This window comes from Spinacia oleracea, chromosome 2 (genome assembly GCF_020520425.1).
Source record: "Spinacia oleracea cultivar Varoflay chromosome 2, BTI_SOV_V1, whole genome shotgun sequence".
Classification (NCBI taxonomy): domain Eukaryota; kingdom Viridiplantae; phylum Streptophyta; class Magnoliopsida; order Caryophyllales; family Amaranthaceae; genus Spinacia; species Spinacia oleracea.
The window spans coordinates 13,187,845-13,259,933 of record NC_079488.1 but is presented as its reverse complement, the minus strand read 5'-3'; the positions used below and the strand labels follow the sequence as shown (position 1 = coordinate 13,259,933).

Here is a 72,089-nt window from a genome sequence, read left to right as displayed (position 1 = left end):
TGCGAGAATGTTTGTGGCACATTTTTAACTACCAAGATCAATAACTTTAACTATCAATTAATCCATCAATTACTATATACTTACAGACACGCAAAACTCCCTCAAAAAAAAGACACGCAAAACAATACACGTCATTTTTTGGTGCGTCCTACATTTTTTTTAATTAAAAATATATGATTAAAAATATATGATATGGAAAGAAAAAAAGTTAATATACATTGGGAAAAAATTACATAGAAATCTATTAAAGCTTAAAATTTTGTCATAATTAAGCCTCAATCATCAATCAATAACTATATACTAAAAAACACACCAGAAATGACACGTGTCATCTCCTGATGAGTCTTTGGGTTTTTTAATATTTGTTAACTTAAAAAAATGTATATTAATAAAACATACAAAAATGGAGAAAAAATAATTTGCCGTATCTATCAATTCTAATTGTAGAAAATTAATTGTATCAAATATCTCTCATATGCATCATATACATTATTATTTGGAAAGAAAGTACTCCGTATTTAAATAAGAAATAATTTTCAAAACTTTTTAACAACATTTTAAACTTCTTTGTATTATATTAATTTAATAATGACTTAAAATCCTTTTGTCTTACGGAAAATGAATGTGCAGTATCTTCAAAAAAATTACGTAATGAAATTAATAATTTAAGTAAAGAAATAAGCTGGAATAGGGGTGAAAAAGGGAAAAGAAAAAGTTGCGAATAGAGTAAATATGAGAAACTTTTTATAAAGAACTGAAAGTAAATGTGAGTTCACCTATTTCAAGGAATAAAATTTAGATAAATTTAGTTAAATTAAGGTTCTGTTTTATTCGACTTACTTTGTCTAGACTTATATTATTTGAACTTATTTTATCTAAAAAAAACTTATTTTGATTTAAATAAACTTATTTGTGGGTTAAAATGTCTGGAAAAAGAACTTAACTTTTTTAAAATTTATTTATTTAAGGAAACTTAAATCAATTGGTGTTGATAAACTCATTTACGACATATTTTATATTTTATTAACTTTTCTGTAAATAATTATTAAAAGTATTACATAAAATATTTACGGAGTAGTAATAACCGTGCATTACACGGGTACTAAACTAGTTACTAATATATACAACTCCATCTAACATCAAACACTCTAATAATTAAAAACAAAATCTTAAAAAAAAAATTATCCAAAATCAAACACTAATCTAAAATAAAATAAATAAAATTCAATTTAAAATCAAACATTAATCCAATATTAGAGCGCCACGTAAGAAATCTAATGGTTCTGGCAAATGAAAAATAAGATTTTAAAATTAATTTTGAATTATAAAATCGAGTGTCACGTAGATAAATAATTAAGTACCACGTAGATGTTTTTATTAATTAATTATTAATATTACGCATATACAATTTCATCTAGAAACAAACACTCTCATAATTAAAAAAAAATCTAAAATGAAATTCAATGCAAAATAAAGGAAGCATATTTGCTGAAATATTAGAGCGCCACCTAGGATTACTAATGGTTCCGGCCAATGAAAAATAAGATTTCTAATTTATTTTTGAATCAAAAAAATCGATTGCCACGTAGATAATTAATTAGGTGCCACGTAGATATTCTAATTAATTAATTAGTAACATATACAACTCCATCCAAAATCAAACACTCTAAATTTTTTAAAATAAATCAAAAATAAAATTCATCCAAAATCAAACACTAATCTAAAATAAAATTTATCCAAAATCAAACAATAATCTAAAACAAAATTCAATCTAAAATCAAACACTAATCCAATATTAGAGCGTCACATAGGAAATCTAATGCTTTCGGCCAATGAAAAATATATTTTGAAATTATTTTTGAATTAAAAAAGTCGATTTCCACGTAGATAAATAATTAGGCGCCACGTAAATATTTTTATTAATTAATTATATTAATATACGCATATACAATTTCATCCAAAGTCAAACACTCTAATAATTAAAAATAAATCTAAAATTAAATTCGATCCAAAATCAAAAATAATATAATATAATATAATCATATAAAACTATAAAGGAGACATATTTGCTGAAATATTATAGCGCCACCTAGGATTACTGTTGGTTTCGGCCAATATAAAATAAGATTTCTAATTTATTTTTGAATTAAAAAAATCGAGTGCCACGTAGATAATTAATTAGGTGCCACGTGTATATTTTTTTAATTAATTAATTAATAATATGTACAACTCCATCCAAAATCAAATACTCTAATAATTTAAAAATAAATCTAAAATAAAATTTAATCTAAAATAAAATTCAATCCAAAGTCAAACACTGATCCAGTATTAGAGCGCCACGTAAGAAATCTGATGGTTTCGGCCAATAAAAAATAAGATTTCTAATATACTCCGTATACAACTTCATCCAAAATAAAAAACGAAATTCAATTCAAAATCAAACAATAATCTAATCTAATATATAAAAATATAGCAATTGTAATATATAGGAGTTTTATTTGAATTTAACAATTTATTAAAATCCGTGCATCGCACGGGCTAAAATATATAAAATTGGTATATACATATAATTTTTATTTAAACATAACAATTTAATAAAATCTGTACATCGCACAGACTAAAATCTATTATGTTAATAAAGAGTAAAAAATGTAATTAACTAATGAAATATCACATACGTAGTATGTGCATTTTAAATTAGAAGCATGCATCGCCTGCATAGAAAGCTAGTAACTAATAAAAAAAAACCTATGCACACATTCTAACAAAATTCATGTCTTTGGTTAACCTTTTAAAACTTTATGTAAAACAAATTAAAAACAATACTTTTACAACATACTCCTATTTTATAAGGTAAGATGAAAGATATTGTCGAATAAAAACCCCGCTCTAGTACTCAATTTAGTTCGGGTCAACGGGCTAGGGGTGGTAGAATGAATCGCACTTTGAGAGGAGGTCATACGAGTGATGAAAATTAAATATTGTAAGGGGAGAATTTAATAGTTTAGAGTCCATATGCTATTAAATTCATTTAGTTTTTCTTCAACATAAATAAATTGTATAATGGAATTAGATAAACTTGAATGTTGATAGATGAGCTTTACTGGAAGACATGAAAATCAATGACATATTCAGTAGTATAAAAACTAAACTTGTGATAAAGAATCCCTTAATTAACTTGACTTGATTTAATATAATACTTACTTTCTTTTTATAAGAAAATCAAACATGAAGTTAGGGAATATAGATTTATGTAGAATTGAATAACATAACATAATATTAATTTGAGTTACTTATTATTAGCCAATACGCATCGGAGAAGGCATGAAGTATAGAAGGTGAGTCTTGGTAGATGTTGATGCCTTCAATACTACAATGGCCGGTACTGGTGAGAATCTCCCTAATGTTTGTTTAACACTAATATTACGGTACTACATAAAGCCAAAATACAGTGATACCATTGGTAAAAGTCAATACTACAATGATACCAATAAAAATTTTCAAGAATACAATTTAGCTTTGACTCGGGAATATACGGGTTCAAGCCTTTTTTTTTTTTTTCCTTTTTTTGACAAGGGATTCAAGTCAAATGGAAGTTGAAGATCAAAACATAATACTCCCTCCGTCCCGAAATACTCGTAACGGTTTGACTTTTGCAATATTCACATAATTCACTTTGTTCCTATTTTATTTTTTGTATATGAAAGTAAGTGTTACTCCCCCGTATTTATTTAAGAGATACACTTGGTCGGGCACGTGTATTAAGAAAAAGAATTGAATGAATTAAAATTATAAAGCAAGTGGGGTTGGGTAGATATTTTAATAAGTAAACAAGTAGGGACCATGTCATTTTGGGGGTGGGAGGTGGGGTGGGTAAATTAGATGTATTATTTAATTAGATGGTGGGTTGTTAAATTACTAAAAATGGCAAGTGTATCTCTTAAATAAATACGGCCAGAAAAGGCAAGTGTATCTCTTAAATAAATACGGAGGGAGTAGCATATACTCCCTCCGTCCCGGAATACTCGACCCGGTTTGACCGGCACAGAGTTTAAGAGACTTGAATTGACTTATTTAATTTAATAGGTAGTAGTTGATAGTGGGGTACAGTATTATTTTAATGTAGTTAGTGAGAAATGTGTAAAGGGGTAGGGTTGGGGGAGAGTAGGGGTTGAATTTTTAATTATTTTTTGTATGGAGTAGGGGTAGGTGGGTTAATAGGGGTGGAGTGAGAAATAATATAATATTGTTAGAATATTTCCATTTTTAGAAACAGGTCAAGTATTAAGGGACGGCCCGATAAGGAAAATAGGTCAAGTATTCCGGGACGGAGGGAGTAATATATTGTTGGCTTCATCTTAATATATATTTTCAAAATATTAATATTTTATAAGTTTAATTGAAGATGTTGATGGTCAAAGTTGTGCATTGACAAGCGTGTCCAGTCAAACTGTTGCAAGTATTTCGAGATAGAGGGAGTAATTTAATTACTCCCTCCGTCTCTTTTTGTTCTGTACGTTTGTTATTTTTCTTAACGACTAATTAATGTGCATTGAGATTGCTCTATTTTTTTATTTAAACAAGGAAAATTACGTTTATTTATAATATTTTCACTTTTATCAAAATTCTGATGTTGGGAATATGAGAAAAATTTAATGTCCTAATAGAAAGGTGTGAGAAATTAAATAACCCAATGAATTTAATTGGTTAAAATAATCATTTGGCATAAATTTTGATAGAATATTAAAGCATTTAAGAGATAATATAAAAAGAAATGTAAAGAATATTTTGAAACACCAAAAAAGAAAAACGTAAAAAACAAAAAGAGACGGAGGGAGTAGAAAGTATGAAGTGCCGTGTGAAGAATGTTGTCCTTTCGATCATATTTTTATGGGATGATCTCATATTCTCATACGAGAGAGACTACACGCGTATGGGACTCTCATGGGCTCATGGGCTCATGCTGCCGATACTAAATATAGTGTTTAATTCTTAATTAGTTAATTAAGTGCACTAATCCAAAATTAGCGTCATTAACGTGTATTAGGTTGCATAAATAGTAAACTACATAACACAACTACACAAATATACAATTGTTGCAACTGCCCCCAAAAGTAAATGTTATATTGGATGACCCCCTATTTCAAATAACAAAACAATAAGAAGAATCTCAATAGCAAATATCCAAAAACAGTTGAATTTTTCCACTTCAATATATACATCAGAAATTGATTCATATTTAATGCTTCCATTACCTCTATACTTAATAATAAGAAGTGGAGTATATAATAAAGGATTACAATATTTATATAAACTAGCTTTTGGCCCGTTCTACGCACGGGCTATATTTTAGGAAACTCAATTTAAAGAATGGTGAATTGACACACTAAAATAATAAAGGTATAAATGTATAAAACGTGGTACTTCACTAAAAACTTTGGAAAATTTGTGAAACACTACCTTTAAGTTTGGTGATTTTGTAAATTGCTACCTTTTAAAAACGTTTTTAAATTTTACTATCTTATAAGTTTGGTTTGTTTGACTAACACTACCATTTGACGTTTTCCGCTATGTTTTCCATCGTGTATTTCTTCTATTCTTTTAAATAGTTGTGTTCCTTTGTCGTTTTGTTTATTTGCCATATAAAATAGTCGTTCTAGTGGAGCTCAAAAACGGAAAACATTAACGAAAAACGTCAAATGGTAGTGTTAGTCAAACAAACCAAACTTATAAGGTAGTAAAATATAATTTTCTATTTAAAAGGTAGCAATTTAAAAAACCACAAAACTTAAAGGTAGTGTTTCACCAAATTTCCAAAAACTTTCACTAATAATTTTGAGGATTTTTTGGTATTTACTACCTTGAAAATACACCACTTTTGTATTTACTACCTTATGAAAAAATTATTTTAAATTACTACCTTAAAGTTCCAATTTATTTTTATTTACTACCACTTTACAATTTTCTCATTTTAAAATTGAGATATCTCTTTTGTTTCTTAATCATTTTATGTGATTTAAAGCCCATTCTTCTCATTTATATGTAAGGATTCCATAGGGATCTTGCTTTTAAAATTTTGTAAAAGATAAAACGAATTAAATATTATTTGTAAAAGTTTAAAATATATATGAATTATCAAACGAATTGTTTTGAAATGTCATTCTCAATGAAATCCCTATAGAGAAAGGAGAATAATGATCTTTGAATCACATTAAACGATTAAGAAACGAAAGAGATATCTTAATTTTAAAATGAGAAAACTGCAAAGTGGTAGTAACTAAAAAAAAATTGGAAATTTAAGGTAGTAATTTAAAATAAAAATTTCATAAGGTAGTAAATGCAAAAGTAGTGTATTTTTAAGGTAGTAAATACCAAAGTTTCCTAATTTTGATAGTACATAGACAAACTAAAATTTCCAAGATATAAGCATTTCTTTTATGGAATATATTATGAGCTCCCACATGACCACAAATACATTCTCAGTTTAGGAGTATATCTTTTTATCCAAGGGGTTTTAAAAAAAATGAGAATAAGAGAAATATGCTAGTACGGAGTAACTAAGTTAAGCATATGTATTATTTGGATTAAACCAAAGAAATCCACAAATCTTCAATATGCTAAGAAATTCAGCATTGTTGTTTGTTGGATTAAAAACTATGTTTCAGTTGCCAAGTATACATGAAGTTTCGCACCCTATCCTTTGCATCACAATCAAGAAAACTACCAAAAAGGAAAATGATGAATTAAGAGTTGTTGATCAAGCTAACCAAACATGATATGTCAAAATTCTGTAAAATATCAAAGACTAAACCATTTTTTTTAAAACTCGGAATTATGCTTATAGAGTTAGGAGTGCGTTAGTAGTAGATGTCATAGAGATTTCTTAAAAAAAATGCATCCATGTTTGTCGGGTTTTAAATTCGTTTGTAAAATAACTTGAAATATGATGACGATTGAGGCAAGCCAGACAACGGGCTGGGATGCAAAGAAGATGCACCGTTGATTTAAATGGGATAAAAAATGAATATAATGATAACATTAACTAATACCAACCTCATTAGAAGAAATATTTTTCTAGAAAACAATGGGGTGGGCATGAATTAGAAGTTCATAACATAATTTTAACTCCCACCCACCCATAGGAAAATAGTAAAATTCTTCAAAATGAAAAAATTTAGCAAAATAAGTCAGGGAGGAATGTCGGTCTATAAAAAATTGTAAACATGTAGGTTTAATAAATAGTCAAATTTATTTACCTGGGAATTATAATCATCTAAAACGTTTCTCATTTTTGATTCACCATAACCGCCAATGTATTAATCAATGTCTCTAGTTAAAATTTTCTAAACGGTTAAACTAACTTTGGAGAGGAAAAGATGAAATGTTGAGGTGACTTATTATGTATTAAATGAAGAATTGATTATGTATTCTTGACCACGTGTCTTCTAAGTGGTGATGATTATGTATCCGCCACGTGTCTTCAAAATGGTGTTGCTTATGTGTCCTTAAAATGGAGTTGGTTTTCTTTTTTAAATACTAGGTATTGATGTCACCCATACATCATATGTATAACGCCATATTTTGCAAAAAATAAGAAATCTATACTAATATTTTATTTGCCTCTTATTACAACATTTATATAAAATGGCCTATGTCAAAAAAAAAAAAACATTTATATAAAATGTCTCCCATACATCACTGAATCACTCTACACAAATGTAAGCTCCAAGATTATAGATCATTTCTCTTATATACGTATATATGCTTTGCACAAATTCTTATTTATAAGAATATAAGGGGTGTATAATAATTATTGTATATCGGAGTAAAGTTAACTCAAAATGCTCAAAAGTTACCCCAATATAAGTAAAAATTATTTATTTATTAGTGATATATTTTTTCATTTTAATAAAAAATATTTCTTCAAAATCATTAATAATGTATAAAATTGATCATTTAACCCTTTAAAATGTTTATTTATCAACATTTTTTTTCTTATAATAAAGTAAATTTAGCCTTTGTTCTATTCGAATTATTTTATCTGAAATAAACTTATATGTGTGTAAAATGTCAAAAGATCAAAAACTTATTTTTTTTAAACCTATATGAACTTATTTTATCTGAAATAAGTTAAAATAAGATGAATAGATTAGAGCATAAAGTAACAAAATAGATTACGAAAAATAAATTAAATTTATTCAGATATAAAATAAATTTATTATACATCTTGTACATGCAAATCCGGTGATATTGACAACCATACTGTTGCGCTTGTACTAAAAAAAATTGAAAAAGTGGAGTGTAGGTGTCGAAGTAAAATATTGCCATATTGGGCAATGGACTTGCAAGGTGTAAAGTTATACTACGATGTTTTAGAGATTACGTGATTCTTATGCTAATCGTGCACCGATGATATTTAAATGGATAGACGGATAGTATCTATTTTTCATACACTTTTCCACACGCTCACATTTAACTTGGTTGTTAGATTTTATATTTTTATGCAAGACCATTTCTTTTACATTTCTTGGGGAGAACTACTAAACAAGGATGTTACCATTATTTTATTGTTATTTTGATGCAATTAATGCAATAAAAAGAAGGAAAAAAAAAACTATTGAGGAATTAAATTTGGAAAGGCCACACCTCTATAATCCTCCTTTTTTTAACTTAATCGTTAAGGCTAGTGAATCTTCTACTCGTATAAAGTTGTAGTGGCGATTCCCAAATTCTTATATGAGACTGTCCTCACCATCAACTGATGGTGAGACCAGTTCACACTTGCGAATTTAGTTATGTTATTTCTATAGTTTAGACATGTTACTTTTTTTATATAATTTTAGAGGAGGTACTTTATTTAGTTTAGGCATGTTACTTCTATAGTTTATACATGTTATTTTTTTATACGGAGTAGTTTTAGGGGAGATACCTTCTTAGTTTAGGTATGTTACTTCTATAGTTTAGACATGTTACTTTTTTTTATATATAATTTTAGAGGAAGTACTTTTTTTAGTTTAGGTATGTTACTTCTATACTTTATACATGTTACTTTTTTATACGGAGTAGTTTTAGGGGAGATACCTTCTTAGTTTAGGTATGTTACGTACTTCTATAGTTTAGACATGTTACTTTTTTTTTTTAATAATTTTAGAGGATGTATTTTTTTTAGTTTAGGTATGCTACTTCTATAGTTTAGACATGTTACTTTTTTTTTTTTTTTTTTTTAATTTTAGATGAGGTAATTTTTTATTTTAGGTATGTTACTTCTATAGTTTAGACATGTTACTTTTTTTTTTATACGGAATAGTTTTAGGGGAGGTACATTTTTAGTTTAGGTATGTTACTTCTATAGTTTAGACATGTTACTTTTTTTTATATATATATAATTTTAGAGGAGGTACTTTTTTAGTTTAGGTATGTTACTTCTAAGTTTAGATCTGTTGCTTTTTTTTACAGTTTTAGGGGAGGTACACTATTGGTTTCGCGCTCGTCACACCATCAAGTTGATGGTGTGACTGGTCTCACTGGAGACACGCTGGTGGCGATTTAGAATATTATTTAGGATGCAATTAATCATTTAATTGAATTAAACTTGAAAAGGCCACACCTCTATAATCCTCCATCTATAACTTGATCGTTAAAAGGCTAGCGAATCTTGTACTCGTATAAAGTTGTAATAACTATTTAGAATATTTATTTAGGATGCAATTAATCATTAAGTTGATTAAATTTTATTTTGAAAAATGCAAAACTTAACTAATCTTCCTTTATTGTTAAATTACTCAAACACCTTCTACTGTGACTGTTAAAGTTCGGCCAAGTTTGTATGAGAAAACCTCTATAATCCTCCTTCTATAACTTAAGCGTTAAAGCTAACGAATCTTGTACTTGTATAAAGTTGTAATGGCCATTTAAAATATTTATTTATGATGCAATTAATCATTAAGTTGATTAAATTTTGTTCTGAAAAATGCAAAAATGAACTAATTTTCCTTTATTGTTAAATTACCCAAACACCTTCTTTTGTGATTGTTAAAGTTCGGCCAAGTTGGTTTAGAAAAGAAAACCCCGACAGCATAAGAATGCAGTAAAAATATCCAATATTAGTAGAGATTATCGATCCAAAAAGTCATACAGGGTATTATTCTTTTAAAATATCCTAGAAGGCTACAAGTATTAAGTTGACAAATTTTTGAAATGCATTAAATGTGCTCTTAAAAAGAATTCTTGAGAAAAAACAGTTTCCTTCACACTTCAAATTAAATTCACCCGCCAAATCCAATATCTAATTGTGGCTCCCGCCCGTCCGACTTTATTTTCTCCATTATTCAATACTTTTCATATTTTCAAGGCAAATTTGCCAAAAAGGACCTTTTATAACTCAAATTTTGCGAGAAAGGACCTTATATAATTTTTTTTGTGAAAACGCACCTTAAAGTATTTTTTTTTGCGAGAAAGGACCTAAGGGAAGTTTCCGGCATTGGCTGAGCTTTTCCGGCCATTAACTTGCACGTGAGCAACACGTGTGGCTTACGTTGGCTAACGACACTGATTTTTCCGACTCTTGAATTTTCAAACTTGATTTTATTTCGGTTTTTTTTTTCAACTTTAGGTTTTAAAGCTTAGAATTTTGGAGAAAAATTGGGTGTGATTAGCAAAATAAAGCCACACGTGCTTCTAACGTGTAAGTCAATAGCCAGAAAAGCTCAGTCAATGCCGGAAATTTACTTTTGGTTGTCTTTCGCAAAAAGAAATTATATTAATGTGTGATTTCACAAAAAAAAAATTATATAAGGTCCTTTCACGCAAAAAAATTTACATTAAGGTGTTTTTTGACAAAAAAAGTTATATAAGGTCCTTTCTCACAAAATTTGGGTTATAAAAGGTCCTTTTTAACAAATTTGCCTATTTTCAATCATTTTTATTGAGATATTTATGTTCGATTTTGAAATGTTAACCTTGACATTTTCTACTTAATTAAATAAGTATTAAGTCCATTCTTAGTTAGGATAGTTAAAATTCCCAACCTTCACTTATTTTACAGTTCATATTTAAAAGAGTTAGATTCGGGTAAGATTATTAATCGGGTCAACTTTTCTCGACTTTTAAATCTTCAAAATAATATCTCATCCTGAATAGAATAGAGCGCGGATAGACCTGTTAAAAACTAACCCGACTTGAAACCGACCCGAAAATACTAGGTTTTTGGCAAGATTTTATGACACGAAACCCAATTTTATCCAAACCCAAATAACCCGAAAAATAATGGTTAAAACCCGACATATTAAAAATTGTTGTATTTAATGAGATTATAAAAAAAAAAAAAATTAAGCACAATAAACACGTTTTTGTTCCTAATATTAGGTAATATATATGAATTTGATTAGAATTATATGTCATTTTATGGTTGAATTTAACTAAATATATTTAAAATTTTGTTAATTTGTGCGAATATATTTTTATAATCCGTATTTTTATTACAAAAGTTAATGAAAATATAATAGGCGTTATAAAATCTCTCAACCCATTAAATCAATCCAAACTCAAAAATTATGAATTTTAAACAAATATTTGTAAACCCGTATGCAAAAGTATCTGAACCATATTATCTCGAGTTTAAAAGTAATTTTTTATAATCCGACTTCGATAAAGCAGTGATTATAACCAGTGACTAGTGAGTGCCACGTAAATCCAAGAAATAGTAAAATTCCTAAAAAATGGCGAACCCCTTAATATCCTACCAATTGTTTCATGTCGGCCTTTGAGTCGATTACGACGCGTAGCACAGATAGATCACAAAAATCCCAATTGGTTGAATAACTCCTTTAATCTTCTTTAGTCTTTTTTTTGCATATATTAATGGCGTATATATATATATCAATTCAATTACTCAGTTCACATACCCACCTCCTTCTTCAACCCAGAAATTCATCCTTTTTCCCCCACACTCATTCTCAACTCTACTACTTTTTGGGAGAAATATAACCAGAAGCTCCTTCTGTTCTTATTAATTCATCATAATTCAATCACCCTTTACTTCCATTTCTTCAATTTCCCCATTTTTGAGCTGGGATTTTCTGGGTAACACAAAGATTTTTAAAATTTTGGGGATGAAGAACACTCCATTTCGTGTTCTTTTCAATTGGGTTTCAATCATTGTGTTTTTCATCTTCCTTTACAATTCAAAATTTGCTGATAACCTGAGTTTTCGAAGTGGGGTTCATCATCAAATTGGGGGAAAACATGGAAGAATTACTGCAGAAATCCATGGAGCTTCTCCATCAACTGGTAACATAACTTTAGCTGATTATCAATTCTGTTCTCAAATTTCTAACCACAAAGGTTATGAAAACAGTTGTGATTATATTGTTGCTCACCCAGAATGTAATTCAGGTGGGTATTTCAATTATATGAAGTTCATCTATTGTGATTGCAAGAATTTCACCTATATTGGGTACATAATTCTTGCATCTTGGCTTGCAATACTGTTCTATTTGTTGGGAAATACTGCTGCAGATTACTTTTGTTGTTCATTAGAAAAACTTTCAGAACTTCTGAAAATGTCTCCTACTGTTGCTGGTGTTACGTTGCTTCCATTTGGTAATGGAGCTCCGGATGTATTTGCTAGCATTGCTGCCTTCATGGGTCGGGGCTCCGGGGACGATGTGGGTATTAATAGTGTACTGGGTGGTGCTGTGTTTGTTGTTTGTGTTGTTGTTGGAGTGGTTTCTTTGTTTATTGCTGATAAAAGTGTGCAAATTGATAAGAAATGTTTTGTAAGAGACTTGTGTTTCTTTCTCTTCACCATATTTTGCCTTACATTGATACTGATTATTGGTAAGGTGGGAATTTGGGGTGCTATTGCTTTTGTGTCAATATATGCTGTTTATGGGTTATATGTAGCTGTAACTGAGATTATGAACAAAAAGGGTAGAGCTTCAAAATCAGAGGGTTTGACACCATTGCTACCTGTAGTTGGGAGTTTGTTTGATGATCATGATCAGTCGATAAACGCCTCGTTGCTTAGGCCCGAAAACCCTGATAGCCCATCTGAAACACCCTCAAAGCTACCTCATTGGATATGGAATACCAATTTTGCAATCTATTCAGATTATGTAAAGTCTTCTGTACAAGATAACTCAAGGCCTTTGTGGGGTTGGAATGATGATGGACTAAACATGAATGATGATAATTCACCATGTTCATTTTCAATGTTATACTCAATCTTGGAAATACCCTTAAGTATTCCTAGACGTTTAACAATCCCTGTAGTTGAGGAAGAAAGATGGTCTAAAGTATATGCAATAGCCTCTGCATTTTTAGCCCCTGTTCTTCTTGCTGTTCTATGGAATACACAAGAAGACCTCAACCCTTTAAGTGGGAAACTTGCTTATTTCATAGCTTTCTTTTCTGGTTTCACCTTCAGTATACTTTCCTTCCTATACACAAACCCCGAACACCCACCTCGTAGTAGTACCTTCTTGTTCCCATTTGTTTTTGGTGGGTTCTTCATGAGTATCATATGGTTCTACATCGTAGCAAACGAGCTTGTTGCTTTGCTTGTTTCATTAGGTACCATTTTCGGTGTTAACCCATCAATGCTAGCTTTAACCATATTAGCATGGGGGAATTCAATGGGTGACCTAATGTCAAACACCGCCTTAGCTATGCACGACAACAAAGGTGTTCAAATTGCTATGTCGGGAAGCTATGCAGGTCCTATGTTTAACACATTGATTGGTTTGGGGATTTCTTTGGTTCTTGCAGCATGGTCTAAGGGTTCTTCAGCACCTTATGTAATCGAACAAGATAATGCTGTGTTCATTACGATGGGGTTCTTAGCAGCAGGTCTTGTATGGGCTCTTATAGTTTTGCCACTAAGTGATATGCGCCCTAATAGGGTTTTGGGAATTGGTCTTATAATCATTTATGCTGTCTTCCTGTCTCTTCAGATCAGTATTGCTGTGATTTCAGGCTCACAGTCGATGTAAGTACACGACATTTCTGTACATAAATAGATGTAATCTTGGTTGTAATGTATGATATGGCTTGTATAGTTGCTCATGCTAGGTATTTTTTGGACTTAAATAGTCTATCTTAATGGAAGGAAGGGGGATCAATTGCCTTTTGTAATACTGTATTCAGCTCTAACAGAAGTAAAATCATCAGCTTCTCGGCCTTGCCCGATCTTCATTGTTGTAATAGAACTCTTTTTCTTAGGCCTTGTTCTCTTCACCTGATCTGATCTGATTTTTCTAGTTTCTGATCTGGTCAGAATGTTTTGTGTGAGTGTTTTTTGCCTTTTCTGGGTCTGATGTAATAAGCAATAAGAATGAGTTGAAGTGATTTAGTGCCTTGCTTGGTTTTCTTTATCGTTCCTTGTACCGTGGCTACCGGATTTTATTACCAGGATCACTAATTTCAATCATTCGGGGTAAAATCGCGTACCAAAATGTTATGGATCATACATTCACTTGATCCGGTTTCTACTTTTTGGTATGATCTGAATGTTTTCTGTGAGTGTTTTGTAATAATGTATTCAGCTCAACAGAAGTAAAAACATCAGCTTTTTGTTGTAATAGCACTATTTCTTAGGCCTTTCTTCGCCTGATATGATTTTTCTAATTTCTGATATGGTCTAGTCTGGCCTGGTTTGAATGTTTTCGGTGAGTAGTTTTTGTTTTTTCTGGTCTGATTTTTCTAGTATGATCTAATAAGCCATAAGAATAAGGTGAAATGATTTAGTGTCCTTGCTCGGTTTTGCTTTATCTTTCCTTTCGCCGTGGCTACTGGATTTTATTGCCTAGATCACTAATTTCAATCGTTAGGGATAAAATTGCCACCAAAATGTTCTGAATCGTACATTCATACTAAATGTATACTCCCTCCGTCCCGGAATACTCGATCCGGTTTGACCGGCACAGAATTTAAGGGAGTTGAATTGACTTATTTAATTTAATAGGTAGTAATTGATAATGGGGTATTATTTTAATGTAGTTAGTGGGAGGTGGGTTAAGAGGTGGGGTTGGGGGAGAGTAGGGGTTAAATTTTTAATTATTTTTTGTATGGAGTAGGGGTAGGTGAGTTAATAGGGGTGGAGTGAGAAATAATATAATATTGTTAGAATATTTCCATTTTTAGAAACAGGTCAAGTATTAAGGGACGGTCCGACAAGGAAAACAGGTCAAGTATTCCGAGACGGAGGGAGTAATTCAGTAGTATCAGAACTTCTTCTGTTTTGATATGTGGGCGTTAAATGTTACTTTACGAGTTACTTGAACAAAGTTTATCTCTACCTAATGTCATTTGTAATTCTGTTTTATGTTAAATGTTACTTTACGAGTTACTTGAACAAAGTTTATCTCTACCTAATGTCATTTGTAATTCTGTTTTATCTGCTCCAACGATTAAAAACCTGATATCAAAACTGACAGAAAATACCTATGCTAATTACCAGTCCAGTAGGATTTTCGTCATAATGATAAGGTAGAGAGCATCAAATACCTATGATAGTTACCAGAAAATGACTAAATTAGAGAGCATCAAATCAATCCTAATCAGACATAGACACTTTTTTTTTCGTCATAATACTCTCGACTCTCTTATAAAAATGTTATGTTGTAAGAAACTATGTTACTATATTTCTTGGACGATGCCAGGTTATGTAGGTATACCAAGCAAGGTTGACCTAGTAGTAAAGGTTTCGGCTCGTAACTTCAAGGTTATGAGATCAATCCTCATTGGGTGCTCTTTGGAGGTGGGGATTTCCCTTATAATCCTCCATCACTTCAGATGAGTTTGACCTGCAAAACTAACAGGAAATACCTATGTTAGGTACTAGTTCAGTGGGAGTTTCATCTAACCTTCTTTAAAAAAAAATAAAAAAAAAGTTTATGCATGTATTGAAGAGTGTGAGCATTATTTTATCACAATTTCACAAATTGATAGAATTATTAGTCCTAGTTGTTTGATGTTGAGATGACAAAAGCAGGCCCGGCCATAAGGAGGTCTGGTCGGACCTACAGCACCGGGCCCAAAATTTTGGGGGCCCATTTTTTTTTTTTAAAACCGGTTTTAAAGTTAAAAAAAAAAAAGAAAAATTAGCATCTTCCTTCTAACTTCCCTCCCGCAGTCCCGTGATTCCAGTGAAGTTCTTCCTCAAAATCTCAAAACTCAATAACTCTTCAAATTCTCTCTCCTTCCCATTCTTTGATTTCCCAAAAATCAGTCAATTAGATAATTAATTTCCTTAATTATCTCTCCTAAAAACCGAATTCTTCTCCTACAATTATGAAAAAATTACCGTTCATCTTCGTTTTCAGATCTATCAATCAATTCAATTCATTTTCTGAGAATACCCACCCAAATTCGTGGTGTTCAACGGACAAATTTCATATATTTATATATGAATCAAGATTCAAGATCTATTCATCTACAATTTCGAATTCTTTTCAATTCAAAGTTTCGAATTCTTTTCAATTCAAAATTTCGAATTCTTTTCAATTCAAAAGAGGGGAATTGACGAATTGGGGAAATTCGGATGAGCTTTGTGAATTTGGAAGCCGGGCCCGAAGGCTGAAGCATCTGCAGGAACTCAGGAAGGCAATTTCGGATTTCTTCTTTTAATCTTTTTCTTCCGTTAATTCGTTCTTCGTTTGGCAAGGAATCCAGGTTATATCTTTCTGACTTTCTTTAATTCTTTCGTTCTTCGTTCTTGGGTTCTTAATGATTTTAATCTTTTATATTTTTATAATTTTATTGCTATAATTTTATGTATTTTTGAATTGTTGTTTGATTTTTCAATGCTGAAATATTTAATATTGTATTTGTAATTGTTAAATTGTAGTTATTCACTTATTTTATTTAAGTTTTCAATTATTGAATTATCAATTATGCCTCCTAAAATCAGGAAACATAAATCTGGTTCTGAAAAACGTAAATGGAAAAAAAGAATGGAAGAGTTAGATTTGTCTCTAAGAGGATCTCTGGATAAGTTTGTTGTAAGGGAACCACCTGTAGAGAATGAAAATAATATTGGTGGACCTAGTGGTATAGAGCAGCAGAATGTAGAAACTTTAAATGAAAATGATAATTGTGCTAATGGAAATGATGGTGATGATGTGCTTTTAAACGAAAACCATAGTGTTGGTGGAGATGAAAATAATGAATCTGATCATAATCATCCTATCGACAATGAAATGGACCTTGAAAATGAAAATAATGATGGTGGGAATAATGTGGATGATAATGTGAGGCAAGAAAACAATGCAAACCAATCTGAATTTTTTTACACAGTAGATATATTTGATCCGAGAAATTGGGATGGCCTTGATTCTAAAATGATTGATATTTTGGCAGTCAAAGGTCCTAAAAGAGATTTGTCCTTTGATAAAGGTCCCAAAGATAGATTATCTAAGCGATTTTCTGCAACTTTATACTATAGAGTCTTATCTAATGGAGAGAAATGCGATAGAGAGTGGCTTGTTTATTCGAAAGAGCTTGATAAATGTTTTTGTTTTTGTTGCAAATTGTTTAAAAAAGGTTATGGAAGAAGTCAATTAACTAATGAAGGTTTTGGGGATTGGACACATGTTAGTATAAGACTAAAAGAGCATGAAACAAGTCCTGAGCATTTTAAGAACATGGGAATTTGGTATGATTTGCGTCTGAGGTTGCAAAAGAATGAGACTATTGATAAAGTCGCTCAAAAACAACTTAATAAAGAAAAAGAACATTGGAAAAAAGTTATACAAAGAATCATTGCAATTACAAAATTTCTGGCAAAATATAATTTAGCATTTCGTGGTACAAATGAGCGACTATATCAAAGTAATAATGGAATTTTCTTGGGATTTGTTGAAACGTTGGCAGAATTTGATCCTGTTATCCAAGAGCATGTTCGGCGTATTACTAACGATGAAATCCATGTTCATTATCTTGGCCATAACATCCAAAATGAGTTAATACGTTTGCTTGGTTCTGCAATCAAATCTGAAATTATCAAGAAAGTTAAACAAGCAAAGTATTTCTCTGTTATTCTTGATTGTACTCCTGATATTAGCCACCAAGAGCAAATGTCTTTAATAATAAGATATGTTGATGTTTTTTCAAAACCCATGATTATTGAAGAGTCTTTTTTAGGATTCCTAATTGTGAATGACACAAGTGGTCAAGGGCTTTTTGATGTTTTACAAAAAGAGTTGAAAGATCTTGGTCTTGACATAGATAATGTGCGTGGACAAGGTTATGATAATGGAGCTAATATGAAAGGAAAACATCAAGGAGTACAAAAGAGACTTTTAGATATAAATCCTAGAGCTTTTTATACTCCTTGCGGTTGCCATAGTCTAAACTTGTTGCTATGTGATATGGCTAATACTTGTGGTAAAGCTAGGGATTTTTTTGGGATCATTCAACGAATTTATACGATATTTGCAAATTCCACAAAAAGGTGGAAAATTTTGAAAGATAATGTTAAAGGATTGACTCCTAAGTCTTTATCATCCACTCGTTGGGAAAGTCGTGTTGATAGTGTTAAAGCCATTAGATTTCAAATGATTGATATACGTGAAGCTTTACTCCAAGTAGCAGAAGAAACCACTGATTATGATAACAAAGGATTGAGTGAAGCTAAATCTTTAGCAGAAAATGAGCTTTGTGATTTTGAGTTTTTGGTAGCAATAGTTATTTGGTATGAAATACTATATGCTGTTAACTTGGTTAGTAAAAATTTACAATCGGATGATATGCTACTTGATGTTGCTATTGAAAAAATAAAGGGCTTGGCTTCTTTTTTTGAGAAATATAGAGAAACGGGTTTTAATGATGCCCTTAACACTGCCAAGGAGATTGCTCTTGAGATGAATGTTGATCCTGTTTTTCCTCAAAAACGTGAAATTCGTAGAAAACGTTTTTTTGATGAGAATCCAGATGATGCACCATCTGTTTCACAATCTGCAGAGGAGTCATTTAGAGTAAATTATTTCTTATTCATTATTGATCAAGCCATTGTTTCTCTTAAGAGGAGATTTGAGCAATTTCAAGAATATGAAAATCTATTTGGCTTTCTATTTACTTCTTATAAGTTGCAGTCACTTGATGATGAAAGTTTGAAGTCATGTTGTGCTAACTTTGTAATTGCACTTGAGGATAATAGTGGGCAATCTGATATTAATGGGGACGAACTGTATGTCGAGTTAAGGTTACTTAGAGAATTTTTGCCTCGACAAAACATGGGACCATTAGATATCTTAATGTTCTTGAAAGGTCATGATTTTTTTCCTAACACATTTGTTGCATACAGAATTTTGTTGACTGTACCTGTCACCGTTGCATCGGCCGAGAGAAGTTTTTCCAAATTGAAGTTGTTGAAGTCATATATGCGATCTACGATGACACAAGAAAGACTCAATGGATTGGCGATGATGGCAATTGAGAACGATATTTTGGAAACAATTGATTATGAAGATATAATTGATGATTTTGCTTCAAAGAATGTTAGGCGAATGTGTCTTTTTAAGTAATAAAAGATCAATGTCTTTGGTTTAATGGTTTTGTTGAGATGTTATCATTAATAATAACTTAGTTTTAATTAGCTTTGTCTTTGGTTTTGTTGCTTTAGATTCTGGTTTAGTTTTTGGTCTTGGTCTCTGGTTTGCTCAGGCCAATCTGTTGTTGTTGTGTAGGCCAGTTGTGTTGGATAGTTCTGTTGGATAGTTGTGTTGGATGGTTCTGTGTAGGAAATTTGCATTTGTGTTGTTGTGCAGGCCTCTTGTTCAGTGTTCCTGTTGTGCAGGCTGCCACTCTGCCAGGCTTACTGCAGACCAGTGTCTGCTCATCTGCTGCTTGCACTGCTCATCTGCTGCCTGACTGGTGCACAGGCTGCCTGATTGGTCTTTGTTGTTGCTGTGCTCTACTGCCGCAGTGCTGACTGCCTGCTCTTTGCTCTGCTGATTGCTTGGTCTGCAATGCTGCTTGCTCGGCTAACTGTTGAGTGTTTGCTTTGTTTGTGCTGCTGCGGGCTCTACAACTCAACTGCTGTGATGCGTGCTCTACTGCAGTACTGTTGTGCTGCGTGTGCTGCGTGTGCTGTTGGCTACTGCCTACTGCAGTGCTGCTTCCTCTATTGGCTACTGCTGGGTGTTCTGTTGCATGCTTTTTTTTTTTTTTGAGACTGCAATTCCATGTTTTGCATTAATTGGATAGTTTAGTGTTTTGCAGAATGTAGTAAACTGTACAATGAAGACTACAGTTTAGTGTCTTGCATTGATTGGATATTGTTTTGCATTTTCTTGTGTAATAAAAACACGGAGTACGTCTTATTTACAAAATAAATAAATAAATAATGCTTATAGTTAATAATTGCGCTAAAAAATTTTTTTTTAGGGGCCTCATATGAGCTTCGTTGATAAGCTTAGCACCGGGCCACCAAATTGCCGGAGCCGGCCCTGGACAAAAGCTTTAGTTTATCAGAATTAGCTCAAATTGTACTGCCTGTTTGTTTCTTCAAATTGGCAAAATAAGATAAGCCGATACCCATAATTCAATCAACCATACATTCATACGTACATCATAATATCATATCGTATGTTACAAGTTGTTTTGTACCTCATTTCAAGGACGATTTTAGCACTTTCTTCTATATAATTCATTATATAATTCATTATAATGCTATCTAATACTCTCTTCGTTCAATTTCGGGTACAAATAGTCTCGTTTGACCAAAAATATGGGTTTTAATAAAAATGGAATATAGTACATAAAAGAATAAAGTACAAATGATGATTGAGTTGGATGGAAAAATAGAATAAAGTACATAGAAAAGAGAATATAGCACATAGGAAAGTGGAATATAGTACATGAGTGGGGTTTTCAATGTATTTTTAATTAATATAGTACATGTGAAAGGGGGGACCTTAATCGTCAAAACTAACAGAATTATAATTGTGGGACGCCCGATTTGGAAAACGGGATTATAATTTTGGGACGGAGGGAGTATGTGTTTCAAACACATATCAGTCAACAAAATGACAAAATAGGGGAAAAATGAAGTATCATTCATGTGGAAACAAAAATATCATTCTATTAAAAAGTACTATTCAATTTCTTTTTCGTCTTTTTCCTATTTTGTCTTTTGTTATAATATGCATTTGCAAGCACATATCAGATATGCAAAAATAATTCCTGGGGGTGTTAAATAAAATCCATCGTCTGTCCTAGAACATTAGTGATATTTGACTCTGATCTCGCATTGAAAGTCGAGAGCTAGCCAACTACTCTAACCTCCTATCCCAGTTAAGGTAACCTAAACGAGATACTCATTCTGTCCCTTAATACTCGCACCGTTTTGACTGGACACGCTTGTCAATGCACAACTTTGACCACCAATATCTTTAACTACATATTATAAAAACTTATAAAAATATTAATATTTTGAAAATATATATTAAGATGAAGCCAACAATATAATGGGGGTGTTTGGTTAGTAGAGGTTTGAGGGAAAAAGAGCTTTACCTTTAGAAAAAGCTAGTTGGGAGTGTTTGGTTAGGAGAGGATTGGAAGAGAGTTTTGAGGTGAAAAAACTAATTTTAAAAAAGCTCAATATAGGAGCTTTTTGCAATTAGAGGTTTGAGAAAGTGGATGAAAATGACTATTTTGTCCTACTATTGCCTATAATTACAACCACTATCAACCTTGGTATCCTACATATTTTTCTCCTAAAAATATTACTTACACATTCTTTTTCATTTCACCCCATTTACTAGATTCGGTTTTTGTTGTAATAAATATTATATTAGTACTTTGAAGCAAATGAAGTATATTGCAATTATGCTTGAAATATCATTAATAATAGTTCTCTATTTGAAAAATATATATATATATATATTATTAAAAAAAATTAAATTAAGAATATTTTTTTTATTTAGTCAATGTTTATTAGAAAAATATAAAGAGAAAAAAATTAACACAATAAACTATTTGTCTAATATTAATAAGAAACAAAGAATGACAATGTCTTTAATGGTCATTTTACATATTAAACAGCTAACGGCTATCAGCTAATTTACCAAACACTTTTACACAAACAGCTAATGCAACCAGCTAGTCAAATCAGCTAATGCAAACAGCTAACCCGCTAACAGCTAGTCAAACCAGCTGTCAGCTAACAACTAACAACTCCTAACCAAACAGAGCCATTATATACTAAAATTTGTTTTCATATACTAAAATTAAAATAGAGTGAAAGTAAATTATGTAAATACAAAATAGTCTAAAAAGTCAAAACAGTGCGAGTATTAAGGTATAGATAAATAGTAAGAATTACTTGGACGATAAGAATTTGGCAGTTGGAGTTATATGGACATCATAAACAACTAAAATGGGAACATGGGATGAATGATTTCCTAGAGAAACAGCTATTGTGATTGTCCCTTGAGAGTGATAAGAAACAGATTTTGTCTCATACAATTTGGACATTTAACATACAGTTTGGACATTTAACAAGTTTTCCTAGAGATAGAGATGTCAAAAACTGATTCAACCCGAAAATCCGATCTGAACCAATTGAACTCATAACTGATCATGATCGAAATTTTTGTAAAATAGGTAACCCAAAATCTGACCTGTTTCCGACTTAAAAAATCGATAACTGATTTTAACCTGATGTTGTATGACTCGAACCCGAACCCGACACCCAACTGAAAGATAACCGATAATCGAACTGACCCGACTGAATAATGATCCAAACCCGATTTTATACCCGACAATGACCTTAACCCGATTTTTACCACAACCTGTTATGACTTGGCCTGTGGAGTAAATATTTTACGCTTGAATATGTTATGATGACTAAATCAGATATTGACTCGATCTTAACTCGTGTCCGATAGTGAATCCGACCTGAATTTTAACCGACCCAAAAAGGATCTGATCCGAACTTGACCTCAAACCCGAGATTCACCGATTCAAACCCGACTAAATAAGACTCAAACCCGAAATTGAACCCGATCCGAACATGACTCGACCCGAACCCTATTAATTTGTACCCGAAATGGGAAAAAAAAACCCGACATGACCCGGACCGAAAACCAACCTCACCCAACCCGACCTGCACCTAAGTGATAAAGTGACCCAACACAATCCGACCTGATCATGACTCGAGACCCGAGATGACCCGACCCGATGACCTGTTTTGACCGCTCTACTTAGAAAGTTGCTATTGTTCCGAAAATCAATACTTTCTCCATTCTTTTTTAGATGACACAATTATTTCGGCAAGGTTGCTAATGCACGATTTCAAACATACCTTCAATTATGCATACGAAAAAATTATAACAAGTTGATATTTAAAAAACATTATTGAGACAAATCTAATAAGAACCCGCACGAGCAGTGCACGACTATGTTTATGTTTTTTATTAAGTACAAATCACAAAATGAAGTAAAAAGCAGCTTGTATAAATAGTGTCCAAACCTCAATTATGTGATCTAATAAGAAACGGGGAAGTCTTTATGTACAAGTTATAAAAAATGTCATTTTTAATTAACTTTTTAATCGGTAATAAGTGTGATTTTAGTTTACTTTTTAATCAGTATCAAGTGTATTACGCAATACCGAGTGTATTACGGAGTATTTCTCTTTAAAAGGTCTTGCACGTATAAGGTAAAAAGTAACTTACATCGGGATAATTTTTATCCAGTTTTTTGATAACTTTTAACCTGTTTTGATTAACTTTTATATAATGAACAAAATTATGATGGATTATGCATTATTAGTGAATATAAAAAGAATATTTTTACAAAAATAAAAAAATAAATCACTAAAAAGTAGATAACTTTTACATTATATCATATAACTTTTAAGCATTTTGAGTTAAATTTTACTCCGATATACAATAAGAATTCGTGATATTTCTTGACAAATTTTTCCCCTTTTCTTGGGCCTCTGAAAAATTATCAAGCCCAGACCCTAAATCAGTGAAGCCCAACCTTTACCATTATTAATACGACTTGTACTACTAAAGTACTAAGTACTAACGTATGGCATAGAATTTGTACTAGTACTAATACTGCTGTAGTAATGTTGGTGTTTTTGCCCACTTGCAAGGCCTGCGGGCTGCGGCCAATATATCTAAACTAGTAAAATGTTTGAAAGCATTGTGAAGAAAGTTTATGTGTCACGTAGACTTCTTGTTTGGAGAATAACTCTCGTTCTCATTTTAACCAACCATTAATTGTTGTTTATTTATGTACACTAACTTATAAATAAATGTTAACATGAAATATAAAATAACTGAATTTTTATGTTACCTTTTAATATTTCTTATGGACTATATTGAAATAAAAAATAACAACTAAAGCATTAGGACAACCATGAATTAAATATGATATTATAAATTTCTTAAGCGTTAACTATAGAAATTCCCTGCATATATCTAATTAATTTGGTGTTTATTAACTTGAAGCATTAGTTCCATTAGGAAATAAATTAAAGAATTCTAAAATGATCTAACTGAAAAATTACTTGGCATGATAAATGACGTAGTGTACATGTATAGCCGATGAATTTAATGAATCTTTTCATTTTTATGAACTACATGTATTTTGGTCAAATATTTAGCTGAATAAGAATTTAATGAATATTTTCATTTTTATGAACTACATGTATTTTGGTCAAATATTGAGCTGAAGAAGAATCTCGTATTTTAAATATTTCAAAGTAGCAACCGGGACATTGCCTGGACCACATACAATGCATTTTCTACGAATTTTTTACTTGCACCATTTGTAATTTTACACTATTAACACACACTTTCTTTTATCAACTTTCTGTGATTTATACATAATGAAATATATACAGTAATTCCGTGAGAGCTTGTTAGATTCGTCTCGATATATATATTTTCAAAATATCATTTTTAAATTTTTTTTTAACTAATGTATATTTAGATATATTAATAACTTAAAATTTATATTAACAAGCGTGAAACATCAAATGATACAAGTAAAATCGAGTTTGGTCGATTTTTGACCCAATACTTTTCGCGTTGTCTGGGTTCGAATAATCGGATTACTATCACGAAATTTTATTCAAAACCGAATATTTTCCGGCTGGTTTCGGGACAAGTCAATTTTTAACAAGTCTTAGTGGTACCCTAAAATCCTCAAGCAATATGCATAATTATCGATTAATAAAATTCCTGAAAATTTTAATACAATTAGAAATACATAATGAAATTAACTAACAATCCTCTCTCTCCCTCTCCTTTTTCTCTCTTCTCCCTCGTCTTTTAGGGTTTCAATTTTTTTGGCCGTTTAGATCGGAAGTAGCCTAATTTTTTCGGAAATTAGACTATTTCCGACCCTTCTTGCTTTTCATTATTTTCTTTTCATGTTTTGTCTTGTTTTGGTTTCTCTTTCGTTGATTTGTTCCCAATTTATTTTTGGGTTGTTCCCAATATATTTGGGGTTTTCCTACAGTTTTCTAGGTTCTTGATTCTCATTCATGGATGAGAATTTTTTTAGGGAATAATTGGGAAGGAGATTTGGATTCATACAGGTTAGGGTTTATCATCAACTCGTCGATCAGAACAATTCATGCGCAGATTGCGAAGGGCTCTACTTGCAAAGATGTGAAATCATCGAAAATCACTGCTCGCGTCAAGCTAGAAGCAGTGGAGTACGAGATGTGCTTTAGGATGCAGAATAGTAATTATTTTGATTGTAACAGTTATGTATTTTCTTTGAATCTGTGGTATGCAGATCTATTTTATCATTGTAGATTCCGTCTGACTTATTATTAATGATATTATTCTTCCCCCGTCACAAAAAAAATTAAAATTAAAATTTACTAACAACATTAGCCAAAAAAATAAAATAAATAGTTGATCAAATTGAATTAACGACTAATAAAATGTAGTACTCCGTACCACATTTCATTTATTGTACGTCATAATAACAAAGTGTACTACCACGTTATTGTACTACCTACCATTCAAAATAAAGAAATTTCGTAGTGATCATAATTCTAAATTCTGATAGGATTCTATTTGCTTTTCTTGAAAATCTTCAAAGAGAAGTCACCAATTGTCGTTCAAATTTCAATCTCTCTCCTAAATTTTCAATCAAATTCAAAACCGAATTTCAGAAATCAATCAAATACCATCATCATCATCCTCAAGATGATGCACATGACTTTTTATTGGGGCACAAAAGTGACCTTACTATTCGATTTCTGGAGAACCGATTCATGGCTCAGTTACTCACTCACCCTCCTCTTCTGCTTCCTCTTCTCCGCCTTTTACCAATACATGGAAGATCGCCGCCTCTGCGTTTTAGCCATGGGGATCATCCCGCCACCGTCTAATCAACCGTCGTCCTCCGCCAACGGTAACGCTACAACCCCTTTTCTCCACCCGCGACTCGGAACTCGGTTGAGTAAATCAGCCCGATTCGCCACCGCCGTGTTGTTTGGAGTTAACTCGGCGATTGGGTATGTTTTGATGCTCGCTGTTATGTCGTATAATTATGGTGTTTTGATCGCCGTTGTGTTGGGTCTTACTTCTGGGTATTTCTTGTTTCGCGCGAAGGAATATGAAGCTTTGATTGTTGAAGATACTTGTGCTTGTTCTTGATTTTTTTTTTTTGTTAATTTTTCTAGTTTTTGTTGTTGTAATTTTACTTCTGATTTCATGTAATTTAATATCTATATATGTTGGTGAATTTGTTGAAATTCGAATTTTGTATATGGATGGATTTGGGGTGAATTTGATGGATCGACCTTTGATAGAAGCAGTTTCTATTATTGCTGTTTTTTAAAGCATGTAATTTTGGTATAATTTAGATTAGTTTGATCCGAAATTTGGTTTAGGGTTATTCATTTATGGTTTTTTAGTGTATTGGGGCCGAATTAAGAATTTTGGATTTTCGATTCGTGAACCCCGTTATATAACGGTTCAACAAAAATCAAGCCTATCTCCCTTCATCGTTCGTCACATAACGGTGACTCGGCATTTTAGAACATTTTTTCTACGTTACATTGTTCTTTTACACAAATTAGCTAAAAATGTAGTAAGAATGCTTAGACATTCTAATGTGAATTTTCACACCTTGTCACGCGATCCGTTCTATTCATTCGTTAACACATCCACGTCTTTTCTATAAAAAGTAGATGTGATACGAGTTAGTGGATTTTTTTTTAATTGAATGAAAAAAAGGTGTGGAGACAAAAAAAATAGTAGGAATAGAGACAAATAATAATTATGGAGTCATTCCTAATTAGAAGTGTAACAACTAATCTGAGATGCACGAAATAAAAAGTGTAACAACTAATTTGGGACGGAAGGAGTATATTGCACAAAATTCATTATTTCGTATACTATTACAAAGATGTATTCCCTCCATTTCTTTTTGTTTGTTACGTTTGAACTTTTGTACGTTTATTAACGTATGATAATTTGAATAAAAAAAAAAAATTAACGTATGATAAAGATTCTTTTGCTTTTTTTTTTGGTTAAAAAATTAAATCCAAGTAAAATCTCAATCCACTAATTATTACAACAACCAATAAGATTGTTTTTATTTATCAAAATGAACCAATAATAGAAAAGCACAAACATTGCTAACTTAACATGCTTGGAAAATCGTAAAGAAATTTAATGAGTTGAAAAAATTGGACCAATTAAAATTAAAAGCTGGCACAAAAAATGATAGTATAATCTACTCCCTCCGTTTCTTTTTGTTGTATCCGTTTCCTTTTTAGTCGTTTCATAATGTTGTATCCACTTAGAATCTTTTCTATTTTTGGACATATATTTTTTCCTAAAATACCCTTACATTTCAATCTAATTACCATAATACCTAAAGATTCTACCCATATTCCCACCTAATTTTCCCCACCCATAATATTTAATTAATTTACTTTCCCAACCAAAATTATTTAATTACTTTCCACTTCCCCAAAACCCCCCATCTCTCTCCTCTCACTCCTCTCGTCCCTCACACGTCTCTCACTCTTTCTTTTTCCGAGATTCATTTTTTCTCTCTCCTCCAAAACTCCATTTCACTCCTCCTCCAAAAACTCCAAAAACTACATTACTCCTCCAAGATTCAAAGACTCACACTTCTCTCTCCTCCAAAAACTCCATTACTCCTCCAAGATTGAACCCAAATTCAAAGAAAATTTCTAAGATTGAATTATCAGATTTTTTCTCTCTCCTCCAAAAACCTCCGCAACCACCACCACTACCACACCTCCGCCGCCTTTGCTGCCTCCACCACCATTCTCTGAAAAAAAAAACTCTATATCAAGGCTTTAGATGGTGAAATTCGACCATAAAAACTCTAGATCTAGAGTTTTCATGGTCGAATTTGACCTCTAAATCTTCAAAATCTTTGAATTTGTGTTCGTTTTTTCTGGGTTCGTTGAATTTTTGTTGAATTTTTCTTCGATTTTTTTTGGTAAAACTCTTTTTTTTTTTGGGTAATTATTCTTCGATTTTTCTGGGATTTTTCTGGGTAATTCTTCGATTTTTCTAGGGTAATTTTTCTTCGATTTTTGTGGTGAAATTCGTTGAATTTTTGTTCGATTTTTCTTGGTAATTTCGGTGATTTTTTGTTCGATTTTTGTGGGTAATTTCGGTGAATTTTTATTCGATTTTTCTGGGTAATTTCGGTGATTTCTGGGTAATTTCGATTTTTCTGGGGTTGTAGAATTTTTGTTCGATTTTTCTGGGTAATTTCGATTTTTCTGGGGTTGTTGAATTTTTGTTCGATTTTTTTTTTTTAATTTTCGGTGAATTGTATGTTCGACTTTATGGGTTCGTTAAATTTGTTCGATTAAGGTGAAATTTTGTTGGTGATTTTTGTTCTTGAATAATGGTAATTTTTGTTGGTAATGTTCTTGAATTTTTGTTGGTAATGTTAGTTGAATTTTGTTTGGTAATGTTAGCCCATTGAGGGAGAAGAGAACCTATAATCTGATTTATTATTATTATTAATAAAATATATACCTTTTCTCTTATTTCTTTATTATTTTCTCTCTCTTTCATTTATTCCAATCTCTTACACACAATCATTTCTCTTACACCCAATCATTACACTTATACTCATACAAATCAAGATTCTATTTTTCTTAAAAACCCCCCAAGATTCCAAATGGATACAACATTTAGAAATGGAGGGAGTAATATATATATATATATATATATATATATATATATATATATATATATATATATATATATATATATATATATATATATATATATATATATATATATATATAAAGGAGAGTTTTTTCAAAAGCATTTAGAGCATCCACGTAGGATTTCCACGTCATCTATCACATATATATAATTAAATTATTAATTAATTAAATAAATAATATTAGAGTCTTTCCATGATTGACCACTTAATATGATAAAGATAGATTCCAACTAAAATCTATCCTACTTCTCTTCTCCCTTTTTGTATATATATACATATAAACTTCTTTTCGGGATCCACCAAAACTCACGTATAACACAAAAAAATCTACGTAATTTTTTTTTTTGTACACAGCATAATTGTTTATGCTCCATCGGCTTAAGAATTTGCTATTCGTTTATGTGTGTTCATTTAATACTATTTTGTATGCCTACTGGATATTGATATATTTGTATTTTAGTTTTTGTTGTGCTTAATTTCATCTTGCTTAAGTAACTCACGTACATAAATTCTTTGCTATGTTTCAGCGCAAAAGTCGATGGTTCAAGGAGGGTGATCGATTCAACAAATTATACGGAGTAGTAGTTATTATAATAAATGGTAATTGTAATTTCAATTACCTTAATAATTTTTACATAAAAAAAACTTTTTGGGTGCAACCACGAAAGAAATTTGTAATAGTTATGATTAAGTGTAATAGCGTTCTATTTGCATTAAACCTATATTTTTTTTCCAATTACAAATTATATGACTTTATACCCATACCTAACCATCAACATAACAGTTTTCAAAAAAAAAATATAGCTTAAATAAATAAGGGTTATTCATAATTTTATTAATTAAAAAAAGATTTTCCGTGAAATTAGCATGCTGGTAGTTAGATAGATTTTTTGATTTTGTTAATATGTTGGTAGATCTTAATAAAAAGGTAATTATGGTAGTTAGGATAGATTTATCTATCCAAAATTATAGGATGGATTATCTCCATCGAAAAAAGTTATAGGGATTAGTTTACAAATTTGAACGACTTATTAATTTATGAGTAGATAATTATTGTAACGGGCTTCAAAATAAAGTGTGAGTAAATTATGCATTTAATTTGCATTTGTAGTTTGATTAAAAAATGGGTGTAATCTTAATGGCCAATTCATAATTTCGCGATGATACGGATTGTCGATTTCGCCATTTTTTTGAATCTACCCAAGATGATGGAACTCCAGTTAACGAATATGTACTTTTCATTACAAACCCGTGCATCACACGGGCTTCAATACTAGTAAGTTCATAAAAAGGAATGATTTTCCCACGTAACAAACATTGTGAAACACCCTAAAAGAAGGAAAATATTTGGTTGACCCTAAGGGTTGTCAACCCCTAAGATACATACTTCCTCCGTCTTTTAATACTCGCAACGTTTGGACTTTTGCCACTATTCATATAATATATTTTGACTATTCGTAGTGTTTTTTATATAAGATAAAACATAGTCATGTGGGATCTTGTTAGATTCGTCTCAATGTGTATTTTCAAAATATCAACTTTTTATAATTTTTGCATAAAGAGAATTTAAGATATAAATGATTAAAGTTGTGCATCGACATGCGTGAAACTAACAAACGTTGCGAGTATTAAAAGACGGAGGAAGTATAACATAAAAAAGTTTCAATGTATTTGTAACCAATCAAAATTCAATATTGAAGGGTTACCAACCATTAGGGTCATTCTATCATTGTCCCTAAAAGAAATACTATGTAACAAACAAAAAGAAACAGAGAGATAGTAGAAAAATTCAACTACGGCACCTGGAAATAGGGAGTACATTGCAGAATTCAATGTATCTTTCTATCTTCATTCCCTTCTGCTAAATTTGAGGAATATATGCTGTAATTCTGTAAATTATCCTGGCACCTTGGGATTGGGATCAAGATAAAATTACAATTCCTTTATTTAAGGAACAACACCTCCCCTCATAAAAGGATTATTTTGGAAAGGCTAATTTCTAGTGAACACGATATTGCAACATCTCAATATTGGGTCATTTGATTTGCCACTTACTTATAGTCACTTACTTATTCAAGAAAAATAAGTTTGTTAAATTCAGATAAGTCATGATATGGAAAATAAGGTTACTAAAATTTATCACTATAATAAGTTTAGATAAGATACTTGCAAAAAGTAAAAGAAAAATCGAGATAAGTTCAGAAAAAATACCAAAAAATCAGGTGAATAGAGCGCACCCAAATATAAGACCAAAGACGTAGTAACTTTGTAGCTAAACACCAAGCAAATGTGCATAGTTAATTGAAGATGTCTTTCGCACAAGGGAATCGTGCTACGAGATAACTAAACTTAGGCACTGGGAGTTGTGTCATCATTGGAATTGAAAGCCCGACTTATCGAAACAACGGACCTCATTGAGTGGAACACGGTGTGTGACTAAGTCAAACGACGTAGGAAAAAGAGTTACCACATAACACTCTGGTTTTATAGTAGCGATAAAACATGTAGAAATGGAAAATTTGGTAGGACATACATGATTATGTGAAGTAATGAAAGAAATTAGGTCAACACATAATTTATTCTGCCGATAAAGTTTACCCGGATATTAATGTATGAATGAAGTTAAGATGGAGAAGGAGAACATGTTTAGTTCCATGATGAGTAAGTTCTCCACCAAGATTAGCCGGTTGATTGAATCTCATCCCTTAACCCTTTGCATAAGCCATAGTTTTAACAAAATTAATTAGCTTAATGAGTAAAACCTCATGGAAATTGTTACTGTTACAAGATATTGGGTAAAACCTCATCGAAGACATAGAACTACACATTTGTTGCAAGGTAACTTATAATCAGAAGAGATAGTTCTTAATTTATAATCATATATTTATATAAATAATTGTGAACTAAAAAATTGGTGTAATTTAATGAAAAAATAAATTATCCTAACAAATCAATCTTACTATTATAACAACACGATTCACATAAACGAAATGGAAAAAAAAATCAAAAAGTACAATACTATGTTAAAACCTGATTTTTTTTGGAGAGCTAGTTTTTTTACGTTAATGTCTCTAGCTAAATGCGGATGTGTAAACGTAATTTACCGAATTAATAGTATTGGTGTTAAATGTTAATCAAGAAACAATTAAATATAGCTCGTTGATGATTGGAAAAGTATCATGCATCAAGCAAAATATATGTAACAGGATGAAACAAATGAAGTAGGTTCTTGAAAATCGTAGTCACCGTATATATATTTAGTGAAATTTTATTTTAAATTAACGTACAATCACATTAAGGAAGCCTAGCTAGTTCTTGACAAGCACTTAAACGAATATCGACTAAAAAAATCAGTGTAATTTAACAAAAACGATGCTAAGAACTTATCTCAACTTATCTGAATTAATCAAAATTTATTTTAGTTATAAATTACTAAATTATATTTGACCAACCCTTATTTTTCTTGAACTTATCTTATCTGAAATTATTTTTCTTGAAATATGTGGAAACTAGGTGAACATAACAGATCCTAAATGTGTGTAGTTTTTATCTACGTTAAAGCCTCTACATGCAAATAGGTAAAAGTAAATTTCTTCTCGTGCGTTCTATTCACCTGATTTTAACTTATTTTTTCTGAATTTACCTGAACTTATCTGAACGTATCAAAACTTATTTTAGTTATAAATTGTACTTGGTCAACCCTTATTTTTACTGAACTTAATTTTTATAAAATAAGTGAAAATAAGGTAAAGAGATCAGACCCAATGAAAAAGAGTTGTTTTCACCCACTAAGTTCATTTATAATCCCTAATAGTCCCATAGACTCCAACAAAACTCACTGGTAAGTGGTCAGTTGGTCAGCATATAGTCTTATGTTTCCTTTGACAATGTGTGTCTGGAAAGTCTTCACTAGGGGCGGTTTTGAGGGCGTGTGGAGTGAGCGATAGAACAAGGACCTAAAATTTTAGATATAATATATAGAGTAACTAGTTTCCTAGTGGTTAAGGTATTATTGCGTAATACCCAGTGTTTTGGGTTCAATCTTAATAAGTTCATTTTTTTAATGCTCTTTCCGACCCCTTAATCGTGATGTCATTGTAGCCCCGACACTGGTCTTCACCAATAATGGCCGATTTGTATTATAAGAAAAATACTTTGGTATACCATATTTAGACATAATTGTATCATCATACTACACATATAGTGAAAATAAATCCGATATAGACTTAAAGGCAATACATATATTTACTTCCATCTTATTCAACCAAAGAAATAAGATTAAAATTATTTTTCTGCGAAATATTCAACACAAGTGGCCCATTAGCTCAGCTGGTTAGAGCATCGTGCTAATAACGCGAAGGTCGCAGGTTCGATCCCTGCATGGGCCACATTTTTCAATTATGCGGAACCTCTTTTCCCAATTTTTTTTTAATAAAAGTTACACTATGATTTCTATCTACAATGTTTTTAAGTTTCAAAGTTTCTCATTGGTTGATTACAATACCTTTTAGTTCTCTATAATATATTTTTAATAATATATTTTATTTATTTTACCTTTTTCATTGTTTTTCTTCATCTACCTGCTCCTTTTAGTTACTCGTATAATATTTTGATAGTAATGGCTTACGTAATTATGTACCAACTGTTGGCTATCCGCTCATGTATTTTTATTTTTTGCGAGCAGGTAACCATTAGAGTATAGCCACTTATTTCCCACTTCTTACCCCATAATCACATTCTCATCAAAGTTCTATAATCACCTTTGGAATAGTACGCGAAAAGAGCATTTGTGAACGGAGGTAATATACAGAAATTATATACACAATTCTTTTTTTTAAAAAAAAATAGATTAGTGCATATATAATTAGTATGAGTAAATTAATTAGCAATAAAACAAATACAGAAAGATTAATTGCATGAAATTAAATGGTAGGTATAAATACGTACTAGGTAGCTAGGCTAAGCTAGCACCTAGTAGACTCATGGTAAATGTAATCAAGGACAGCAATAACTCCAAAAACGAAGGCTTGATCAATCCCTGGTTGCACAACCACATGGTACAGATCTTTGCTTGTCATTACTTTCTCTATTTCTTCTTTAACTCCAACCTGCATACATTTATATATATTCATGATAAACAACACATGCATGATAATAAATATATAAATAAGAAGCTAATTGATCTTGTTTGGTTGACAGTATATAATGACATGCATTGGGGCTTTACTTTACTTCTTTACTTCTGATCTGTTTTTTAGACAGTAGCTTCATATAGATACATTGCTGCATCATGTCATGTATATATGCTATTTCTTCCCTCTTGAAAATGATAGTCGCATAAATGAAGGGAGTGGGGGACTCGAGCCTGTGACTTGTCGATCAGTTTTAACTATTAGGCAATTAAGACATCATAGGTAGACCTGGCAAAGGTTGACCGACCCGAAACCTACCCGAAAATATTGGATCTTGAACAAGATATTATGACGTGTAACCTGAGTTTATCCGAACCCGAACAACAAGAAAAGCTAGTAATAGGTTAAACTCCGACCAGACGTGTGTTTGATCTGGCCGATTGAAAATCGTTGTATTTATAGTAATAAATGAGATTATGATGAACTTTAAACAAAATAAACATGTAGTTAACTTGCTACATTTGTTGTGTGTGTACTAATATGATTTTGATTTGAATTATACCTCATTTTATGGTTGGATTTTATTAAATATAAACCTATGTATTCCGTATGAAAATTGTTAATTTGTGCACATATTTTGTATGTTTATCACCCAAATTAATGAAAACAAAATGTACATTTTAAAATCTCTCAACCTGTTGGGTTAACCCGAACCCGAAAGAATTGGATCTTGAACAAACATTTGTAAACCCAAACCCGAAAGTGATAGATCCGAATTAACCCAAACCCGAAAGTAATTTTTATATCCCGATCCAACCTACCCGTTTGACAGGTCTAATCGTAGGTGATCAATGGTCAAACTAAGACACTCTAAAGATAATCGATCATGAAGCTTAAACTATTCAATCTCCGCTTCCATTCAGATTTAATTGTCACATACGAAATACGTACTACGTAGGACATATTCATTAATTAGTTCAAATTACACCAGCAACTTGTACAACTTGTACTCCAACGTACGTATCATAGTGAAAGGAAAATAATTTAAGTAGCCTGGCTAGCTAGGTTGATGCGATATGATGCATGTGGTACATTAATAATGCAACCAGGACATTCATTTCAAGGATAAAGAAGAGCAAAAGTGATTTATGTGTACGTGCTATATCTATCAACACTACAACATTTAATGGTGGTGAATCTGGTTATGGAATAAAGCTAATTATAGAGTCTCTAAAATTATCCACTATAGTTATAGAGGTCAAGAGAATAAGCATATATATCCACTATCTAACTTTTCTTTTTCTTCACTTTCATGAATTTTAATTATATCGGAAAATAAACCTTACGTAAAACTCCTCCCTTCTGTCCGAAATTAGTTGTCATATTGGTACATTATTAGTTTAAAATCAACATAAATATTAATTTCTGCCAAAGTTAATCAATTATTAAGTTTCATTATGGCTTTGTTCTTTTACTCTTATTCTTATTTCTTATTAGATCAGATCAGAAAAATCTGACCATAACGACCACTCGACCAGACCAGAAAAATCTGACCATGTCGACCAGACCAGAAAAATCTGACCATATATATCGACCAGACCAGAAATATCTTACCATGTCAACCATACCAGAAAGGAAAATCAAACCACACCAGAACAAATCAGACTAGACCACAAACTAGAAAGATCAGAATAGATCATGTAAAAAGAACAAGCCCTAAAATAAGAGATTACACGAGGATATTAAGGGATATGGATGGGTGAGTTACCTGTGCTATAATATTTCCCAAGGAGTCCACAATGCTGCAATTCTTGTCAGGGAAATAGCCTTTGACTTCAAAGTTCCAGTCTCTAACTTGGCCATTATTAAGCTTGGGCTCAATTGAAATTCTAACTGGGTTGTTGCTTGTTGGGATGCATGAGTTTTGATTTGGTTCTTTTATGCTGAAAACTGACTTTTGAAATCCTTCATAATCATAGTACCCTTTCCATTTCTTGTACTTGTAAATGTTTAATGCTTGAACCAAACCACCCTAGCATATCATCACAAAATATATAATTTAGTTATCATATAACACATGGAAGTACAAATAAACTTCACAACCCTAAACTAGCCAATAATTAAGCTAATAACAAGCTAATTGACTCGTCACCCAAATAATATATGAATCAACTAATGATGCATTGGCCTCTCCATTTGTAATTTGTATTGCCTTCGTAGCTCATTTGCACAAAAAACAATACTCCGTATGAATTAAATTAACTCGACTCAACAATATTGCGCATAACTATGAGGTGAAGTAACAACATAAATTGATTGTAGCGGAGGTAATTTAATACCATTATGTAGCTCATGACTAATTTTTGGGCTCGGGCGATTTTCCGAGTCATTACTTGGATAACTTTAATTTATATCTTTTTTTGTGAAAAAACAATCACAATTAACTCCTATTCTCATTAAGTTTTTTTTTTCATCACTTATTATATTTCATTTGCAAAGAAATAACATGTAGCAAGAAATGCATAGAAAAGTGGATACGTCATTAGCATTTGAATCAAGTGGTCATGGGTCTGAATCTTGTATAAACTATAACATGTGTTTCTACTTTTGGAATTTGGAACATATGTGGATGACATGTGTTGAATTGAAAAGGAGAGCGCCACATGACATGGTAGAATGTTTAGATGAGGTTTTGGAGGGTTCACCAGAAAAGTGACATTCTTATTATTACACGGGATATATTAATAGATGACTAAGGTCAATACTGTAAATTGTACAAATATACTCTCCTAATTTTTTTGGGTGTTAGTACCCGATTCACCCTTAGAGCTAATCCGGATTCGGGGCGAGCTCTGGGTGGTTAGGTTTCAGTCCCCTCCCAATTGTTGTTCCGGGGATCAAACACGGGTTCTCCCTACCAAATTCAGCCTCAATCACCACTAAACCAACAAGCAATTAGTAAATATACTCTCCTAATGATTCACAATAATGTATTATGGAGTACAAGTGTATAAAAAATAATGTAAGAAAAACATACAAACCTTTAATTGTCGAATAAGAAGAATATTATCACCATCACCATCGCGAAGAATCAACTCCCCTTTTTTTCCAAGGATCCCACAACCATCCACCTGAAAAACAACCCTTTGGCTACAATCGGTAACCACAAAACCACCACCACCCACCGCCTGTGGCCGCCGCCTCACCACAAACACAACTTGTGAAGATGAGCAATACATCTTGCTTACAATGGGCAACAAGAAGTTTGGCTTTGATGTTGCCATTTTTTTTGTTATGTTTTAGAGTCTTATAGTACGACTATTCTCATGCAAGTTTCTAAGGGCCTAACTTCTTCTTATAGAAGAATTTGTACAATAAAATTAAGGGTTTCTGTTTTCTTTTTTAATTTACAAAAATAATAATTATAATAGTTGACTTGCTCTATTCACCTTAATCTTAATGCTTATTAGACCGGATTAGAAAAATCAGACCAAAGCAGAACAAATCAGAACAAACTAGAAAAAGAAAAAAGCACTCACTTACCAGAACCTACCAGCTTAGACCAAACTAGAAAAGAAAAATTACACCAGATCAGGCGAAGAGAACAAGATCTTACATACATAAATTAAAGAAAAATTAATCCAAAGTTTGGCCAACCTTGACTTTACATATATATAGGTAATTAAGAATCTTATAGGTTGATGTTAGTTATTGCATGCATTGACGTTTTGGTGCACAACATGAGAAATTGGCCACTCATTTCTAATAAAAAGCATGAAGTTGCGTTGATAGTTTAAGTTTCCCTTTCTATGCATTTCATAAAGGAATACGTTACTTTTTGAAATTTGGCAAAAGCTCTCTATAAATATGTATAAAACTAGACGTATGTTTTTATAACTTAGAGGTTATTGCTTAGGAAGTTGTTTTAGTTTTATTTTTGGTAACTTGACGGGTTTGTTTTGGATTCTAGCGCTATGACTTGTTGAATGCCCGTGCTTTCTGTTTTTGACATGTCATACTGATCACTAGTTAATAGTTATCATTTTAAATGTTGTCTTGATTTGTTAATTTCACGTAGTTTGCGACACATTCGCTAGATCAAAATTGTTAAACATGTATGGGGGTATATGTTAGTTTTTTCTAAAAAAATGTACAAGGTAAATAATTAGTGGAATAATTAGGGGAATTTTCTCTACCCCTTGGTTGAATTCATCAATAGGTTGGAGTTTAGGTTTATAGTTCAGGACTTCAGGGTCATTTGATCAATTTTTTTGATTGGTGGTTATAAATCAATGATTTATGTTGATTTTCCCATTTAATTTTTGTGTTTCTAATACTTGTCACACCCTCTTTATAATGCAAATAACCAATTGAGGTTGGCATGAGTGGTTAAGGGCCTCTTGCTCCTTAACCAAGGTCTCGGGTTCGAGCCTTGGGAATGTAAAAAAATCTCAACTGGGAGGGATGCTGCCCATCGAGGTACCCATGCAAACTCCCACGGGAGATTACCTCGCCAAAAGCGGTGGGAACTCCTCGTAGTAGAACCAAAAAAAAAAAATAATGCAAATAGCTTATAAAAGTTCCCTTTTGTTTATTTATTTATTTTTCTCTTTCTTGACTAGAGATCATAGATCTTTGCTATCCTCTGTTGCAATCATATTTTCTCACTTTAATTTCCATCTAAAATTGTTTCATCGAACTCCTTTTACACTTTGTTTTGTTAAGATATGTCAAAAGACTCAAAAGTATTAAATTAAGTGGTCTCCATATATATCAAGACACAAACGTTCTTTTTCAATCTCTTCGTCTATTTTGTGATTAATACAATGAAACATATAATCACTTAATTAAGTACGTATAACCGGCTTAATTCCCTAAAGTGGCTTTCTTTATCTACTCCCCCTTAAGAAAGATTGACAGATGTGAGGTTTACCAAGTGGCTAAGAGGACCCCTCTCAAGGGTTAACTCTCTTTTTACTTCTGTCAAGAAAAAAAAAGAAAAAAAGTTTACCAAAAAATACCTTGGTAAATAACTAAATATATAGGTCTTGTTTGGTTTGAAACTTATAGAGCCAAAACAGGGTTGTGATGCAAATTAGCTTGTTTACTATATTAGAAAGCTATTTTAGGGTCTTTGGTTAGAAATTGTTTGCAAGAGATTTTGGCGAAGTATTTTATATACTAAAACAAAAGATATTTTACAAAAAAAATCATACAAATGAGGACTTTTTTGAAAGAGATTTTAGCGAAGTATTTATTCATACACTGAAATAACTAACAATTATATCAAACAATTTTTCACAAATACCTAAAACAACAACTAACAATTATTTATCAAATATTTTTATACAAGCAACTAATACAACCAGGTAATCAAATCAGCCAAAACAAATATCTAACAATTATTAACCAAACACTTTTAGACAATCAACTAATTCAACGAGCTAAAACAAATAACAACTAATTACTACTACCATATGAGGAGTATTTGCGCACTTGACCCTAACGTCTAAACGTAAATAAGTATTTGGTGTGTAAATATGTAGGAAATGTGTATGAATCGTAGAAAATAATGTTGGTGCAATTAATATGCATGGCGTAATAACGTAATTGTTCCGGTACTGGTTAGGAACGGTTGGAGAGGCCTGGTTGGTAGAGTGACTCCGATTCTGTGATGAGATCCTGCACAAGTGACAATGGTAAAACTAGCCTCGGAGGTGATTTGAGGATCCCCCCTCCGATGCTAAAGTCAGAGATTATGAAATATATGTTTTTTGGTCGAGTCAAATGATTAGGATTGCGTACCTTTTACAATAAATGCGGTCCATATATATAGGAATGGGTTGGGTGTACGGATTATTCGGGCCCTACCTTGGAGATAGCGACCCGTTGACTTCTTAGACAGACGACTTGTTGCTGCTATCGGCCACAAGACAACATTGGTAAGGAAAAAAAAGCAGGGCCGGTAGCGGCGTTTGCTCTTATCTATCTCATACGGGTGAAGATGCTATCTGCTTGCTGGTAGCACACCCGTACAACTAGCCCCCTCAGAGTGAGCATTGTTATTCTTGAATCACTGCGCTTGCTCTGATTTTGAAAAACTGGTTCCACACTTACTAGCCCCCCAAAAACTGTATGGCCTGACAATTGGCATTGGGAGTGAGAATTGTGGACTAATTTTTTGACTAGCCCTCTCCAGAATTGTCTGACTTCCATTGCCAGCGGCACAACATACAAATTTTGTAATTTGGTGTCGGCCTACTTGTTTTGCATGTTTACTAGCCCCCTTGCTTTTTATTGCTGACTAGCCCCCTTGCTCTTACTGCTGACTATCCCCCTGCTTTTACTGCTGACTAGCCCCCTTGCATTTACTGCTGACTAGCCCCCTGCTTTTACTGCAGACTAGCCCCCTGCTTTTACTGTAGACTAGCCCCCTGCTTTTACTGCAGACTAGCCCCTTTGCTTTTACTGCTGACTAGCCCCTTGCTTTTACTGCAGATTAGCCCCCTGCTTTTAACGCAGATTAGCCCCCTGCTTTTACTGCAGACTAGCCCCTTGCTCTTTTTTGGTCAATTTGCAAACGGAAGTGCTTTGCCTAAATTTAAAATTCGAAACAAAAAGGGGTTTAAATTCTAATTTTTTACCGCTCAAAGGTCTCCACGTGGCTTTCCTTGAATTCTGAACATGACGCGTGTTGTTTCATCATTTTATTTCAACGGTTGACGATGAACCGTCGCTTGAACTTCCGCAACTGTCACACATCAAAAGACTTATGGGCTTCTTTTTTTTTGACTACTTAAACTCTCTCTCCTTCCTAATCTTATTTTCTTTCGTCTTCTCTCTCTTGCAAATTGTCACTGCGCTTTCAACTTGTCTTGCGATAACAACCGTGTGCTCTCTCTTCTGCTCTTGTCGTGCGATTTTATTGTTGGGTTGCTCCTTTTCAGTCCTTGTTGTGAATTGCTGGTTGTATTGAAGGTATATTCATGCTTTACTTCTGTTTTCTCCCATCGCTTTTTAGTTTTTTCTTGGTATTATGTCGAGTGAGGTAGCTAGTGAAAACCTGCTGAGTGGGGAAGGGTATGATGATGCCGGTAATACTTCCCCATCCTTAGATGTGAATATTATGGATGAGGATAAGCCGGGGTCCTCTGACTACTTTGAGCCATCGTACCGGGATGCCGCGTTTGAATTGCGGTCTCGCATGAGTAATCAGGTACGAGCCGATATACGTCGTGATTTAAACTTTCTTAGTACATCTGAATTTGCGCCTGCAGTGGATGTTCCTTCAATTTCCCTTGACTACACTTTTCATTCTTGGACACAATTTATGGACCTTGCCGGCTCTGGAAATGGTCAATATGGGACTAATATTGGCAATATTGTTGTATCATATAATCAGGATGCTGTTAGAGGTGCCCACTTGGAGGATGTGGCCTGTGGCAGTCGGCAAGCTGATGGTGAGCAAGTTAGCAGTCATGCTACGGATGATATGGAGGCTGCGGTATCCGGGGAAGATGAGGATGTTGAGGAAGCAAGTGATTCAATTTTGGAGTCTGATGATGATCTGCCTGCTCTGTGGTCGGATGGAGAGGATATAACATCTCTTTGTGAGCAGGTAGTGAGGGAGCAGGATTTGGACGAAGAGCCTGACTCCGATTTGAATATGAGAAATACAGAGTTGAATGTCCCCCTCCAGCCGGCAGTAAAGTTAGGACCACAGTAATTTCGTCCGTCTGGCGGAAGAAGGCTGAGAAGGATAACCATCCTCGGTGGGCCAAAGAGTTTTTGAAACTTCCTAGTCGTTATCGGCTCGTTGTTCCCGCCAAGGGGAGTTTGATTCTGGATTGTCATGCAGGTCATATAGCCGTGTATGCCCACCATTTTGATTTCGGGCTCCGGTTTCCTTTGCACCCTTATTTGGTGAAGATATTGCGGGCTTGGAACGTACGCTTGTCCCTGATAACTCCCGCAATGATTCGGAACGTTGTTGCTTTTAACTGGTTGCTTTCATTCAAACAGTGGCCTCAGATAATTAACTTATTTCGGGGTCTGATTTGGCAAAAGAGGTATAAGAAGAAGTCTGGGTGGTGGTCCTTTTATACCAAGGCTAGCAAGATGACTGTGCCTCCCAAATTGTCCAGTTGCCATGGCTGGGAGAAGAAGTTCTATTGGCTGAGAGTCCCCTCTGATTTCCCCATTCGCACCCCTTTTTCATGACCTCATCCTCACATGGAACATTACCCTGAGAGAGAGTTGAGTTTTAGGGAGAAAATGGCGTATCGCTTTGTTTCCTGCAATCATGTTGACACTGGTTTGCTGAAAATCGTATGTGTTCCTAAGTATTGGCTTCCACCTGCCAAGTATATATGGGAGAACGGACCGTTGTCTGCTGTCGGCTTATGCCATACCCACTTACTTGGTATGGACGTGAGCTGATAGCCATGTACCCCCTTTTGTATTGTCTGTCTGATGGTGTTTATTTTATTTTATAGTCATGTGCTCATTTCTGTGTTCCTTTTTCTTGTCTGGTTTGCATACACTTGACTACACTAAGCTCGGCTTGGGAAAGAACGGTCGTCCCGTTACCAATACTCCTGTCAATCCCCGGGGTGTCTGTTCGACTCTTTCTACCTACTCGGCAACGACCAACTAGAAACGTTCTCGCGTGAGGGAGGAACCTGTAAGTGAGTCCCCTTCCAAAAAGACAAGAGCACTGAATTGCATACCGACTCCTAAACCGATTACCATTCGCAATCCTGCATCTCGAAGTACTGCTACCTCGAGTGTAGACGAGCCTCCGAGACAACATTTTTCGGTGTTCAGTCTGCAGTTGGTACTTCTGATATGGTTGGCGGATTACAATCCTTGGACTGTGGTCGTGGTGCATCTCAAGCTGTTAGGCGTGATCGTACTCGTCAATGACCTTACCATCGTCCCACTGGGTCTCGTCGTACTGCTTCCTTGTTGCAGACTTCCGGGGAAAAAAAGGATGCTGTTGTTCAGAAGGTATCAGATAAACCTACGGAGAAGGTTGTTGATGGTGGTGTGTTGGCATCTCCTGGAGTGCCGATTGTGCAATATGATGCCATGATTGTGGACATAAGGGATACTCCTTCGAATCATGACGATTAGGAGGTAAATGACACTGATGTCGGCACTTTAGACAACGTCCTAGTTCCTCCTCCTACACTTGCTGCAACCTCTGGTTATATGAGGCCTAGTCAGAGTGCTGATACCAGCTCTGGTCTGAATATGGGTTTGTTTGTACGACATGAGGAGTGGATAAAAAATACTCCCGTTGTTCTGACCCCGAAGAAGATGAAATACTTTGATGTTCCTCCTGGTAACCCTGATGAGCATGGGGATCCTAAGATTGACCTTCTTCGAGGTGAATTTGTTCTTACTGATGACTGCCGGTTTGGTGGGTGCATGGGGTGGAGGGCTCTGAAGGATCTGGCCACTCCTCGTGACAACCCTGCTATCAAGATAGATGCGCCGGCTGCCCAACATATGAATGATATGTATGAAGGAAATAATGCCCTTGGTCCAAGTATGCATTTAATGTTAAGTCTAATAAATGCGGTTCAGTATTAATTAACAAGTTAATAAATCAGTGAGATCAAGTGAGCTGAATGCCTAGCTAGAGGCCGCTTCAGTTCAAGTGGAATTAATGATATTAATCCACAGCTTACTCTTGACTGAACCCGTAGGGTCACACAAATAGTACGTAAACGGATCAAGTATTTAATGGCATTAAATACTCCATCTATGGATATTCAGAATCGACGGATCTTGGTTTCAGTGGGAGCTGAGATCGTCAAAGGCAAGAAATGAATACTCCGGAAACGATGATATTGCCGGAAACGGAAATATGGATCGTATCGGAAATATAAATATTATCCAAGTTGTAGATGTTGCCGGAAACGGAAACATGGTACGTATCGGAAAATATTATTGGAAATGGAAATATTGCCGGAATCGGAAATACCGGAAACGGAAATATTTTCAGAATCGGAAATATTATCGAAATCGGAAAATAATTCCGGAAACGGAAATATTAAATATTTGTTCGAAACGGAAATTAATTCCGGAATCGGAAATATTAAATATTGTTCGTATCGGAAATGAATTCCGGAATCGGGAATTTAATTGGAAGCGTATCATACGAATTAGCATCGGACGAGGCTCGCTAGACGAAGGCCCAGCACGAAGCCAGGCTGTCGCCCGGCAAGCCACACGCAACAAACCGCACGCCAAGCCTCGACCAGGCCCAGCGCAAGGCCAGGCCCAGCCAAGGCCTTGGGCGCGCGCGCGGATCACAGGCAGCGAGCTGGGCCGAGGCGCTGTGCGCTCAGCGTGGGCCGCAAGGCCTGCGCGCGGGTGTACGGTGCTCGTGCGATGCTCGTGTGCGTGCTATACGAATCCTAAAGCTATCGGGATTCGACATATGATTAAATTCTAATCCTAATAGATAAAGTTTATTTAGTAGAGTCCTAGCAGGATTCTAATTAAACTAAATTAGTATTCTAATAGGATTATAAGTCCTTTTCCATAACTCTATAAATAGGGGCCTAGGGTCACAAATTTATATACAACATTGAAGTATTCAAAGGTAAGATTTTGAAGCAAATACACTTGCAACCTATTTAGCCGAAATTCTTAGAACCTTAAGGGCGATTCTAGTTGGTCAATCTTAAGGCGGATCCTGACGTGCTGTGGACTATCTACGGAGGGACGACACTTGGAGTGCTAAAGACTTGTTCTTGTTCGGTTCGGGCGCAGCTAGGGAGGGCACCCTATAAGGTGTATGCACCTAAATTATGCTAAATGATTATGTGTAAATAATATGTTTCCTGGCATTAAGGTTTTCCGCATGATTTATGTTTTGTCATATGTATCATAACCTAACAGTGGTATCACGAGCCTCTTATTATTTACATAATCTAAAATGCATGACATGGTTAAATTTTACAAATTTGCAAAGAATTAAAAGGGGTGATTAATTTTCGTAATTGTTAATTAATTGCAAATTGCGTTTATTTAATTATATTTACGCAGTTTTTCGGCAGTTTCTTCGTTACTCATCCAAATCGAGTGATTTTTGTGTCAATTCCGCATGTAAAAGGCATTCTAAAATTTTGACGAAAGTAATATTTTCCGGCCGAACCCAGAATTCCCAAATTCGATGCCTAACTATGATTTTTCGGAGGTTTTAGTTTTTCGAACGCAAAAGTTGTAAATTTAAGATGTTAAATTGAATATTTGCGATTCTTGTTGATAAATCTTGAGTTTTTGATTGACCTACAGTATATGTTTAACAAGTTTGAATGCCTAGACTTGTTAATTATACAACCTAATTTGTAATTATGATTTATTTGTTGAAATTCGAATAATTTAGAATTGATTTGTTTTTCATAATTAATTAATAATTGTTAGGTTATGATACATATGATATTACATAAATCATGCGGAAACAACCATTAACCCAGGATTACATATTATTTACACATAATCATATAGCATAATTTAGATGCATACTCTTTGTTGCGTGCCCTCCCTAGCTGCGCCCGAACCGAGCAAGAACAAGTCTTTAGGACTCCAAGTGTCGTCCCTCCGTAGATAGTCCACAGCACGTCCGGATCCGCCTTAAGATTGACCAACTAGAATCGCCCTTAAGGTACTAGAATTTTCGGCACTTTTGAGCAAGATGTGTGGCTGAATTTTTCTCTCAAAAACTCACTTTTGAATACTTGAAACTCGTTATAAATTGTGAACCTAGGCCACATATTTATAGGGTTATGGAAAGGGAATTGGAATCCTATTCAGATACAAATTAATTAAACCTAGAATCCTACAAGAACTCTAATTTAATTAATTTATCAAATAGAATTAGGAATTTAATCATTAACCGAACTCTGCACGTTTTAGAAAACGTGCACGAACACAAACACTTACACACGCACACACGGCAGCCACGATGGGCCGCCCATGCGTGCGCACGAGCAGCAGCCCACGCAGCGAGGCCTGCGCGAGCTGCAAGCCCACGCAGCTCCCGCGCGCGCTGCGCGCGCTGTGAGCGCTGCCACGGCCTGCTGGGCCTGGCCTTGCGCTGGGCCTGGCGTGGCTGTTTGTGCGGCGCGCTTGGCTTGCTGGGCGATGGCCTGGCTTCGTGCTGGGCCCTCGTCCGGCAGGCCTCGTCCGATGCTTATTCGTACGATACGCTTCCGATTAAATTTCCGATTCCGGAATTCATTTCCGATACGAACAATATTTAACATTTCCGATTCCGGAATTAATTTCCGTTTCGAACAAATATTTAATATTTCCGTTTCCGGAATTATTTTCCGATTCCGGTAATATTTCCGATTCTGACAATATTTCCGTTTCCGGCAATATTTCGGATTCTGGTAATATTTCCATTTCCGATAATATTTCCCGATACGTACCATGTTTCCGTTTCCGGCAACATCTACGACTTGGATAATATTTATATTTCCGATACGATCCATATTTCCGTTTCCGGTAATATCATCGTTTTCGGAGTATTCATTTCTTGCCTGTGACGATCTCAGCTCCCACTGAAACCAAGATCCGTCGATTCCGAATATCCATAGATAGAGTATTTAATGCCATTAAATACTTGATCCGTTTACGTACTATTTGTGTGACCCTACGGGTTCAGTCAAGAGTAAGCTGTGGATTAATATCATTAATTCCACTTGAACTGAAGCGGCCTCTAGCTAGGCATTCAGCTCACTTGATCTCACTGAATTATTAACTTGTTAATTAATACTGAACCGCATTTATTAGACTTAACATAGAATGCATACTTGGACCAAGGGCATTATTTCCTTCAGTCTCCCACTTGTCCTTAGGGACAAGTGTGCATTTCCTAATTCCTTTGTCGCTCGATGCTTGCTCTTGAACATAAGGTAAGAGTTGTCATCCTTATTATGTCCAGAGGTGTTTCTCGGTTTCAGAGTTCAACTGATCAAATAAACAGATAATCATAGCCTATGATTCATCCGAGCACGGCCATGCATTTCACAGTTTCTAGCTCTCCGAGTGGCCTTGTACAACTTTTAAGCATCTCATCCCGATTTATGGGAGGACAATCCCAATCTTGCGATCTTGAGATTTGACTTCCTTTGATAGGTGATTACCTGAGCGTTGCCTTTATAGCCTCCTTTTACGGTGCGACGGTTGGTCAACGTCAAAGCAACCAGTTCTCAAACAAGTAATCTCAAATCACTCAGGTATTGAGGATTTAGTGTCTAATAATTTAATGAAATTTACTTATGACAGATTTTCATCTCTTACAGTAAAGTTTCATAGGTCTTGTCCGATACTAGTCTTCCCAAAGTAAGTATCTATGCAAATGATTATAACATTGCCATGTCCACATAGTTCAAGAAACAGAACTACTAGTCATCTTGCATTCTAATCGTCTAACGTTTTCTATGCGTCCAATTTTATAGAAAACTCCGACCAGGGACCATTTTCAACCTTTGACATTCAAGTTCACTTGATAGACATTTCTTAGTCACAGGACTGGTCCTGACAGTCTATCTTGAATATATCGTCAAATTTGAAGGGACTCATCATTTAATACTAAACCAAGATTAAATGGAATATGAAAATACATTTCATATATGATAAATGTTCAACCCCAATGTTTTACAAGCATGGGCCTCAAACCCATCTTCTAAAACAGTTCATGGAATTCAAAGCTATGCTTGATTTCCAGTGCTACAATGTGAGTGTTGCTTCTCACTTGTTGCATAGGTTTAGTTATCATGCTTTGCCAATCTTAATATCCTTTTCATCGAATGTTCTTCGAGATATGATGATAAGATCTTTTCGAGTTTGTTTATTATGTGATCTAGTCTTTCTTACTTCGATGGTGGTTTTACTCATTTTGCAATGAAGAACCATCAAGTTAGCAGACGTTTTTCTTGCTTCAAGAGTGGTTCTACGCATTTTTCAATGAAGAATCATCAAGCCAGCAGATAGGTGATCTACCCAAGTTCAGTGAAGAACTTTAAACAACCCTGTTTTATTGCTTCTTAGGCAATAATTACTTTTACTTCAACTTTATAGGTTGCTAGTGATGCTTTGTTTGGAATTACTTATCCAAGCAGTTCACAGATATGTGGAATACTCTCAACTATATCTTAGAACATAGAAATCATTATTTTAATTTCCCACGCAACAACTCATGGTCTCCAACCCATGTTGCCATTTCAAAACACGATGCTCTATAGCTCGTCCTTGCCAATGGTTAACTCCAAAGGGGTCTTGCTTGATCCTTTGCCAGTGTTTCTGCGTGTAGCATCAATATTTAGCATATCTTTATTTCCTTGAATCAAGAACTATTCCTATGTACCTTTTCAAGTACCATAAGTATTCTTGATCTCAATCTAGTTGATCTTCACTTAGATCAATAGAGATTGGTATATGTTCGTCATGACTAAAGTCATACGATACGTTTTTGGCGATCCTCATATTATATCATACATGATAAATTCTTTTGCAGAATAATTCCCAATTGAATTCTATTCATGTAACTTTAGCTTATTCAATTTCAGCAGATACTGAATCCAGCTAAATTCTTTGACATATAATATAGGTTAAGAATCTCATTTAGACTCTTTGATGTTTAACTTAGTAAATGCTTATACATAGTTCAAACATCCTTTACTTAGATTTATTCACATGGGTCGAATATCTCCAATGGAGACTTTCGTGTTTGATTTAGTAAATGCCATTACTTAATCCAAAACAATATCATAAGATTTTTGTAAATAGATCTTAATACCCAGTATGTACTAAGTTTCGCCATGGTCCATCATTGATGAATTATTTCAAATCTAAGTCATTAGCATTTGAATGTTATTTCACAATAGAGAGATATGTGTGTAATACACATAGGACCAATTAAGTTTTAAGTACTCCCACTAAACTTCTTATATATCTATAAGAATCATGTACATTTTATGAAACTAAAATACTTATTAGCTTCACTAAAATACATTTCTAATTCCCAATTGCTTGCTTAAATCTGTACTTAGATTTCATAAGCTAGCTTTCTTTTTCAAGCATTTATTTGGATCCACAAATCCTATGACATACCATGTACATAGTTTATTCCAACATTTTATTGAGGAATTGTTTTGTCATCCAATTGCTATATGTACCGATATGCAATCATTGCTTGAATTATAGACTTGAGCATTACGATTATGCATGAGGTTTCAACACAATCCATGCCATGAATTTGCTTGTAACCTTTTAGCAACTAATCTAGCTTTGTGCGTGAACACAATTCCATGTTTGATGGTTTTTATCCTTAAAACAAACTTGCAACCAATAGGTGTGAAACTATTCTTGCAAATCAAGAAAATTTCTATTTTTGTCATCAAAACATTGAGTATGTTTTATGGCCTTTAACCAATTAAACATATAGTCTATATATGGCCTCTAACCATTTTAGGGAATCTGGGTTTCGTCATAGCTTTCTTACAAGTCACAAACTCATTAATCTACATGATAATAGTTTGACTGTAAGTTGTAGGTTTCTTCACTATCTAATAGAAGAATTGCATAGTTTCAGTGAGTTGAACTCTATGCCTACTTGGGTATAGAACATCAAACAATAGAATATCAATAGCCACTTGAAAGTCCTTTGAATATTCTGTTCTCCTTGAAGCACTTGTAAAGTCTTCTAAGAGATGTTTATTCTTTAAAGCCACTTGTAAAGTCCTTACAGAATAAGTTCGGATTTTCTGAAGCACTTCGAAAAGCCTCCGGAATGTCCGTTTATGTTTGTTGTTCGCCTCGAAGATTTTCGAGGTCTATTTTCTCCCACTTGTCATTTTGGAAACGAATCTCCAAAAGGACATTATTTCGAGAAAACAAACATTATGTTCTCAAAAATTCGTGGTAGAAACAATACCCTTGTGTCTCATTTGAATAAATCACAATGAAACATATATCTAGACTTGGGCCTTAGTTTGTTGAATAACAAACACTAAGCTCCCACTGAGTTTAGCAACTCTTTAGATATATATAATTGAAAAGATATCCTGAAATTACTTTTCAATAGCTTTGACGAATTTGGTTTAGTTTGGTGGTAGTTGAGCATTTTGTTTTAGAAATTATAGGAAAAGTCTTTATGATTCATCATTGATCGAATCAAGTACTAATTGACTTCGATCATTCCAACGTAGATATGCCATATCTTATGGAGCTAGATTGTGAAATTACAACACACAATCATTGATGATCATATTTGGTCTCAAGTAATCATCAACATGATCTAACCTAGATCTTTATGATTTCTTGCCGAGTGGATTTTATACTTCTGAATCTTTGAACTAGCCAAACAGATTCAACTTATATCACATTTGAGTAAATAAACCTATATTCACTCAAATCCATGTGAAATAATAAAGTCATAAAACCTTTCTTTAGCTTTGAACTCTATCGTCTAGGCGTTCTAACAATAGTTCATATTCTTTGTTACTTTCAACAAGTAAGACTAGCTTGTCTTAAGTTGATCTAGAAATCAACCAACTTTCAAAAGTCCATCAAAATAGAGCTTATGAATGTTAACTTGTTGATATGGTCTAAGCAACAATGCCAAAGATTTAATGGAACTCAAATCAAGGGTTTGATTTGAACCTAGTAAAGTTCTTTAAAGAGTTGTTTGTTTTAATCAAGCATATTGACTCAACCAGTAATTGACCATTTCATTCAAATAAACAAACAAACAAGCATTGTTTTTGTTCTTCTGAATGTGAGTCTTTCTGTGTTTGAAGCAGAAATTTAGGTATGCTGATTATGGAACAAAATAGCCATTAAGTTCCAGCCTTTGAAAGGACTTAAAACAAACTAGATGACCCTACAACTAATGTAGCATTGCCATGCTTCATTTCCCACTTGTAGGTCATTAGTGTATCCTAGCTTCCATTATTTGAGTTATTACCGAAGTAAGAACCTCAAGCGGTATATGATACCAAGGAAGTTTGATTGCTAGGTCACTTCTCTTTAAACATAAATTTATAGGTAGAAACGGAATCGTAAATTCCTTTCAGTTGTTCCTCGTTTTCCTATTTCTTGTACCCTTTCTTATAGTCTTAAGAATTGAATTCTTTAGTGTTGACTTTTATACTTTGTTAGACATGTCCAATGTCACCAACAAGGTTCTTTACCATTTTAATTTATGTTGAATATTCTGTTTCAACTAGATGATCTTACCAGAAGCTTCTAAAGTTCTCTAAGCATCGATCTATTCGAATGTCTAGGAACTAGACTCATTCGAGAATTAAATGGAAAAAGGATTTTAGGTTGTTAACCATTGGTAAAGCTGAGCGTTTAAACTCAATGCTTTATGATCTCAAAACCACATTGTATTTTGAATTCACAAGCACCAATCGGTTTGCCATTCGACTTTGATACTCGAAAACAACCATAAAAGTCGATATAAGAAACGTACATTTAAATTGCTCACTTTCTCTCATTTCCGTGAATCGTTCTTGGATTCACTACCAATCGAGGAAATTTACTGTTACCTTTCTAAAAGGATTTATTGCAGTGCAAGATATTTAATTATAAACAATAATTAAAACATACATTGAAGCATGCAAAGTCTAAACATTTATCATGAATAATAACTTGAAATTAAAGCAACCATGCAATTCAAACAAGTTATTAGCATTTTATTCGATTTTATTGTTCCGGCAGGTGTGAATAAAATGATTCCAAGATCCTAAAATCATTGAAGAATTAAGCACAGTTTGTCGACTTAATCCTAGAACATCTTAGGTAAGCAAAAGCCTTTTGCTAATAGTCTAGAAACTATTCTTGGTTGATAGGTACGTCTAAGAACTTATTAGGTAAACCTATCGATTTTGCCACGACATAAAAGGACTCCTTACTTATATCGTTGAGTTTTACCAAAACTAACATGTACTCACAATTATTTGCGTACCTTGCCCCTTTAGGACCAATAAGTAACACCTCGCTGAGCGAAAACTATTACTAGATTGATGTAAAGGATATCCAAGCAAGTGTATATTTTGGCATGGCACCTTTTAACTCAATTTTTAAGTTTGGAACTTAAGGCTCTTACTATGTTGGTTAGATTTTAAGTGAACTAAAATCCTTAATCATGCAACATAATCAAGCTTTTGATCTCATGCATTTTAAGACATATTTAAAAGCAATAAATAACTTAAAACATGCATAAGATAAATGTGATCTAGTATGGCCCGACTTCATCTTGAAGCTTTGACTTCAAAGTCCGTCTTGAAAATCTCCGTGGGAGGCACCATTTTCTTCAAATAGGGTAAGCTATAACTAATTACAACTATTTGATGGTACGCAGACCATATTTGAATTGAAAAATAACTTTGGTACTTTAGACCAATTACATTCAAATTAATGGTACGCAGACCATATTTTCTATCCTATTTGGGCCATACTAGTCACTTCATAACCTGCAAAACAGTACATATACAATATATACCATTCACCCATTCATTATCATGAATGGCCCACATAGCTGGTTAGTAAAACACATTATGCATCACGTAAATATTTGCAGCAATTAATCAAGGGCACCAATAATCTACCAATTATTCAGTCCTTATTAATTCTAATCAAGTTGTTTTAACCTTAAGGATTTGTAGACCTAATCAAGAGTTTATGACTAAAAAGCGCTCCCACTTAAACCAATAAATTCATATGCTTTACTAATTTTAAACATAAAAATGTATTTCTAGTCTAACCGGAAACATACAAATTTAATTAAAATTTAAAGCTCATATAAATTTATAATTGAATCCAAAAAGTTTAATTTAATTTCAGTCGTTTATTTAAATTAATTCATGATTTTAATTTTAGTAAAATAATTAGAATAAATAACATTTATTATAATTACAATATTCAAAATTAAAATCCAAGAAAATAATTTAAATTATTAATTTTAAAATTAATTAAAATTACGTGAACTGAAATTTTCAAATTAAACATTCAAAACGATCTAATCGTAACGCAAACACCCTACGCATTGCACGCCCATGGGCCGCACGCACACAGCCATCGCTGGCCATGTGCGCGCAGCCCATGCGCTCGTCGCATAGCTGCTGCATCCCCATCGCAAGCCTCCGCACGCATTGGTGCTCGCTGCGCGCGCCAGCGCTCATCGCACGCGAGCTATCGCTCGCAGTGCGCGCGCGACATCGCTCGCTGGGCGCGCGACATCGCCCGCTGGGCGTGCGAGCCATCGCTCGCTGTGCGCGCGAGCAACGCTGGGCGCAGCGCTCGTGGCACGCGAGCTTGCGCTCGCTGCGCGCGAGGCTGCGCGCTCTTGCGCGAGGCAGTGCGCGTTGTGGCGCAGCTCGCTTGCTGCCCACACGCGACTGCCTTGGCTCGCCCTTCGCCCATGCCCATTCATCCATTGCTCGTGGCCCACGACACAAGGCAGGGCTGCTGCCTTGTGCTCGTGCACTACGCCCTTGCTCATTGCATTCGTGCCGCACGGGCGACGAGCTTCCTTGCTCGTCGTCGCATGCCCGCACTATACAACACCCCTTAAGGGTAACACGAAGCGTCCATTGCTTTGTGCGTGCAAGTTATATGAACGAATCGCATAAAAATTTAAAATTTATAAAATTAATGACAAATTAATAAATATTATTAATTTCATAATTTTAGGGCGAAAAATCGAAAATTTATTATCCAATTGATTTCCGATTGTTATGGATTCAAGCCTAGGTCATAAAAATTTAAAATTTATCATAAATTTACAATTTTTATGGTGGTTTTTAATCATAGGTTTCTAATTAAATTACAATTAATTATGAAAATTAAATTAATTCTAAATTATTCTAATTTTCAACAAATTAATCATAATTACAAATTAGATTGCATAATTAACAAGACTAGGCATTCAAACTTGTTAAACATATGCAGTAGGTCAATCAAAAATTCAAGATTTATCAACAAGAATCGCAAATATTTAATTTAACATCTTAAATGTACGAAATTTTGCATTCGAAAAACTAAAACCTTCGAAAAGTCATAGTTAGGCTTCGAATTTGAGAATTCTGGGTTCGGCAGAAAAATACTGTTTTTGTCAAAATTTTAGAATGCCTTTTACATGCGGAATTGACACAAAAATCACTCGATTTGGATGAGTAACGAAGAAACTGCCGAAAAACTGCGTACGTATAATTAAATAAACGCAATTTGCAATTAATTAACAATTACGAAAATTAATCACCCCTTTTAATTCTTGCAAATTTGTAATATTTAACCATGTTCATGAAATTTATATTATGAAAATAATAAGGGGCTCGTGATACCACTGTTAGGTTATGATACATATGATATTACATAAATCATGCGGAAACAACCATTAACCCAGGATTACATATTATTTACACATAATCATATAGCATAATTTAGATGCATACTCTTTGTTGCGTGCCCTCCCTAGCTGCGCCCGAACCGAGCAAGAACAAGTCTTTAGGACTCCAAGTGTCGTCCCTCCGTAGATAGTCCACAGCACGTCCGGATCCGCCTTAAGATTGACCAACTAGAATCGCCCTTAAGGTACTAGAATTTTCGGCACTTTTGAGCAAGATGTGTGGCTGAATTTTTCTCTCAAAAACTCACTTTTGAATACTTGAAACTCGTTATAAATTGTGAACCCAGGCCACATATTTATAGGGTTATGGAAAGGGAATTGGATTCCTATTCAGATACAAATTAATTAAACCTAGAATCCTACAAGAACTCTAATTTAATTAATTTATCAAATAGAATTAGGAATTTAATCATTAACCGAACTCTGCACGTTTTAGGAAACGTGCACGAACACAAACACTTACACACGCACACACGGCAGCCACGATGGGCCGCCCATGCGTGCGCACGAGCAGCAGCCCACGCAGCGAGGCCTGCGCGAGCTGCAAGCCCACGCAGCTCCCGCGCGCGCTGCGCGCGCTGTGCGCGCTGCCACGGCCTGCTGGGCCTGGCCTTGCGCTGGGCCTGGCGTGGCTGTTTGTGCGGCGCGCTTGGCTTGCTGGGCGATGGCCTGGCTTCGTGCTGGGCCCTCGTCCGGCAGGCCTCGTCCGATGCTTATTCGTACGATACGCTTCCGATTAAATTTCCGATTCCGGAATTCATTTCCGATACGAACAATATTTAACATTTCCGATTCCGGAATTAATTTCCGTTTCGAACAAATATTTAATATTTCCGTTTCCGAAATTATTTTCCGATTCCGGTAATATTTCCGATTCTGACAATATTTCCGTTTCCGGCAATATTTCCGATTCTGGTAATATTTCCATTTCCGATAATATTTCCCGATACGTACCATGTTTCCGTTTCCGGCAACATCTACGACTTGGATAATATTTATATTTCCGATACGATCCATATTTCCGTTTCCGGTAATATCATCGTTTCCGGAGTATTCATTTCTTGCCTGTGACGATCTCAGCTCCCACTGAAACCAAGATCCGTCGATTCCGAATATCCATAGATAGAGTATTTAATGCCATTAAATACTTGATCCGTTTACGTACTATTTGTGTGACCCTACGGGTTCAGTCAAGAGTAAGCTGTGGATTAATATCATTAATTCCACTTGAACTGAAGCGGCCTCTAGCTAGGCATTCAGCTCACTTGATCTCACTGAATTATTAACTTGTTAATTAATACTGAACCGCATTTATTAGACTTAACATAGAATGCATACTTGGACCAAGGGCATTATTTCCTTCAATAATTTAATTAGGTATCCATGATTAAAATCCACCATAAAAATTGTTAATTTATGTTAAATTTTAAATATTTATGACCTAGATTTGAATCCATGTTAATCGGAAATTAATTGATTAATAAATTTTTGATTTTTCTCCCTAAAATTATGAAATTAATATGATTTATTAATTTGTCGTTAATTTTAAATTAAAAATTTTAAATTTTTATGAAAACGCTCATAAATGTTGCACGCACAAAGCAAAGGAAGCTACGTGTTACCCTTAAGGGGTGTTGTATAGTGCGGGCACGCGACAACGAGCAAGGGAGCTCGTCGCCCGTGCGGTACGAATGCAGCGAGCAACGAGCTATGCGGCACGCAAGGCTCTAGGCCTAGTCGTGCATGCTAGGCGATGGGTGAGGGCAGTGGGCACACAACGCTAAGCATGATGCGTGTGGGCAGCAGTGCGCTGCGCCACGACGCACCAAGCCTGCCGAAGGGTAGGCAGCCACGACATAGCACCAAGCTGCGCGCAGCATAGCCCTCAAGGCTGCGTGTGTGCGTGGCGATGGGGCGTGTGTGTGACGTCGCTGTGCGAGCCATGGGCAACGATCAATGGCACGGGGTAATGGGCCTCGTAGCTCGATGGGGATTGGGCGCAAGCCCAAGTGCCTCGTCTTGCAAACTATTGATGCGTTTCGTTTTAATTTTAAATGTTCAGTTCGGAAATAATTTTAATTAATTTTAAAATTAATAATTTAAATTGTTTTCTCGGATTTTAATTTTGAATATTATAATTATTATAAATTTTAATTTATACTAATTATTTTACTAAAATTAAACCTTGAATTAATTTAAATTTATTTAATTCAACTGAAAAATAAATTAAATAAATGGATTCGATTATAATTTTATATGAGCTTTAAATTTTAATTAAACTTGTATGTTTCCGGTTAGACTAGAAATACAATTTTATGTTTAAAATTAGTAAAGCATATAAAGTTATTGGTTTAAGTGGGAGCAATTTTAGTCATAAACTCTTGATTAGGTCTACAAATCCTTTAAGGTTAAACAACTCGATTAGAATTAATAAGGACTGAATAATTGGTAGATTATTGGTGCCCTTGATTAATTGCAGCAAATATTTATGTGATGCATACAACGTGTTTTCAACCAGCTATGTGGGCCATTCATGATAATGAATGGGTGAATGGTATATATTGTATATGTACTGTTTTGCAGGTTATGAAGTGACTAGTATGGCCCAAATAGGATAGAAAATATGGTCTGCGTACCATTAATTTGAATGTAATTGGTCTAATGCACCAAAGTTTGTTTTTCAATTCAAATATGGTATGCGTACCATCAAATAGTTGTAATTAGTTTAATTATAGCTGATCCTATTTGAAGAAAATGGCGCCTCCCACGGTGAAATTCAAGACGGAGTTTCCAATCCATTTTCAAGACGGACTTTGAAGTTGAAGCTTCAAGATGAAGTCGGGCCATACTAGATCACATTTATCTTATGCATGCTTTAAGTTATTTATTGCTTTTAAATATGTCTTAAATATGCATGAGATTGTGGCTTGATTATGTTGCATGATTAAGGATTTTAGTTCACTTAAAATCTAACCAACATAGTAAGAGCCTTAATTTCCAAACTTAAAAAATTGAGTTAAAAGGTGCCATGCCAAAATAACACTTACTTGGATAACCTTTACATCAATCTAGTAATAGTTTTACGCTCAGCGAGGTGTTACTTATTGATCCTAAAGGGGTAAGGTACACAAATAATTGTGAGTACACGTTAGTTTTGGTGAAACTCAACGATATAAGTAAGGAGTCCTTTTATGTCGTGGCAAATTCGATAGGTTTACCTAATAAGTTCTTAGACGTACCTATCAACAAAGAGTAGTTTCTAGACTATTAGCAAAAGGCTTTTGCTTACCTAAAATATTTTAGAATTGAGTCAAAATACATAATGTGCTTAATTCTTCAATGGTTTTAGGGTCTTGGAATCATTTTATTCACACCTGCCGGAACAATAAATTTGAATAAAATGCCAATGACTTGTTCAAATTGCATGATTGCTTTAATTTTCAAGTTATTACTCATGATAAATGTTTAGACTTTGCATGCTTCAATGTATGTTTTAATTATTGTTTATAATTAAATATCTTTTACTGCAATAAATCCTTTTAGAAAGGTAACAATAAATTTCCTCGATTGGTAGTGAATCCAAGAACGATTCACAGAAATGAGAGAAAATGAGCAATTTAAATGTACGTTTCTTTTAGCGACTTTTATGGTTGTTTTCGAGTATCAAAGTCGAATGGCAAACCGATTGGTGCTTGTGAATTCAAAATACACTGTAGTTTTGAGATCATAAAGCATTGAGTTTAAACGCTCAGCTTTACCAATGGTTAACAACCCAAAATCTTTTTCCATTTAATTCTCGAATGAGTCTAGACCCTAGACATTCGAATAGATCGATGCTTAGAGAACTTTAGAAGCTTTTGGTAAGATCATCTAGTTGAAACAAAAATATTCAACATAAATGGTAAGAACTTTGTTGGAATGACATTGGACATGTCTAAACAAAGTATAAAAGTCAACACTAGAGAATTCAATTCTTAAGGCTATTAGAAAAGGTACAAGAAATAGGAAAACAAAGGAACAAATGAAAGGAATTTACAATTCCGTTTCTACCTATAAGTTTATGTTTAAAGAGAAGTGACCTAGCAATCAAACTTCCTTGGTATCATATACCGCTTGAGGTTCTTACTTCGGTAATAACTCAAACAATGGAAGCTAGGCTACAGTAATGACCTACAAGTGGGAAATGAAGCATGGCATTGCTACATTAGTTGTAGGGTCATCTAGTTTGTTTTAAGTCCTTTCAAGGCTGGAACTTAATGGCTATTTTGTTCCATAATCAGCATACCTAAATTTCTGTTTCAAACACAGAAAGACTCACATTCGAGAAAACAAAAACAATGTTTGTGTGTTTATTTGGATGAAATGGTCATTTACGAGTTGAGTCAATATGCTTGATTAAAACAAACAAATCTTTAACAATAAGAACTTTACTAGGATCAAATCAACCCCTTGATTTGAGTTCCACTAATCTTTGGCATTGTTTCTTAGACCATATCAACAAGATAACGTTCTAAAGCTCTATTTTGATGGACTTTTGAAAGTTGGTTGATTTCTAGATCAATTCAAGACAAGCTAGTCTTACTTGTTGAAAGTAACAAAAGATATGAACTATTGTTAGAACGCCTAGACAATAGAGTTCAAAGCTAAAGAAATATTTTATGACTTTATTATATCACCTGGATTTGAGTGAATATTGGTTTATTTACTCAATGTGATATAAGTTTGAATATGTTTGGCTAGTTCAAAGATTCAGAAGTATAAAATCCACTTGGCAAGAAATCATAAAGGTCTAGGTTAGATCATGTTGATGATTGCTTAAGTAAAAAATGATCATCAATGATTGTGTGTTGTAATTTCACGATCTAGCTCCATAAGATATGGCATATCTAGGTTGGAATGATCGAAGTCAATTAGTACTTGATTCGATCAATGATGAATCATAAAGAACTTTCCTATAATTTCTAAAAATAAAATGCTCAACTACCACCAAACTAAACCAAATTCGTCAAAGCTATTGAAAGTAATTTCAGAATATCTTTTCATAAATATATATCTAAAGAGTTGCTAAACTCAGTGGGAGCTTAGTGTTTGTTATTCAACAAACTAAGGCCCAAGAATAGATATATGTTTCATTGTGATTTATTCAAATAAGACACAAGGGTATTGTTTCTACCACGAATTTTTGAGAACATAATGTTTGTTTGCTCAAAATGATGTCCTTTTGGAGATTCGTTTCCAAAATGACAAGTGGGAGAAAATAGACCTCGAAAGTATTCGAGGCGAACAACAAACATAAACGGACATTCCGGAGGCTTTTCGAAGAGCTTTAGAAAATCTTAACTTATTCTTTAAGGACTTTAGAAGTGGCTTTAAAGAATAGACATCTCTTAGAAGACTTTACAAGTGCTTCAAGGAGAACAGAATATTCAAAGGACTTTCAAGTGGCTATTGATATTCTATTGTTTGATGTTCTATACCCAAGTAGGCATAGAGTTCAAATCACTGAAACTATGAGATTCTTCTATTAGATAGTGAAGAAACCTACAACTTGCAGTCAAACTATTATCATGTAAATTAATGAGTTTGTGACTTGTAAGAAAGCTATGACGAAACCTAGATTCCCTAAAATGGTTAGAGGCCATATATAGACTCAAATGTTTTAGACGGTTAAAGGCCATAAAGCATAACCTATGTTTTGATGACAAAATTGACATTTTGTTGATTTGCAAGAATAGTTTCACACCTATTGGTTGCAAGTTTGTCTTAAGGATAAAAACCATCAAACATGGAATTGTGTTCACACACAAAGGTAGATTAGTTGCTAAAGGTTACAAGCAAATTCACGGCGTGGATTGTGTTGAAATCTCATGCATAATCATAATGCTCAAGTCTATAAATCAAGCGATGATTTCATATTGGTACATATGGCAATTGGATGACAAAATGTATTCCTCAATCAAATGTTGGAATAAACTATGCACATGGTATTGCATAGGATTTGTGGATCCAAATAAATGCTTGAAAAGGAAAACTAGCTTATAAAATCTAAGTACAGATTTAAGCAAGCAATTGGGAATTAGAAATGTATTTTAGTGAAGCTAATAAGTATTTTAGTTTCATAAAATGTACATGATTCTTATAGATATATAAGAAGTTTAGTGAGAGTACATAAAACTTAATTGGTCCTATGTGTATCAAACACATATCTCTCTATTGTGAAATAACATTCAAATGCTAATGACTTAGATTTGAAATCATTCATCAATGATGGACCAAGGCGAAACTTAGTACATATTGGGTATTAAGATCTATTTACAAAGATCTTATAATATTGTTCTAGATTAAGTAATGGCATTTACTAAATCAAACACGAAAGACTCCATTTGAGATATTCGACCCATATGAATAAATCTAAGTAAAAGATGTTTGAACTATGTATAAGCTTTTACTAAGTTAAACATCAAAGGATCTAAGTAAAATTCTTAACCTATATTATATGTCAAAGAATTTAGCTGGATTTAGTATCTACTGAAACTAGATGAGCTAAAGTTACATAATAGAATTCAATTGGGAATTATTCTGCAAAAGAATTTATCATGTATGATATAATATGAGGATCGCCAAAAACGTATCGTATGACTTTAGGCATGACGAACATATACCAATCTCTATTGATCTAAGTGAAGATCAACTAGATTGAGATCAAGAAAAACTTATGGTACTTGAAAAGGTACATAGGAACAGTTCTTGACTCAAGGAAATAAAGATATGCTAAATATTGATGCTACACGCATAAACACTGGCAAATGATCAAGAAAGAACCCTTTGGAGTTAACCATTGGCAAGGACGAGCTATAGAGCATCGTGTTTTGAAATGGCAACATGGATTGGAGACCATGAATTGTTGCGTGGGAAATTAAATATTAATTTCTATGTTCTAAGATACAGTTGGAAAGTCTTCCACATATCCGTGAACTGCTTAGATAAGTAAATCCAAACCAAAGCATCACTAGTAACCTATACAGTTGAAGTAAAAGTACTTATTGCCTAAGAAGCAATAAAACAGGGTTGTTTAAAGTTCTTCACTGAACTTGGGTAGATCACCTGTCTGCTGGCTTTATGGTTCTTCATTGCAAAATGCGTAGAACCACTCTTGAAGCAAGAAAGACGTCTGCTGACTTGATGGTTCTTCACTGAGAAATGCGTAGAACCACTATTGTAGCAAGAAAGGCTAGATCACAAAATAAACATACTCAAAAGATCTTACCATCCTATCTCGAAGAACATTCGATGAAAAGGATATTAAGATTGGAAAAGCATGATAACTAAACCTATGCAACAAATGAGAAGCAACACTCACATTGTAGCACTGGAAATCAAGTATAGCTTTGAATTCCATGAACTGTTTTAAAGATGGGTTTGAGGCCCATGGTTGTAAAACATTGGGGTTGAACATTTATCATATATGAAATGTATTTTCATATTCCATTTAATCTTGGTTTAGTTTTAAATGATGAGTCCCTTCAAATTTGACGATATATTCAAGATAGACTGTCAGGACCAGTCCCGTGACTAAGAAATGTCTATCAAGTGAACTTGAATGTCAAAAGTTGAAAATGGTCCCTGATCGGAGTTTTCTATAAAGATGGACGCATAGAAAACGTTAGACGACTAGAATGCGAGATGACTAGTAGTTCTGTTTCTTGAACTATGTGGACATGGCAATGTCGTAATCATTTGCATAGATACTTACTTTGAGAAGACTAGTATCAGAAAAACCTAGGAAACTTTACTGTAAGAGATGAAAATCTGTCATAAGTAAATTTCATTAAAATTATTAGACACTAATCCTCAATTCCTGAGTGATTTGAGATTACTTGTTTGAGAACTGCTTACTTTGACGTTGTCAACCGTCGCACTGTAAAAGGAGGCTATAAAGGCAACGCTCAGGTAATCACCTATCAAACGAAGTCTAATCTCAAGATCGCAAGATTGGGATTGTCCTCCCATAAATCGGGATGAGATGCTGAAAGTTGTACAAGGCCACTCGGAGAGCTAGAAACTGTAAAATGCATGGCTGTGCTCAGATGAATCATAGGCTATGATTATCTGTTTATTTGATCAGTTGAACTCTGAAACCGAGAAAAACCTCTGGACATAATAAGGATGACAACTCTTACCTTATGTTCAAGAGCAAGCATCGAGCGACAAAGGAATTAGGAAATGCACACTTGTCCCTAAGGACAAGTGGGAGACTGAAGGAAATAATGCCCTTGGTCCAAGTATGCATTTAATGTTAAGTCTAATAAATGCGGTTCAGTATTAATTAACAAGTTAATAATTCAGTGAGATCAAATGAGCTATATGCCTAGCTAGAGGCCGCTTCAGTTCAAGTCGAATTAATGATATTAATCCACAGCTTACTCTTGACTGAACCCGTAGGGTCACACAAATAGTACGTAAACGTATCAAGTATTTAATGGCATTAAATACTCCATCTATGGATATTCGGAATCGACGGATCTTGGTTTCAGTGGGAGCTGAGATCGTCAAAGGCAAGAAATGAATACTCCGGAAACGATGATATTGCCGGAAACGGAAATATGGATCATATCGGAAATATAAATATTATCCAAGTCGTAGATGTTGCCGGAAACGGAAACATGGTACGTATCGGAAAATATTATTGGAAATGGAAATATAGCCAGAATCGGAAATATTGTCTGAAACGGAAATATTGTCAGAATCGGAAATATTATCGAAATCGGAAAAAAATTCCGGAAACGGAAATATTAAATATTTGTTCGAAACGGAAATTAATTCCGGAATCGAAAACATTAAATATTGTTCGTATCGAAAATGAATTCCGGAATTAGGAATTTAATCGGAAGCATATCGTACGAATTAGCATCGGACGAGGCTCGCTAGACGAAGGTCCAGCACGAAGCCAGGCCGTCGCCCAGCAAGCCACACGCAACAAACCACACGCCAAGCCTCGACCAGGCCTAGCGCAAGGCCAGGCCCAGCCAAGGCCTTGGGCGCGCGTGCGGATCACAGGCAGCGAGCTGGGCCGAGGCGCTGTGCGCTCAGCGTGGGCCACAAGGCCTGCGCGCGGGTGTACGGTGCTCGTGAGATGCTCGTGTGCGTGCTGTGGACTATCTACGGAGGGACGACACTTGAAGTCCTAAAGACTTGTTCTTGTTCGGTTCGGGCGCAGCTAGGGAGGGCACGCTACAAAGTGTATGCACCTAAATTATGCTAAATGATTATGTGTAAATAATATGTTTCCTGGCATTAAGGTTTTCCGCATGTTTTATGTTTTGTCATATGTATCATAACCTAACAATGTACAAGGTATGTTTATTTAGTATATTACTGTGAGGGGGTAGAAAAAGCACGAGGCTAATGCGTGACCTCGTCCCTCGTGGGTGTGACGTTTCTTTTTGTAAAATCAAGTGTAATTGGATTTCCTGTGAGTTTACACCCAATTGACTAGTAATATAGGAGTCGCCATTCAATTTTTAACGACAATGAGAAAAACTGACAAAACCCGGTTATCGTGACATAAAGGGAGTGCAATTATGTTTGACCACGACGGCCATAGGTTCCCTTGTGATCCCTGGTGTGGGGATCTCTCAACATACACCCGCAAGGTAGAGATTGAGGGTTCGGGGGATTGTAACTACCGAGAGGAGTACTCGCTCGTCGATAACTCCAGAGGTAGGATATCCTTACTAGCTCAGCATAAATAATTGAAGGGACATGCGTTAACCATTAAACTAATCTGAGTCGATTTTAACAATATGCAACATATAATACTAGATCGATCGCGATTATCTAATTTAGATTGTTTTAAGGGACCTAGCATGATAATCCAATTTCCCAAAAATATCATATTTATTAGGCGTGATAGAACAATCAGATTTAATTAGTTTAACAGTTCATAATAGGGCGAGGAAAGCAATTAAATCATGGAAAAGGGACACATTACGACGCACCTTTGAGAGGTGCGTCACGGTTCTCAGAAAACTAACCACTTTGACTTTGCTATTTCTCATTTTATTTAACGAATCTCAAGATACGGGACAAGATACGTTCTGTTCGATTTTTGGATCGATTGCGACAGAACGTGTGATCAATTTCGCAGCGTGAGGCTTAGGCTTAGGGGTTGGAGTCAATACTCAGAATAATAATTGTGTGTTGTTCCTTTTTTCACGTCGAACTTGGGCTATATTTATAGAAAAGAGTTCGTGGAAAGATAGAATTGTAGAGCTCTAATCCACGGGGAATTAGGAAAGAACACGTCCCAGGTAATTTCAGCGCCCAGAGCCAGGCGTTGAAAATAGGATCTGGGCTGTTTTCTTAGTCAGATTCGGATTCCTAGAATCCGGAGTGTTTGAGACTTAATCGAGTCTTTTAGTGCGTATTAACCTTGTGACGGAATGCGTCTGGGCCCGTTACAAACTCTAGGCTCGTTAGGATTTTAATTAATACGTGACTCTTATTTTCGAATCATATTAGGAATAGGATTCTCTCGTAATCTCTATCTCATTTAGGATTTATGTTGGAGTGCAACACCTAATTCTGACAGGTTTCTATCTTTTATGACTTGCCACTTTCAACAACTACCCATTACGACAGTTACTATTTTTAGCAGGTTTCCATAAATAGCAGGTTTCTATAAATAGCAGGTTTCGGGTGAAATGAAAAGGAATGATCGAGATTCGTTATTTTATAGGAGATGCGTTGTCAAGTGGAGATTTATGCTTTCATCATCGACCCTTCCCTTTCGGGAATGGGGACAAAAGTAGGTGTCTACAGTTAGCCCCCACTTTGACTGAGTCTTGGAGTAAGACGATGGTCAAAATATTAGACGGAGTGCGTCGCACAAGCCATGGTGACCTGTTTTTGCGAGGGTCTCACGAGCCCCCGAGTGATAACATTTGACTTAAGGGTCATCACTTTAAGTGTCGACATCTCCCTCACGTGTCATTGGGATTTGTCAACGGATAGTATAGAATACTCCCTTACTTTGTCATTGGAAGTATCTAAAGAGGCGTAGGAACTCCCTCACTTTGTCATTGGGAGTAGCTACAGATGTTTTCGAAATCAAAGCTATAAAGTGTAATTGGGCCTGGCCAAGCCCAATCACGAGGTAAAAAATGTTTTTAAAGATTCTCATTTTTAGGGTTTGCTAAATGAGAAAACCCCCTTGTTTTTATGGGACGTAAAACGAAGGAAAATCCAGCACATCGTTCTTTTTTGGAAAAAACGGAAAACCAATCTTTGGAAAAAAGGGAAAGCTACTCACATCGTTCTTTTTTGGAAAAACGGAAAACAAATCCTTTAATTTTTGGAAAAAAGGAAAACTACTCACATTGTTCTTTTTGGAAAAACGGAAAACCAATCCTTTAAAAAAAGGGAAAGCTACTCACATCGCTTTTTTTGGAAAAACGGAAAACCAATCCTTAAAAAAGGGAAAGCTACTCACATCGCTTTTTTGAAAAAAACGGAAAACCAATCCTTTAAAAAAAGGGAAAGCTACTCACATCGCTTTTTTTTGGAAAATCGGAAAACCAATCCTTTAAAGAAAGGGAAAGCTACTCACATCGCTTTGTTTTTGGAAAACGGAAAACCAGAAAAGGTTATCGCTGCAGCGACTAAGGACCTGCGCGGTTAGTGACGCAGACCCCGCCGGCTAAAGATGGCGAACCTGTCCGCTAAGGGTGGACACCCCGTCGGATAGAAGTGGACGAATCTATTTTGAAATTTGTTTATGCTTTTTTTTGAAAATAAGGACCTACGTGGTTTGTGACGTAGACCCCGCCGGCTGAAGATGGCGAGCCTATTTTGAATTTGAAGACTTTATTTTTCGAAAACTGAGGACCTGCGCGGCTAGTGACGCAGACCCCGCCCGCTGAAGGTGGGCGAGCCCTGCCCGCTAAGGGTGGACGCCCCGCTCGCTGGAGGTGAGCGAACCTGAATTCGTCTTTTCGACTTGGGATTTGCGTGCCGCGATCTTGCCCGATTGAGGTGGGCAAGTCCCTATTTCATTTTTTTTCTTGTGATTTCTTTTGAGAATTTCTTTTTATTCATTCTTATAGGAGCGAATTCTTCCGAGGGATGCTCGGATTTAGTTGCAACCTGAATGTGGGTTGACAACGTGCTTAGACGGACCATTGTCTCGTGGTCATCATCTTTCATGGTTTTGAGCTACTCTTTACGGCTCAATTTTGCCACTACTTGGGTCTTTGATTAGGGGACTATGTATAAGTATCAACGGAGACCTTTGTCTTGAGGTCGTAATCTTTTATCTTTTGAGGTTATCCAAACACGGGACTTCGTACATCGTAGTCTGGGAATATTGTTTTAACTTTGCATACTCTCTTTTTGAAATATATATTTTCTTTCGAGCCCCCAAGCATTCGTGCTTGATGGTCATTTCTCGTCAAAGAGATTCTTTGGGGATACGCATTTTGTGATGTCCTTTATCATGTTTGGGATTGTGCTCGTAAGTGCGAGCGATCTTTGTAGTGGTGTGCTACTCTTAACAAAGCCGTGAGGTGCGACTTTAGTAAAGAAATCGGCAATTTTCGAGTCGAAGGGATATGGCAGGGCCCTATAGAAGTCAGGCGCGTTTTTGGGTCTGGGATCATTTTTGGCGCCCATGCCTGGGCGTTAAAGATTTCGGCGCCCAGCGCTGGGCGCTGAAAATGATTTCTAGCGAGGTTTCTTGATGACACAGTTGGCCTCTTGTTCGTTCGTTTTCTTTTTTTCTTTTGAACGCGTTTGTGAATGTTCGATACTTAGAAAGATGATATGTATGTGCGAACGAGCATTCATACAATGGCCGTTGTGTGCGGTCCATTAATCAGTTTGCTTGAATCATTTTTTTTGAGCAATGACTGATTTTGAATAGTTTTCTTAGAAGCTTGATAGGGTTCAGGCCCATTCATGAAGTGGGCTCAAACATCGTGCCCTTTCGATTGTTCAAACATTTGCTTCAAGATTTTTTTTTTATTTTGCTATGGTCGTTTCGTATCTTGGAGCCCCCAAGTATGCATGTTGGGATGCTTCCTTTTGGCGTACGATTTTGTAGGTTCTTTCGAGAGAGATGCCTTGGGGTTCCGCTCGTGTAGGTGCGAGCTATCCCTTCCGTGGTAGGTCATATTTCGCTACCTTTAATCCTTAATGTAGGAGTCGTGGGGTTTGCATTTTGAATTTGGGCAATAATAGTCTTTGCCTCTTACTCTTGGTCATGCCCACATTAGCGCAATATGCCTTACTCTTTTTTTTAGACTTGTACCGTGGGATGGTTGACCCCTTATGGTGCGACGTAGGCTTGTGTGGCCTAACCGCATGTATTAGAACATTTCTCCAGGTGTTGGGATATAACATTATTATTTTTTGCATTGGAGTACTTCATCACGCCTCGTTTAGGTGTTCGAACAAGTGTAGCACCTTCTGTGTGGGTTTGCACGGCTTATTACTTCGTTCGATGCGAGGATTCATAGGTGTTTCTTTCTTATTTTTATATCTGGGCAAAACTTGGCTAGCAGAAAGATTCAGCGCCCAGGCTGGGGCGTTAAAGATATCGGCGCCCAGCTCTGGGCGTTGAAAATGATTTATGGGTATATTTTGACAGTTCTTATCCTTGATTTTTCTTTCGCTTTTGCTTTGGAACGAGGTAGACTGTGTAACGGGCGCTTGTAGGGCGAGCGTTATGTGCAGTAGTTTGATCGGAGTTTTGGTGATTCGCGATTTTCAGTTACCCTTGTTAGTGGGGTGACTTTATATATTCTAAGTAGCGCTTAGAATTTTAGAGGGGTTGTAACTATTCTAAGGTTCGTTTTACACGATCAAACCTTAGGATTGTTCCCCTATGACGTGTGTATAGCATTAGCGTCGAGAATTTGCGATAAAATTGTCATTTCGAGCATTTTTAGAGTGTTTTTCTCAAGCTCCAACTGTAGCTACGGGATTGGCTTGGTTCTATAATGCCTTGCATACGTTTTTATGCATTAATGGTGACATGGATCATGAATAGTTTGAACCAGACTCGTTTAGTGCGAGGTACGTTCGAGTAGTGATTTGCTAATTTTCCTGTAAATGTCGTATTGTTCGACATTGCCATGGTCAAGGTAGTCACATGTTGAAGTGTGCCTTGACCAAAAGCTAGGTGCCTTTCGTTACCCATAATCATATTTAGAAATCATTTTGACTCACTTGCAACATCGAGATAAACGCATACTTATCTTAAACCAACGACACTTTATTATGTTCGAAGAAGTCTTTGAAAATTATTTGAAATCTTTTAAAATCCGGGTCCTACTGTGTACAACCCGAGGTGTCCTAGGTAAGTTGACTTATAGAAAGGTTCGTACAGGATTACATGAGTGAATCAAAATACTGTTACGATTTTTGGAATGCTGTCTAAGGATTTGCTGGAAGCCAGGGTGCAGGCGTCAAGATATTACTTGTGCCCGTGTGGCACATGCTTTGGGCTTTTAGGACCATCTTTTCCAGAATTGCGGGGATATAAACCGTTTTCAAATCGACTTAGATTTACTTGGTTTATGTCGGCACAAAAGGTCAAGGTATACATAGTTCTTTCCCTAGCTCTTTCATTTCAATTTTTAGCCCCCAATTGCTATTATGTCTTCCCATTAATGATGCTTTTAGATTTCGATTTTAGATGCCCGTGTCATATGTCTGAGTAGGGTGAGCCTTGGTTAAGTGCCAAGTCCTATTGACAATGTCTGATTTTTTTCAAAGGGGATTCCCAAGCATTTGAATTACCATGAACGGGTGCCTTGAGTTCGAAGGAACGATGGGGCGATGTAGACACCTACTTTTGTCCCCATTCCCGAAAGGGAAAGGTTCGATGATGAAAACATAAATCTCCACTTGACAACGCATCTCCTATAAAATAACGAATCTCAATTCCCCTTTTCATTTCACCCGAAACCTGCTATTTATAGAAACCTGCTATTTATAGAAACCTGCTATTTATGGAAACCTGCTAAAAATAGTAACTGCCGTAAAGGGTAGCTTCTAAAAGTAGTAAGAATAAAAAGATAGAAACCTGTCAGAATTAGGTGTTGCACTCCAACATAAATCCTAAAAGAGATAGAAATTGTGAAAGGAATTCTATTCCTATCGCAGTTCGATAAAAGAGTTAACGTATTAATTAAACTCATAACGAACCTAGAGTTCGTAAGGGGCCCAGACGCATTCCGTCGTAAATTGATACGCACCAAATAATTCGGATTAAGTCTCTTAATGAACTCCGTTTTCTAGAGTCCAATCTGAAAAAGAATTCTGCCAGACCCTATTTTCAACGCCCAGCCCTGGGCGCCGAAAATTCCAGCGCCCAGAGCTGGGCGCCGAAAATATCTGGGACGGATTCTTTTCCTAATCCGTTTCGTATTCAAATTCCTGAAAAACTATCTTTCTACGCCACTCTTTCCTATAAATAGACCCCTAAAATCGACGTGAAGGACACTCAACACACAATTCATATTCTGAGTATTGACTCCAACGCTTAGCCTAAGCCTCACGCTGCGAAATTGTTCACGCGTTCTGTCGCAATCGATCCATAAATCGAACAGAACGTATCCTGTCCCATAATTTGAGATTCGTTAAATAAAAAGGAGAAATAGCAAAGTCAAAGTGGTTAGTTTTCTGAGAACCGTGACGCACCTCTCAAGGGCGCGTTGTAATGTGTCCCTTTTCGATGATTTAACTGCTTTCCTCGCCCTTTTTATGAACTGTTAAACTAACTAAATCTGATTGTTCTATCACGCCTAACAAATATAATATTTTTGGGAAATTGGATTATCATGCTAGGTCCCTTAATGCTATCTAAATCAGATAATCGCGATCGATCTAGTATTATATGTTGCATATTGCTAAAATCAACTCAGATTAGTTTAATAGTTAACGCATGTCCCTTCAATTATTTATGCTGAGCTAGTAAGGATATCCTGCCTCTGGAGTTATCGACGAGCGAAGTACTGCTCTCGGTAGTTACAGTCCCCCGAACCCTCAATCTCTACCTTGCGGGTGTATGTTGAGAGATCCCCACACCAGGGATCACAAGGGAACCTACGGCCGTCGTGGTCAAACATAATTGCACTCCCTTTATGTCACGATAACCGGGTTTTGTCAGTTTTCTCATTGTCGTTAAAAACTGAATGGCGACTCCTATATTACTAGTCAATTGGGTGTATACTCACAGGAAATCCAATTACACTTGATTGAATAAAAGAATCGTCACACCCGCGAGGGACGAGGTCACGCATTAGCCTCGTGCTTTTTCGACCCCCACAGTGGCGACTCCACTGGGGATAGTGAAGGAAATACTCGTGCTTGTAGGTAATCAAAATAGCCGAAGGGTGAAACGATCCTACCCCGCGTTTATTTCCCCATCAAGTTGGGACGACCTGAAAATCAGCATATTAATGTGAACGGGCAGAACCGCATAACGAATCTCGGCTCCCTCGGGAGTTGGGACTAAGGATACCTTTTTTCGCCTATAGGGGGGTGCATACGCCGCGCATGTTGCCCTCTCGGTACTTGTGCAGGTAGTACACCTATCCCGAACCCAATCGCTCGCTCAATAGGTCCCTCTCGCCTGCATGCCCCCTTGGCTTGCACTTGCGGGTTGGCCTCTTGAGCGAAATTCGTCTGTTGAAGACACTACCTCGACCGGGGCATGTGTTGGATCTACGATAGAAGCGGTACCAAGCCAGGCGCAGATAACTACCCATATAAGCTTATCATAAACTACGTGACATATTTAATTTTCAAATCCATGTTTGTAATGTAGTTATGTGTAGCGAACTATGTGACTATGTTATGATTGTGCGTACGAATAATGCTAGACAAATAATGCTAGAAAACCAACGACCTTAAAAATTTCCCAAACATTCATGAACCAATCGGCCAAAGAGATATACCAACATACGTGTTCCGCAAGCCCGAACGATCGCCACAAAAATAAGCGACGCTCGGGATGGCCTGTAACGAATCCCACAAACGCTGCACAACGCGTAAAGGACGTTATAAGGCAAGCACGCAAAACTAAAGTCGCAAAAACAAAAGTATACGCAAACAGAAAACGAGAACCAGCCAGGGACGCATTTTCAACGCCCCTGGCTGGGCGCCAAAATTTCTCACGCCCACTGCTGGGCGCTGAAGTTGCTGCCTGGCCTTTTGGTCAGGCACAGCAGCCTCGGTGCCCACGCATGAAGAAAATACGTAGCAAAAAAAAACTTTTCGAAAAAAATTTGCTACGAGGGCGTATGAAAAAG

General features: G+C 34.9%; 4 protein-coding genes and 1 non-coding gene across 5 annotated transcripts; 4 read left to right on the top strand and 1 right to left on the bottom strand.

Annotated features, from left to right (window-relative positions):
- Positions 1-11,750: 11,750 nt before the first annotated feature.
- Positions 11,751-14,355, top strand: LOC110780312 (cation/calcium exchanger 4). The gene has a single exon (XM_021984727.2). The coding sequence runs from the start codon at positions 12,111-12,113 to the stop codon at positions 13,989-13,991; it is 1,881 nt and encodes a 626-aa protein (XP_021840419.1). The 5' UTR covers positions 11,751-12,110; the 3' UTR covers positions 13,992-14,355.
- Positions 14,356-15,976: 1,621 nt separating this feature from the next.
- LOC130467755 (uncharacterized) lies at positions 15,977-19,594 on the top strand. The gene has a single exon (XM_056836509.1). The coding sequence runs from the start codon at positions 16,893-16,895 to the stop codon at positions 19,521-19,523; it is 2,631 nt and encodes an 876-aa protein (XP_056692487.1). The 5' UTR covers positions 15,977-16,892; the 3' UTR covers positions 19,524-19,594.
- Positions 19,595-25,961: 6,367 nt separating this feature from the next.
- LOC110797988 (copper transporter 5) lies at positions 25,962-26,790 on the top strand. Its single transcript, XM_022003116.2, has one exon. It carries the CDS (start codon positions 26,181-26,183, stop codon positions 26,631-26,633), a length of 453 nt encoding a protein of 150 aa, XP_021858808.2. The 5' UTR covers positions 25,962-26,180; the 3' UTR covers positions 26,634-26,790.
- A 6,729-nt stretch (positions 26,791-33,519) lies between these two features.
- On the top strand, positions 33,520-33,593 carry TRNAI-AAU (transfer RNA isoleucine (anticodon AAU)). Its single transcript has one exon. It is a non-coding gene; the product is annotated as a tRNA-Ile (tRNA).
- A 437-nt stretch (positions 33,594-34,030) lies between these two features.
- On the bottom strand, positions 34,031-37,962 carry LOC110797993 (protein LURP-one-related 6). The gene is made up of 3 exons (XM_022003120.2): positions 37,379-37,962; positions 36,106-36,369; positions 34,031-34,313 (listed from the first exon to the last, which is right to left on the bottom strand). The coding sequence occupies exons 1-3, from the start codon at positions 37,619-37,621 to the stop codon at positions 34,170-34,172; spliced, it is 651 nt and encodes a 216-aa protein (XP_021858812.1). The 5' UTR covers positions 37,622-37,962; the 3' UTR covers positions 34,031-34,169.
- Positions 37,963-72,089: the final 34,127 nt, after the last annotated feature.

Excerpts from the sequence above, each read along its gene's own strand:
- LOC110780312 (XM_021984727.2), top strand. The coding sequence starts at position 12,111 with ATGAAGAACACTCCATTTCGTGTTCTTTTCAATTGGGTTTCAATCATT.
- LOC130467755 (XM_056836509.1), top strand. The coding sequence starts at position 16,893 with ATGCCTCCTAAAATCAGGAAACATAAATCTGGTTCTGAAAAACGTAAA.
- LOC110797988 (XM_022003116.2), top strand. The coding sequence starts at position 26,181 with ATGATGCACATGACTTTTTATTGGGGCACAAAAGTGACCTTACTATTC.
- LOC110797993 (XM_022003120.2), bottom strand. The coding sequence starts at position 37,621 with ATGGCAACATCAAAGCCAAACTTCTTGTTGCCCATTGTAAGCAAGATG. Across the intron at positions 36,370-37,378 it reads TTCTTATTCGACAATTAAAG|GGTGGTTTGGTTCAAGCATT; the intron begins GTTTGTATGTTT and ends ATGATATGCTAG. Across the intron at positions 34,314-36,105 it reads TGGGAAATATTATAGCACAG|GTTGGAGTTAAAGAAGAAAT; the intron begins GTAACTCACCCA and ends AAATGTATGCAG.